Source organism: Varroa jacobsoni, unplaced genomic scaffold, assembly GCF_002532875.2.
Source record: "Varroa jacobsoni isolate VJ856 unplaced genomic scaffold, vjacob_1.0 scaffold_352, whole genome shotgun sequence".
NCBI classification, from domain to species: Eukaryota; Metazoa; Arthropoda; class Arachnida; order Mesostigmata; family Varroidae; genus Varroa; species Varroa jacobsoni.
This window is the reverse complement of record NW_019213254.1, coordinates 7,488-79,576: the sequence shown is the minus strand read 5'-3', so window position 1 is coordinate 79,576 and position 72,089 is coordinate 7,488. Positions and strand designations below refer to the sequence as shown.

General features: G+C 41.0%; 1 protein-coding gene across 1 annotated transcript; it reads left to right on the top strand.

Moving 5' to 3' along the window:
- Nucleotides 1-28,378: 28,378 nt before the first annotated feature.
- LOC111259615 (protein turtle) lies at nt 28,379-59,261 on the top strand. Its single transcript, XM_086967970.1, has 15 exons — nt 28,379-28,559; nt 35,687-36,022; nt 36,339-36,449; nt 38,322-38,528; nt 38,837-38,972; nt 40,129-40,292; nt 42,601-42,732; nt 45,072-45,230; nt 45,869-46,165; nt 46,454-46,630; nt 48,816-48,953; nt 50,427-50,567; nt 52,254-52,448; nt 54,490-54,608; nt 54,989-59,261. The coding sequence occupies exons 1-15, from the start codon at nt 28,379-28,381 to the stop codon at nt 55,385-55,387; spliced, it is 2,892 nt and encodes a 963-aa protein (XP_086824096.1). The 3' UTR covers nt 55,388-59,261.
- The last annotated feature ends 12,828 nt before the right edge of the window (nt 59,262-72,089 follow it).

Below are 72,089 nucleotides of genomic sequence, written 5' to 3'. Positions count from 1 at the left end.
TACCTTGTGAACGAGAATCTAAAGAAAAGCTGCTGATTCCATTTCTTTTAGTAGTTTAGCAGTAGTATGGCAGTATGCTCATATGCTGTATATGGAGTATTGAGATGAGGCTTGTTTGCGTGAAAATCAGTGCCAACGGTACGACCGGTGCGTGGCATCGCACGCGGCAGATGATAAACGATCGCGGAATTCCGGCGTATTGCGTGTAACACCACGATGACCTGAAGCTCGCCAGAGGTAAAAGCACAAGCTCTTTTCCAATCACCAACTGTGATCGAGGCCCATCAGCAGCGGTTACAGCTCGCTGGCTCCATTTACGGAACAACATTACCTCAATCCACTCGCTTTTCCCTCCTAGAGACTCAGTGCTGCTCGGGAGAAATTAGTTGACTTCATTTAGCTGATGAGCGTAGTCGTTCTCGAAGTTTTCTTACAGAGTCCGCGGGCCGGCGAGACGGCAAGAGACGCTATGAGTAAAGTCGGCTTCAATGGTCATTTCCATTGAACCATTTCGACCAGAGTTCCGCAACGATGGAGCAACCAGGTACACGCGGGACGTAACAGTACACGAAAGGAAGGAATTCCCAAAAGGATTCTATACCGTTGGGTGTTAGGCACCGGTAGGGTCGCATAGGCACACAGTAATGATGCTGGGTAAGTATGTAGGAACTGACACGGCGCCGCTAGATAGAATCTCGATACAGACGGGAATAGGTTAGGGTTGAGGACTTACGATGCCGACTGCCCGGTAAATAAATAGAGAAGTACGTAAAGTGCCCACTTATTTGCTACAGGGGTCGAACCTATACCGCTGCACTATCTCCTACACACGCCACTTAGGGTTCAGTCCTATTCATTAGGCTACTTGAGGTGGACAGGTTCTTTGGTCAGCGAGCTGTCTTGTCATTCGTTGTTCGTGAACAATATCATCATAAGGAAAAAAGAAACATGGGAAGAACGGAGGAAAAAGAGAAAAAAGACGCGTTATAGGTAGAATTGAGCGTATGTTTTACTAGCGTGTATAACAATTTTTTCAAGTTCGTTTTGGCGCCCTCGTAAACGTCAACGAATAACTTCCAAATTGTTGTTTGTGTTTCAAGCTAAAATAGTTACCATAATATTGGTACGATGATGTTTGTATACTATTTGGTTAAGTATAGGTTTGTGCAGTAGCATTGGACCCTCATCAGAATTTAGGGTCTTTGGTCATTAATTGAAGAAAATATGACCTATAGTTTTTGTCCGCTTTGAAACCTAGGTGTTCATGACGAAGACAGATTTAAAAATTTAGTAGGAATTATGAAAAACACTTTACAAAAGTTTTTTTGCCGGAGGACATTGAAATTGAAATGAAATCAGAAACAAATTTCTCACCTATTTATTTTTTCCGTACGTAATTCTTAAAGGAGCTGTAGCTTGAATTAGGACTTAAGTCACGTGCACTTCCTGGTTCGTTTAAGTTCGCATCTCCCATTTTCCGACGTAGTTATTTGTTGGAATTGAATGACGACATAAATGCTTTACATATCCTTGCTTGCTTACGTTGTTTCTTTTCAGTTATCGGGATTAACACACATTTTATTTAAACCCTCGGTCGGCGATAAGTTGACTTTGGCCGTGCCCTCGTCTTGCAAAAAGGCCCTTGATACCCAGATAAGCTTCTTTATGCTCGAGGGATATGACAAAAAATGAGCAGAGTCCTCCTCGCGCTGGCCATCTTGTTATTTTCTGGACTCCGTTCACTTTAGAGGCTTAATGTCACGTTGAGATCAGTCGCAGGATTGGTCGTGTACTAAATGACATCACGTCCGAACTCCTTAAGCTAAGCCATGACACACTCTTGAGGTATATTGACCATAATAACTGTTGTTTGATAGGAAAAAGATAAGGGCCAAGACAGTTCCGATGACAGCGGACTGTGGCTTCCGAAAAGAAAATTAAGCAATCGTAACTCTGAGAGGGAAAATTGTACTAGATGGAAATCTAGAAGAATGAAATACAGCTGCCAGGCTTACATAGGGATCTACTACGTCAGTAAACAGCACCTTGACCATCTCTGTCATGGAAATTCAAGTATTCACGGCACAAGTCGAAGGAAGCGTTTGAATGGTAAATGCATTAACTGCCTGTTCGTAATGCGCCGTTTACACCCGCCCAAAATCGAACTAAATCCCGTGTGCGTGCAGTTTTGCAGGCTTGACTTGATTTTGATTATGGTTTGTGAATACGACAGCTTCTTCCTGCTAAATTGGAGAGTGCAAAGCTCACGGAAAGACTTTGGATCAAGACTGGGTAATGGGGCAGATTTTCGTTTCCAGGTTGGTACGCAGCCACTATAAGGTACTACTGCTATTAGTACCACAGCGATTAAAGCTTCGAACACAATAACATATGGACTCTGACGATCTGTCATAAATAAATAAATAAAGCCCTCCGAGAAGTCGTATGAAACAAAGCGAATGCTGAAAGCGACAGCAGAAAAACAAATAATATAATTAACTATGATGTTATTATTTTTCAACGTCACACAAATATAAACAATTGCCAACATATAGTGATTTCAGTAATAACAGACGCAAGTACGTATGGGCCTAAGACGAAACGTCACTTTCTGTCACAAAAGTTTCTTGAAACATATATAAGCGCGTTCCTTTTACTCGAAGATTGCGCCCGATTTGTATTCTCATACAAGTATATTCCAAGCCAATAACAATTCGACCGAGTTGCGCCCAGGATTCTAATCTCCTTGGTATTTACCCCTTACTATTTATAAGCATGACAACTATCGCAAACTTTGAGGTAAGACAGCATACGTCGTCTGGTAGGTTACTTTTAAACCTAAAGTATCGTTTCGAGTTTACTTGCGAGTGTAAGTTCTTAAGACCCTTTTTAGATTCTGTTTATTTATACCGCTGCATTATAGTATGATCGAATCTAGATTCTTCCTTCTTAGATGATCGCAACATACGATAAGCTAAATCATACTTGAGTTTCGGCTCTGTCAAAAGCTTGTGAATCGTTATGTATTCATAATAAGGTTAGTTCGTTCACACGTTTATCTTGACATATGAGTCGGGATAGAAACAAGCTTTCTTTTATATTTATTGCTTGAAGTACGCTTATCTGTCGTCATACAAAATATACGCAGTATCTTCTTTTAGCAACCCAAAAAGAGGTTTCGTGAAAAAAAAGTCAGATCGGGACAGATCTATTTAATGCAATTGAGTGGGCAAATGTTATTTGCGCGTAATTTTATCAGGCCAGACTTAACTTCAACGCCACTTTGAAGGGCTCTTCAAGACAAAACTGTCTTTAGCACATCCATTGCCATCTCGTAAATACTCACTCAGTATTAGAATCCGTATACACGAATTGGGCACTACACAATCTTTAATAGCTGTTATCGTAAATCAGTAGATCAAATTTTGTATTGTTAGCTGCGTATAATACTGTCTCATTTAAGTTTTACCAGGGAATCATTTTTGTGAAGTTCTTTATTTTTTATAAAGAACATACCAAATTTAACAGTATATTCTTTCGCATTTCTCAACAGACGTCGACAATTTACAATGTGAATTTTCCGTATTTGTCAATGAAAGTATTTTACATGTATCAGAAAATAGGTGGTCCACAATTTAAATTAAGCCGATCCCATGCTTTCGAGGCCGATGGCAAACGTTCTCCATTCAAGGCTGGGCTATGAGACCCAGAAGAGCAGCATTAAAGATCAGAAAGATGCTATACCAAGATGAGAAATCAACATATTGTTATCTTGAACAGCTGGACATTATCACGAAACAGTATAGAGTATAGACTCGACATCTGGATGGGATAGGACCCAATTGGGTACTATCAGGAAACGCACATAACAAATACCGTGTATTGAGAGCTTGTAAGGGCAGGTAAGCTGATGTCTTAGATACGTCAAGAAAATGAAGAACAGAGCTGTAACAGAAAAAAAATCGAAAAATGTCATCGATTGTAAAAGAGCAATTTGCTAATTTATGACAAACGTGGAAGATAATATCATAAAGGTACTATTATTCGGTTAATAGCGGCCGCTATAAACAGCCAGCAATATGGTATAGGATAGCGGTACAATGATTACATAACTACAACTTGCCCGCAAGAGTAAAAGTCACAGTACTACGCAGCTTGAATGAACGAAGTTGATAGCTAGGCATTTCTGGCAATCATCTTGGCAAGCCCATGCAGACAATTTCCGACAAAAGTCGGGGGTAGAGTAAAAATTTCGACATGATCAGCTGCGCGGTAGCTCCCTATGGACAAATAATAAGCACAATGGCTCGTATTTGAAAGGGAAGGTATAAGATCAAGCGCAAAATTAAGCGTCGTTCCTGCAAACTAGAATACCTTTTCAGACGGGCTCGTTACGTATGCCACATCGCTATGATAAAGAGCTGTGCGGCCTTTCATCCGTTGTCAGTTCTTCGGGATACGGCAGCTGTCTACTGCTGCCGTCCTTCTACTATCTGTCTATCTCTACCTGCCAACTATAGACTTCATCACTCCTCTGGTTATTGTCCATTCCTTCTACCCGTTTCGCTAAAGGCCAATTTGGTAATCCGATATGGTATACTGCGATTTGAACGAGCGTCACGTCCAGACCCAAAGAACGAGATAGACAAAGGGAGAGGGCCATGGCCACAACGATGGCAACGAGGTCCACTGAAAGCGCATGGATGACTAGCGCATACATATCGGAGTCCCTCATTATACCATCAAGGTCACGCAGCGGCAAGAGCGGTTGCGTTGCGACTGGCTACAGAGCCCCCTGCCGTAATCCAGCTAGCTCTGACGCCAGCCATAGCGGCTGACCACCAGAACTGGCCCGATCTTCCTCCTCCTATGGACGCTATACACATTGAAGCTTTGCACTCGTTGATGAGTTGCCGTAGAATCTATACATCTCTAAGCACTCTAGCGTCATGGCGAGCGCGCAAAAGTGGGCGGAGTGCACCGCCATCAATCTAGTATAAAAGGACCAAAGAGGCCATGGCTAGCACGGTGGTAGATAGGAGCGTTGATCCCGGTGCGCTGAAAGTTTCTACGCCGTCATACATGACGTCGTCAGTTCTTCAGCATAGAAACCCTCTATATACATTGATACACATATGGATACACAAAGGTGGAACGCACACTTCTGGCTAGGATTTTCCGACACGACCATATTGAAATACCGATTAGCCTGTCCTTAGCAAAATCTTCAAAAACGGTTTTTATACGCACCAATGATGTATGTACAGCAGATCCCACCGCATCGTCTGCTGGCTATTCATTTTTCGGGAAGATTTAGTTAGGATGTGAAGCGTAGAAATGAAGCGCCAACAGTCAACGACTGTCTGCTTACAGAGCGAAAAGGAGCTCTAACTATCGTGACGACCGCCCATCCTCTCTACGAGCAGACACCGATATACAGGATTAAGGTGAGATTATTAGCATGCGAGACGATCCCCTGTTTTCAGGCCGATTCATGTCCACACAGCTCTGTGTGAGTTGTGGGGCCGGACCTGAAACAGATCGGATTGGTCTTGGCATATACTCTGTTATTTACTATAACTCATCAGGTCGAATAAAAGCGATATTGGTTGATCAACCGATTCGATACGCCCGATATGCTTGGCATGCACGACCCCTATTATTCTAGTGTTAGTGTAATTATATTACTGTAAATACACTTTTCCCCTGGCAAAGGAAGCTCGGACAAGAAAGTATTAAAGAGAGAGAAGCAACACAGATCGATAGAAATAGAAAGAGACTCAAACGGTAACTAAGTGTATTATATGATAAACTGCGGTCAAATAATCGTTTATGTGGAGCAGCACCCGGTGTTATACACAATCGGCATTGTCGCCGAACATCTTCCATTGTAATATCGCTTTGCGCCAAATACAATTAAATAGAAAAACTATAGAGAAAAAAGAAGATTATGTGTATGTCGATATGTAGGGGTAAGTTAACATAAATAATTTTGAACAACATGAATGCCGCAGCCTTAATGCCAGTAACTCTGATGCAGTTACCAGGAGTGAAGTGTCACCAAAAAAATATGAGCGTATCCGACGCAACGCAGCGTCGTTCGTTTTTTCTCAAAAGTATCATGTCGGGTTTAACGGCTTATCTCCTGAATGTAAGTACATTCGAGCTAGTACTTAGGATACACTCAATTGCCCTTGAATAAGGATAGTTATCGGTCCTTAAAAGGTAACACTGATTGAAGGTTCTTTTAGCTTTAGCTTCTTTCAACACCTACATGACTTAGTCAATGAGAACATTTTTTCACACTACGCAAATATTTTGCTTGAACTTTAAGATCTATATATATTGAGAACCGGTAGACTAGAGACAGCATAACATTTACACCGTTGTTAAAATATAGTTGAGTTATTTACAAGAGTCTAACGAAATGGAGAAACAAAATCGTCGCAAGTAAAGGTGCGGTTACAATAGGAACGACGTGCTCTGCGAGTATTGGGAGGAGCATTTCCTCACCTAATGAAAAGTCAATATAAAAAAATCAAATGGACAGGAACGTCCACAACATCCGAGTGTTATAGGCAGACATTCACTGGTAACAGCACACAAATGGATTTAGCCCACCGACTACTTCCTTCTGGCCTACGCTATCCCAATAACGTTTTCGATTCGAATAGGCAGCATAATGGCGATTGATGATCTCGAGCGGCAACATATCTACAAGAATCACAATACAAATCCTCATAAACCTTCATAACTTACATTACTGTGATATCCGAGAATTTACATGAGTTTAGCACAGGCTTGACTAGGAAGAAGGGTCAGCTTTAAATAAATAAATATAAAGGCTGCATCATCCATTGAGGAATAGTGTACTCTTCCAATTTAGCAGCAATTAACTGCCAACTAGCCTTGGATGATGAGAATTACACTGCCGGCTTTACTCTCATTCACCCCTGCAACAAGAATGTATTGTTGCTGTTGCTGCTGCTGCTGCTGCTGCTGCTGTTAACAGCATCAGCAATACATTGTTGGTGTTGGTATTATCAACATCAACACGAACACTAACAACAAGGACAACGGCAAGAATGAGAGCTGCATCAGCAACGGAAATAAACTACACAAACAAATTTGTCTCTGTTTTTGTTATTGTTGATGCGGCTCTTCTTGTTGTTGCTGTTGGTAGTGGTCTTCGTGTTGGTGTTGCTGTGGTCGCCAGAGACCGCCGCTGCCGTGCCACTGTCCAGCTAAGCGGTGTCTTGTAGTCATTATTTTTTAGCAGCATTGTGGAAAAACAACATCTCTTTCAAACTTTACGTATTGCGTATCGGCGTCTGAGTGCATCTGTGCCGTTGATCTACAGCAAAAGCAACAACACAGTATAATACAATGCCGTACCATTAGATTGGTCGGTCAACAGTGATATTGCGCCAATGTCCACTACCTCTAGCGTTATTACGCTTCACATTAGAAAACTCTGGCGGGCTTTTAAAAATGCCTAGAATCTGTTTACTTACGCACTGTGGCTAGTCAACGATTTCGTCAAACCGCAGGGAATTAGATGGTTTAAATTTAAGCCCATATGAGAGAATAGGAAATCCAGACAACGCGGATGGCATAGACCATTTACCTGCGTATAAAGCTAGCTGTCTACGCTGCATTTTGTCATATGGCATAATAGGATACGGAAAAGATATAGAGATACAATATGCAGAGGAGGAAACACTTGCTTATTATTTCTTGTGTTCTCCCGTGTAATTCATCCTCTATCTTAAAGTAATTTTGGTTACGTATAACACGTGGATGCTGTTGCCTTGTGCTACTCTGCTTTATCTTGTATTTGTTTACACCAGCGATAATAATGTAATCTTATAAGCAAAAAACGTTAGGTCGACCATTTTTTCTGCAGGATGTACGCCCACTATGAAAAAATTAGCCCCTTAATATGAAGGAAGAGATTAGACAACTAGTGTAGACTTGCTAAATTAAACGGCGTCGAAGCTAAATAGGGCGTCAATGTTATTCTTTCATAAAAGATTTCGCAGGGTCAACCTGTTCAGATGAAAAATATAAGGAGAACAGGTGCTTTGCTATCCATAAATGTCCAGAGTCCGTCCAGTACGTGTTTACATATTATAGTAGTTTATGTACAATTCGACGGGAACAAAATGAGTTACATACTATGGCCGGTCGAGTTTACAGCAGTGTCCATTCTAATTACACGCAAATACAGTAAATTTACACCAGAGCCTACCTAGGACTACTGCGGTACTTACAGGACTCGTTATGAATGTTTAGACCAGGCGCCATGTTGAGTGGCAGGTCTAAACCAAAAGCCACGTCGCAGCGCTGAATTGATTCTTACGAATCCTGCATTCTATGTAAATTTTTAATGATAACATCGTTAACGAACGTCCAATAACTTCATCAACAATGTCAACGGAAAGCATTTCACAGTCAACTTCCTCGTAACAAAATCATGTCCGGATCACCCTTGATATGATGAAGACCAAGTTCCAAAACGTGGTTTTCATTGATTTAATTATTAATGAACCTTTGTAAGCACTTAAGGAATATTTAACATTAAACATATCTACACCTCTTATATACATTTCTCTGCAATACAGTTAAATTGACGGTAGTGGCTATGTGTGCCAATAAATTCTCTATTTTTTGTATTGACTTCATGTTGAAACAATGATCACTGCTATAATTCGCATTCTGATCTGCGGTCTTTTATCGTTTATCAGACCGTTCGCAAATTTTTCCTAAGATAACGACCAGCCTTTTGAATGAAAATAGTTGAAGACCAGTTTGTCAACTTTCTTAAGTTAAGCTTTTTCGGACAACAAGTGTTGTATCAATTTAAATCTAAAGAAGCCAAACCTGATGAATAAATCGCGCGCGGAACTGTCCAACTTAACTAGCACTTGGTTTCCCGCACCCTCAAACCTGTGTGAAAACGAACGTTATCGTGGAGCAGAATCACATTGTGACCTTATTGACATGTAGGTGACCTTTTTTCTTCGATTGGGGACTCAAATCAGTTAGTCGATAATCATACCGTTCATTATAGAGCATCTTTTCATGCACTACCTATCAAACATACAGAAGTACTATCTTCTGTAAGTATCCCCTTAAACTCACCCCATATTTTAGATGAAGGTGGAAAATTAATGTTTTAAAGCCAAAATTTTAATACTATAATAATAATAGAAAAGAATAGTTTTTATTAATTTGATAAGACTTATGCGACGACAGCCATGTCTCTTTATTTGTTTCAGAGAGACCCACTTTCTTACAGAGCATAGACAATTCTAAATTACTTGTTATTTGTTCTCTAACCAACAAAAGTTCCTGCTGAGTTTCTGAAGCAGAATCTTTGTCCAGCAACCTCCGAAACTTTTTAACCCGGAACTTCTTCAAACGTTCAGGCCATGAGTCATTATCTAAAAGAGACTTTCCTCTACGAAATACAGTAAAGGAGCTTATTAATGGCTGCAGCACACCTTGGACTGTAATCAAAACCTGGGTTGATACTTTTTGTATTCAAAATGGTATTCATTTATATTTAAAAGGTAAACAGAGTGCAACGCAATGCTTGTGCAGCGCCGTGTAGACACGGTTCCATCGCTGCCACTAGGTTTGAAAAACAAAAGGCTTTAATGTCTGGAAACACATTAGTAACCTTCAAAGTAATACCCTTCTCAATACGCCGGTGTTAAAACCCTCAAACTTTAGTCTAAATAATTACTTGTACACCTGATATATAAAGTCGCCGTTCGTTACATCGTTATTAACAGAATCAAAGCGCACTTTTATGATTGTATTCATACAAAGGCTATCAAGTAGTGAAGTACTGGTCACGAAAGAATGACTAGACGCTTTTCCCTTCCGCCGATAAGGTCGGCCTCTGTCGCATTTCCTGTTTTTTGTGCCAAAGGCTTTCCTTTTTGCGTCGCCGCAATCGGAAGCCCTTACGACAGAGATCAAATCAATTAACCAGACGCGAAACTTAACTGAAGACGCATTTGACGCCTACGTATATGATCTGTAGACGCGGTCTTATTTTCAAGTGAAACTCAGGCCCCACTAACGCCGCTACTGCTACGCTGCTCAACAAACGTTAAAATAGGATACGCAGTTGTATAAAGTATCGTAGTGTCTGTTTTCTTAAGCCACTTGTTTGCTATCTACTTATAACATACCTAAGTTGTAAATTGGTGCTGATTTTGCTATGCCTAATGCTTATCGTCTACTTCTACCTCTTTTTGATCTTCTTCGTATTTTTGACTGTTGGGCACGCGTTGCACTAACAATGCGCGGCAATAATAGCAGCAGCGGGACGAGAAAACATTTCAGTACGAGAGAATCCTCTGCACCGGCTAATAAATGTAGCGGAACGATAGTCAACCGATATTTCGTTGGCCAAATGCGATACGTCGGAACTACTGCGGTTGCCAGGAAATGCATGACACCCGTGCCTCACGGGGCGTCAGATGTAGAAACGCTGAGACCGAGAACTCTGACACGAGAGAGCGTACGGGAATAATAACCGCTATCAGTGCAATCGCTATTTCTATGATTTGTTCCAGTAAGTGAGTCGTAGTCAGGCAGCATAAGCGGCTCAAAAGTCAAGCGCTAGAGCGTGACAAAGCTCGTTTGGGCCTTTCGGCGAGAACTGGGATCTTCGACCGCCGCCGTTGATTTCGCTTGCTCGACAATAGCAGCGGCGGCGTCGGCAACACCCGATACAAAGGTAGACGCATTGCTATTTAGAACAAGAGTCCTTGTGTCGTTAGCTGGTTACAAAGAGCGGTGTCTTGCCCCGTTTATCGAAAAATAACAGGAAACGCCTGTTTTTTGTGTTAACAGCTTATCATGAAAAGTGCGTGAATGCGCATTTACTTCGTTTTTCATGCCATATTTTAGAGATATTATTGCGGGACACACGGACACGCTTACCCACTCATGCAGCTGGTTGATGATGGCGCGTAAATTTTTGCTTGATCTACTCTGTCGTCTGCATCACTCCATATGGCGCAATTTGCAGAAATAGAAACACTTTCTTTCGGTGAAAACGATTCCAATTCACCCAATAATATTATCCATGCATAATACATAACATTATTAGCTAGCGGTTGCTATGTAAACGAAAGGGGCACTTGGGTCGTTGCTCTTGATAAGTTCTATGCGTCACGTCAGCGCCCTCTAATTGTTTTCGCCTATATTCAATGTATTTAACGCAACACTTGGTTGTATAGTAAGTTGTATCTATTGTCCAGCTCTCCTTCTATCAGCACACTGTATGTGTAAATCAGGGCTTTATTCGATTCAATGTCATGCGTCAAAGTCATTTATCTAGTTATTATATATCTGAAGTTTCGTTGTGCCGCTCTTTTTCTTAGTTCGCCTCAGCAATACCCGTCCTATATGTATAGGTCTCGATGCTGCGCTCAGCCTTCATATACATATTTCTTTGACAGAACCGTGGAATCTCCAACCAACGTGATTCCTGTCACTGTCATCATTGCTGCTGTTTTTGTAAAAACATAGACGTCCTCTACTTTCATTCAGTCTGCCCAGCTTTTCTTCAGCTAAAAAACGCAATCAGCGTACACCGATCATGTACCGGATATTAACTTCACGATAGAGCGCTAGTTGTGAGCTTAGTAAATCCTGATAAACTTCAGAAGGAGCCGAGTATGAACAAGGCAGCGCCAAGAAAGAGGGACGAGAAACAAGGCTGGGATTGGTAAAGAAGCAGCGGTTTGTGTTCCAGACAAGTGTTTCCACCCAACCTACAACAGACATTCTTATCTTGACTGCTCCTGTAGAACCATTATTATGATTGCTATCTTAAATATTATAGTGTACTATAATAGAGCTTGGGCTCGTCAATATTTTCTATGCTGTACCTTGCGTCGAGCATAGCCATTGTTGGGTACCACTGTGTGTGTATGTGCGTTACACGGGCCGCCAAGATAATCTGTCAAATTGAGCAGAAAACAGAAACCTAGCATGTCTGAATGCAGCCTTTCGAAAGATGTGTTCAAGCATTAACCCATTTTGTATTCAAAAATTTCGAAAGCCGACTAAAAATAGCTGCTGATTATTAATTATGAGCCTTTGTTTGGCAAGCTAGTAAATGCCCGAATGAATTTTTTAACATGTATTCACCTTCTGTCATCTTTTGTCTGAGGCATCTCGGATGCGGCTTTGATTAAATATCCCGCAACAGCAAGATAAATTTTCTACATGCATCTATATAGCAACGACCGACAGGTTAAAGTACGTAACATGCGTTTGTTGCATGTTAGGTCTGGTAGGTGTTTGTAACCAACTAACGTGACATGTCGTCCAACTAATCAGAGTAGTTTCTCAAGATTATAGTTCGCCGCGAAGCTTAGTAATACACAATAGGTTATATATCTAGTATTAGAAAAATATTCTAGACGTAGTTTTGCTTGGGGCAGAATCGATTATATTTTCCATCCATCCACCCACTTTTGGGCAAGTTTGCCCATTTTTGCTCCCTCGCTTTTTACCCGCTGTAGTTCCTGATAACATTAGTGGTTCAAAGGCCCCATTTCTGTTCCAACATGCTGTTTGTTGCTAGCGGGGGGTCACTAGCGGCGTTTCTCAGTTATAGTATTTCTTCTTTCTGTTGATCGATAGCCACCTACTTTGTTCGCTCTAGTGGCGCCGGACAATATTTATTGACAGCATGTTCGCTTAAAATACGAACCCAGTTACCCACCGATCGCTGAAGCGATATATCTATTAAACCATTTCAATTCATACACGTCATTACAAGACGTTAAACGATAAATGGCGCCTTCGATCCTCAGAGTTACGAATACGCGAGCCTTTTTAAGGTCTATACGTATAAGTTATGCTATAATCTAAGACAAATTACAGTATGCTGCTACGGGAAAGCAAGGTATTGAACGTTTTTCTAGCTACGTCGTTCACGCATTTTAGGTGATATGAGTAATTTCAGTGTCATTTGAAGCTGGATACCTGACGTTATAAATATGGTAACGTTGTTGGACCCCCTTTATTCCGGTTTAAGGTAGAGCGCCTTGACGAGCAATGGAATTTGCACTTTCGTTCTTAAAATTTCTATGCAAAATATCTTTCTTCTATTTTTTTTTTTATCGTATTTCTGCGAAGGTCTATCGAAACGTAATGAAATCGAGCTATTTCTAAACCGATTGATCAAACATTGATCGTATATGACAATCATGTACAAATAAAAAAAGTGAAAAGCACGTACTTCACCATCTGTGACGAAGAGTCGGACAGACGCCAAAGAAATTGTTGCCACGAGGTTAGATGGGAATTATGCATCATGAGATATTTCAGCCTGACAAGATGATTTGTTCGTTCCTCTACTGTCAACATCTAACAAATATAAATAACATTGAAAAATCTACCTGAACTAGTAAAAATAGAAAGCACGGCCTTCCATTATGACAATTCCATACTACATTCATTTTTACTACCTGACATGAACTAAGAGGATCTGGAAGGGAAATTTTGATGCATTCGCCGTATAGCTCGGATCCTGTATCCATAGGCGATCTCTGCAGAACGTCTTTACTGCTGTTAATGCAGCCTAAATCGATGAATAAGGAAATCGCTTTTTGCCCAGAACCTATAGAAGTTCTACCGTGGTAGAATAATAATATTAATCGAAAAGGGCGGGAGGGCATCGACCAAAACGGTGCATATTTATTTCATTAATATTACTTATTTTATAATTATATCATAAAAAATAATTGTCTCAACTTTGACTTAAAAACAAGCCGTATATTTTCGAAAAACCAACATATATTTGGGTAGCCATAAATATATCTAAAAAGAGCTAGTCGGATAGGTAAATGTTTTTCTCTGCTAACACCATAATTCCTCATTAACTTCGGTTGTTTTTGGTCGAAAAATTGTGACAAATGATGCTTGCATTCCTCCATCACAACAAACTTAACGCCATTACGAAAATTCTGCAAAGACCAAGACAGATGATAGTATACAACGGCAAATGCGATGAAATTACCTATCCGAGTTTTTTCAATATTTGCCGAGTAACTAAAGATGTAGGTAATACGGCGCTGCTATGGTAGACACCCTTTGTGTTCACTAGTCTTCCTCGATGCTTTTCGGCGGTTTGCTGCGACACAATTTCTTCCCAATCCCGCTAAAAACATATCATCACCTCCTTTGGTCTGTCCGAGATTTGCCACAGATTATGGAGCTTTCTCACTCTATGACAAAGATTTTTTTGCACAGTGGTGTCGTACGTGATCTACTTTTCCGTACCCGTGATCAACCGTTTCACGAATCGCTCGATTTTGCGTTTTTGTAGTTCATTGCAAATGTAGGTATAATTGAGTAAATACTTTTATGTCAATTTGTGTGTTATCCAAACATCGAGATGGTCAGCTTTCTTCAAATAGCCTAGAACTGTCTAGTAGTGAATGCTTAGCTGTTTGATGATGTCATTGGTAATCACGTTTCGGGCTTGCTCAACTTCCAGAATTACTTCATAGGCTTTTTTTTCGTAATGGATCAGCCACTACGACATGCACTTTCCACGTAAAAATTTTCGAAATAATGCCGACAACATTATTTTCGGTCTATTTCTTCCTATAAAGCATCTTGACCTCAAACTGGATCATATAATTTTTTTAATCTCTACTGTAATAGAATCGCAAAAATATGGCGAACTCTTTCATTCATTTTTAATGAAATATATCTTAAAACTAGCTAAAAGCCTCCACACGATATTAGGATATTTATTATTGTTTCGAAAATTTCCATTTTTGGATGACGCTAACGTCAAGCAGAGACGATTCATATTAACTGAGAGGTAAGCCGTCTAGCTAAAAAGACCATCAATATTTTTATCATCAACCCAATATGTGGATTGTGTAAGTTGTTGTGTTCAACCGTTATATCATTGATTTTTTGTACTTCAGATATAAACACGCGGGTCCGGAGATATGTTGCACGTGTTACCCCATATTCATTTTTTGTTAGAAAAAGGCAGGCAAAATTTATGAGGTAATCTGAAAGATAGCTCGCACGAGATAGGAATGTACGGTGTAAAAATCCCTGTGATCTCGGACCGAGTGAAGTGTTTGTCTCCTGAAATAGAAGGATACGTGGTTCTCTGGGCTCAAACCCGGTAGTAGACATACTTGTTTCATGCTGAAGGCCTTCTCATGACATGTAAGACGTAAAACTCCAAACATTTAGATACAGCGTTAGTGTGTACGAGTAGAACATGTGCAACAATGTTTTTCGCGTAACTGCCCAACGCAAAAATAGGTTAGAAGAAAGCGTCGCCACGGGCAGTATTATAGTTTCGGAAAGGAGCCTAACGTGTGCGCGAACGGTGCTACTTGGCTGCAATAGACGTCAATGGTTTACCCACAGAGAGTGTCACAAAAACCAGTTTGATTTGTGTCACATTAAGTTGACGAGGAGCCTTGTATCTTTTCCGTCATCAGTTAGCTGCAGGTTGATTAACGGAAAGGTCCGCTCTCTCTTCACTTTTATTTCTGATGCTACAAATAGTCTTTTTACTTATTGCACACGCACAATGTACACAGACTTACCGGGCAACCAGTTACACTAACAAGATGTTCCATACAGCGAGCATATGGTAAAGCGCTTGGTCCGCATTTTGCCATGCAGTTTGATTGTGATCAACTCTTATCAGCCCCCCTATGCCATTTAGCCAAACACGAGTAACCGCGCGCAAGAGGGTGAGGCCAGACAGGAGGCTGAAATGGTGCCGCTTATTTAGGATGACAATGACGACAGGCTTCCTTCCGTTCTCCGGCCACGAAGTCAGATAGACATAGTTGTCTACAAAGGGAGTGCGAAAGACAAAGAGACAGAGTGATGGAATTGGACATGGATCCCGAATACTTTCTGCGTCGAGCATTTCTAACCAACTAGCTCTGGTTAGTTCTGGTCGAGGCCCTTGTTTCTTTCCTCCCTCTCGCCATCCATTCGTACTCTTACTTTCATTATCACGCGGTCTCTCCTTTCTTTCGGCTGTGTATACAACTACTAGAACATGCTAGCGCCGGGACTGTTTCGATTACCAGCGTGACAAACAGGCAGTTTCTGTTAACTTCCTGGCGGTTCCGGTAGCTCTAGTTTGAGTAGCGTCGAGATGTCGCTGATGCTGCCGTCTACTTCTCGTAAGGACACAGAGGCGGACAAAAGACACGGATCAACTACGAGGCCGTAAATGCCACTTCTTCCTCTAGTAGCTTTCTGTTCCTGCTACTACGACCCTCACTTTTGCCACTGGATGTGCATCTCGTGCTCATTAAGCTCTAAAACTTATTTACGACCACTTCTAGTTCTAGTCATCTCAACTCATTCTGATTCTATCTGCTCGTTGTTGTTATGTACCCTTGCCGGTGGTAGCTGACAAGATCAAAATAATGACTAGCGAGATAAAAGACGAAGACCTGCTACGTTCCGAACGCTGCGCACATGTGCCTCTACAATGCCGCACAATGGGGACAGCGAAGAGACGGTAAAACGTGGTGGAAAAACACCGTGGTCTCAGTTCTAGTAGGCAGTGGCGAAGGCAACGACTGCGAAACAGCAAGATCAACAACAACAACAGCAGCAAAAGAACGTCTTCTAATGATGTCGCCATCGCTGTCACGGCCCAAGCGCTGAGGCAGGCGAACGAGCGAGCTCAAGTCAATGATGACATCAGTAGTAGAAAGAGAAGTGGCTGAGCCAGCGGAATGAAACTGGCTCACGAAGCTTTGGACTCGCTTACACTCGAGGTGGCAGCAGTGAAGGACGTAGAACGTTGGCTTGATTTGTGAGTGCCTCTGTCACGCATAAAGTCAGTCGCTCTACCGTCGCCCCGTATCGTTGCTCTTTTCTTCACCATTCTTCTGTTTTGCCGTCACTGTTTTTCCAACCTCGGCAAAACACCAGCCGCTGTTAGCCACGTATTCTCCTGATCTTGCTTTTTGACCCTATGATGATGATATCTATCTATCTCTTATTTTTCCCATCAATTCGAGCCCCTCGTTCTCTTTAGCTCCTCCGGCTCTTCCGTTCTTTCACTTTCATTTTTTCCGTTATCTCTTCAACTCTTTTCTCTGCTTAAGTTAAACACCTCTCGGCAGTTCCCATCATCGTGTTACTCTTCTATTTGGCTCTCTGCCCACGTAAACTACGTTAGTCTCTTCACTTCGTCTTCATTTTTATGGCCCGCCTTCCTGCGCTCTGTTCTGGTTTTTTCTCGTAGTAACTGCCCGTGTTCGGATGTAAAGTTGATTAACACTCATTTTTATATATACCGTTCTAATTTTTCGACCATCTCGATGCGCCAGCGGAGAGCTCATCATGACCAAATCCGTACCGCGTTGGCCGGGCATACTTTCCTCGACCATTTAGTACAAGTACAGTCACTGAGCAGCCTTATTACACAAGATTATATAAGAAAAGTAAGTTGAACTAGGTAGAGCATAGCGCAGAGGACGACGCGCACCACCCCAAAGCCAAAGATTGAAGTAGCAGCAGATAGAGTCGACCTAGAAAAGATGGCAAGGATATATTAATCTGTCATCTCATTCTTGAGATGGGCATAATGGTGATGCTGACAGTTATGATCACGGTGACGGCGATAATGGCCGCGCGAAAGGGAAAAGAAGCACGCTTCACTGAAAAAAATGAAATTGTTCTACGAAGTCAGTGCGCATCGTCAATGCGCAAGGTCGCCAGCATAAAATAAAAAGGGGTAATTGGGGAGGAGGAGGATGAGGCTGCAGTGAAAGCAACGAAAGGCAGAGAGAAGGATTAAACAGATTAGAGAAGTTCGGGCACAAGTGTATAAAAAAAAAGAAAGCCAAAGCCGGTATTAGTCGGGAAAACAGCAAAGATCGCTTCATCGGCGCAGGACAAAATCAACGAACCAATCTTCAGCCACCAACAAACTTGACCGGCCCGCCGACCAACTTCACTCTAATCGGTGATACGCAGCCTTCATTAGCTAAATGGCTGCCTAAGTCCGTTTGCTTAGCCATCATTGTGTACTCTGTTCATCTCCCCTTAGGCTCGTCATGGCAGGCTAGTCGAATCAGGCCGAGTGGTTTGTTGTCTTTGAAAAATGGCGTAGTGTCTCGTCTAACAACATCAGCAGAGTTGCAGCCGGGTCACCAGCAGCAGCTATTGTTGTAACTCTTCCTAGAAGTGTACATATCAAGAGACGACCGTTAAGCCAGCGAGTGGCAGCTGTGGCAATCTCCTAACTGGAGACTATAGCGACGCCTTTGCATACCCACATTATGTGCACATGCATCATAAATAGACATAACGACCGTATATATGCACAAATCATAGCGCCGTTGTTACAACTGTTGCCGCTTCTGATGCAGTAGAGCCTGCTCAGCTAGACATACATAGGCCAGTCAGACTGCGCATAGACACGAAATAAAATAGACGTAGATAAACCGACAAGCGTAGCACTAGGAGCGGTAGCATCGCCATTATCGAGATATTGGCGTACATATCGGAAGAGGACATCGGCGCCGGTATCATCATTCTTTTCCTTCCGACTTTTGGGGGTCGATCGCGGTAGAGCTATAGCAATTCTAGTCCCACAACGATCCCTTCCTCCTCACTTGTTTACCGGTATTGGCATCAATGGTAACGATAGACGTGGTCCATCATTGGAGAGCGCAACACTCAAAAAGTTTTCTAATACCATACACGTATATAAACGAGGTTTATAATATACTAAAGTTAAAATAATCCTCGTAGTACTAGTGCTAGAAGTAATACGTGTCTAGCTGTTACGTGTAAATAGTTGTGGTGCATGAAAAGTATAACATAAAAAAACTCAGAAACACACAGGGAAAAGATGTGGCGACTGACTAAACAGATCATCGAAGTATGCGTAATAGTTTTACTATTACGCATAATGGTAGTAATGGCGGAATAAACAAAAAGTGAAGAGGTAATTTATGCATAGCGATTGATATGGTATATCCATGTATTGCTACGGCCTATCATATTCTCTGGCCTAATAGGAATCGTCGTCATCATCGTCACAGCGATGGTCCTAATGGTGATGATAACAGACTAAGTCAACCAAGGGATAAAGATAAATATATAAGAGCAAGCGAAGTGACGGGAGGGAACGCTTGTCGAGTTGTAGGGGAACAGCACATATAATTGATCCGTGCAACTGGCGGTCATTATAATATTCAGGATTCTGGGAAGAGCTTGTCAACAAAGTAACAGACGCACATCATGATGCATGTGTACGTACATACGCAGATGACAAACCCTCATGTGCAGGTTTCAACTCACAGACACAGGCACACAGTTAAAGCCTCATATTTGGCCTGCACGAAAACGTACGTTTACAAACGTCCACATGTACGCGCCTCATTCAAGTCCACTTTTCTTTTTGGGGGGTGAAGCAGATACGCAATAGTAGAGCATCGGTGGGCCTAACAGCACTATGCAAAAGTAGTCCTTGTAAAAATTGCTGTTCATAGACTACCTTAACCTATCCACATTCTATCCGTTACTAGCAACTGCGCACATTATACATGCATCGTGGTCGCTCGCTTACCGCAATCGTGAAATTTCGAAAAACGCAACAAAAGCACAAGAACAATTCGAAGATATGGTTTCCACGATAACCGGAAGAGCCAACATTTGAATGAACGAGGTAATGGTGGTAGCTTACAAATGGAAGAACTCTCGATATAAACAGACCCAGATGAACCCTAAAAATAAAAAGGATAGGCAGCATAATTGCTTAATATAATAATAAAATACTATAACAAGCGTAATGGTTGTCCACGAAAAGGATACCTTCTGCAGTTGAATAGATCTATACCCCAATTTGATAGTACTATGGTCAACTTTATCAGGCGACGCAGAGATGTGATATCTCGTATGGAGCGGCTCGTAATTTACATCTAATGCAAGACACACATACACATCTAGATACTGCATTGGGAGGAGAGGAGGCCATGTTAATATGGGAGGACAGAACATGTATGAAATGAAGGTATAGCCAGGGGGCGACCGGCGTACCGCGTACCATAGACGAACGGCCTATCTTTTTTTTATCCGATCCCCTTCATCTCACATAGGCCAACCATACTACTCATGCATACGGCCCGAGGACACAAAAACGGATGGGAACGTCACAGCGAGGGGACAAGCCGAAAAGAATGACCGTACATTGAGCAGCAAAATCAGCGGCGCTTTGATGGTTGTGGTAGTAGCATCGCTGACGTCGTCGTTGACCCTCGACCTCTCAAAAATGGCCAGATAATGTCAGTACGTATCACACAAGGGACGACATGATAGAAAGCCGCCTATTCCACTTAAGTACATACAAACATTGCTAAAGTTCAGCAATAAAACAAGTGGTGTACCCGCATACGCACACTTTGCTTAAGTGGAACTGTATAAAGGGACTGTAGCTCTTATGCGGGGTGCAAGAATGAGCTAGCAATCCAGGATGAAATAGGGAGCCGTGCATGTAAATACATATATAAGTATCCAGGCTTATATAATTAGTTTGTTGTTGTACTGGGGGTTGTGCACTATGTACAGTTATGAACATGTTTGTTATCTACTATCGCTTATATGTCTCTTATGATGAATATTTAGTGCTTACTCCTCTATAATTATTGCACTGTTAAGTTTTATGACTGTGATTTAGGGTTCCGTTCACGTCCCGAGAGATGCACAGGCGGAGAAGTATGGTAGCTCACATTCAACATATACAGGCAATATGATTTTTAATAAATGACTACGTCGAAGCGATGAGTGTTCACGAACACTGCCAAAGCTAGAGCGTTATACGTTCGGTCTGTTGTCGGCAAGATGTAAAATTAATGTTGCACAATGTAGAGATCTGTTTTCATTGGAAGAATTGGTGCATATAACCTGTAGACTTCACACTGCTGCTACTCTAATCCATACTATGACAAATATCCTTATCCCTCATGTGCTACGAAGAGCTGCAAAGTGGGCTTCACTTTCTAAAATAGTTGTTGGATGTCTTCTGAAACCCAAGGACAATCGTCAAAGTAAAACTATTAAACATGACCGCAGACAGGTAGCGTGTGTACCTTGCTTAGATAACTACGTTCCAGTTAATATACGGTACATTTTCTGAGAACAAGTTGTCATCTCATGATGCGCAGTAAAGACTTTTTTAAGAGAATAGTTCATTTCAACACATTATAACATTCATTTCATGAAGAAAAATAATACAAACAGGACACTCGATTCGGTTTAATGATGGAAACCATTGCACGAACATTGTACAATCACTTTTACATAGGCTTCCGATATTTGTCGTTTGAGCGAAAGGGTACAAGGGTTGCTTTTTTCGGCCTTTGTTCTTCTTCAAAAATTGAACGTACGGAGGAGCTAGCGCTATTTGATAGATTGTAATTCATCTTTCTGCTATCTGCTGAACGATTGGCATTTACAACACAGAGGCTATTGGCACAATGACTTGAATGAGGGATCTACCTAAGACAGAAGAGGGCCAATCGAACGAGACAGTTGAGGAAGCCGCCACTTTTACGTCCTGGATAAGATAAAACAGTGCCATACCAAACTGCCCGCTCTCAAACGTAGAAGAGGCAATCTAACCAGTAAGCTCTGTATCTCGCTTAGGGAAAGCTAAGGCAGTTGGTTCCAGCTAGAGTTGGTTAAAAGGTAAAAGAACGCTAGCGGCAGTTAAATCTATTGTTTTGCTGCTCGAAACGTTGACTGAGATGTAGAATAGAACAGGAGTACACTGAGTTCACCAGTTCGAAGAAAAATACACTATAGTAACACAGGCAAGACAATCTTATCGAATAGTCCCCACCTAGTTTGTGCTAACTGACTCATACAGACCTATACTCCAAGAGCGAAATTAGAAAGTCATTACCACAGCCGAACGTATCCGCAGGCGTGATTAGCATGAAATTAAGTCCGGTAGGCTTAAAACGAAACGACGAACGGCAAAATACTCGCGCTTGCGTTGAAACATGTTTGGTAAATCTGTCTATTAACATATTTACGAGCTAGTAGTGTCCTTTATTATAGGACGCTCGGGGAAAAGCCGTACAGCGGAACGCTAGGATTAAAATCGGGTAGACAGAATGTAGTACGGAGTGTCAGCAAGACCTGTACGCGGTAATATATGGTCATTCTTGTCCGAGGGATTCCATGTGGAGTTCCTCAAGACAGATAAACGGAATAGCTGCGACCAACGCCACGGCACCGTAGCCTGATTCAAATTCTGTTCGTTAACAAATTCGTGGGCCGATCAGTGTTCCGGTGGCGATCTAATAAGATAGAAGATGACTAATTTAATTCTATATAGATATATAATACGTACGTATTCATCTTCTTTCAGATCGTGCACGCCGGTCATTTGTGGTTGTGTGTGAGGAACGCTTTTACAATTGGCTGAGTGCTAACAGATAAGAACTGGATTGACTACTAGACAGTCTTTTTCCTACCTAGTTATTATATGTTCCAATACGTTCGCCCTCACAGCCCTTCTGCTGGTAGAAATGCCTCTCTTCAAAGATAGACAATGAATACTGTGAACCACTAATGACCTCATTTTTATCAGACAAATCCTCCTGCTGAGCTCGATAGCAATAAAGACTGATACAGGTAAATTTTGATTGTAACACTTGACATATGCTGCATACCTTATGTAGTTTTAACCACGTAGATACGATTGTTTGTCAGTACTGTGAGCTCATTTCGAAACCAGCTTCCACTTAACTATGCACTCCAGTGGAAAATGAAGCTTTTGTGTCTTTTCATTAAATCATTGGGCAGTACCAACTTGTTTTCTATTTTCCATTGTACGTAATATCTTTGCAACATAATTTAGAAGAATTTTTATTATATACGCACAAAAAAAGGTTGGGCTTCGTGAGAAGCCTTCCAAGCGTTTTCAGAAGCAACAAAAACCTTGAGTATGGCTCCCTGCTGTTTGTCCATGCTCAAATCAAAGAAAGTGTTCAATAGTAGCTGGGCTCATTTCTGTTCAAGGAAACGATATTTGAACACATACACTTATTGGATTAAACAAAAGTTTTAGTCTATAGATGCTGTTCAACAAATGTAATTCAGCCCAAATGGTATCACTTATTTATATAAAATATATATTTATATAATGGTACAAAGTAAAACAAATATTTTACTGTCAGGCATTTGTTCATTCAAATGAGTGAACAATTGCCTGAAATACTCAGGGACGTATCCTGAAATACTCAGGGACGTATTCAAGAACGTTACGTCTTGACACAGTTATCAATGTAATTAAATCATATAGTATGGGCATCCGCAGAGTCGGACTATGCTTCGGGACAGTAATTTCTTTTTTTTTTTTGTACATATGTGACAGTTGAAAACAGGAAAATTAATAGACCGGCAGTATGACAACATAAGGTTCACAGCAGGGAGTGTCTACACTGTAAAATGCATTTAAGATTCAACAGTAAAAAAAACTGGCGATTAAAAAATCATCTTTTTTTAATTCATAGTCATCAGGTACAGCAACTGGACTATCTGGATCCGTTCTCTGCATTTTTAGAAAATCACGTTTTTCTTTCTCCTCCACGTCTATATCCTGCTTCCCGTACCGTGTATTATCTATTAAAGCCTGCCCAACAGTATTCGTCTATCTCAGTTAAATCACTGATCGCGCTTGTGGCCAGCGACATTTTCAAGTATCTACGTACCTTGTACGTTTTGTTCTTGTTGCGGTTGACTCTGATCCTGTCGTGAATCTTCTCAGCAGGAGGCCTGTCTGAAATTCATGCATTTTCAGATTGTGAGCTGCAACTTGTATTGGAATCTTCGAGGCGGCTCCCACAAAAGCTGCGCTGCGTGGAACCCAAGATAATCGAAGCGCTCTGCGGAATCCATAAGATGGGGTAATGAGGAAGATACTCAACACCGAGATCGCTATCCGAAAACAGTCGTGTTTCTTAGTTCATGTAAGACTTGCATCGAACCGACCACCATGACTCACGTCCGCCCGATCATGTTTCGACTCCACTCTACACCTACATGCGTTTTCTCATTATAGTTAACTTTATTCTACATTGTTCTTTATTCGTTCCGCCGATCGCTTTGAAAGAGCAGGCTCCGCAACGAGAAGGGTCCACAAGATCTCATTGCATTTTATCCACTTTCTGCCATGATACGTATGCAATCCATACTTTTCACTTGCTTTGTTGTGAAATTCAAACAGGAAAATGGCGCCGGGTTCGTGCTCTGTGCTCACCGCTATCTATTCTCTCTAAATACTGTATCTCTCTAAATACTGTAATGCAATAATAAGGTAATAATAATAATTTTTTTTATATAATTCTGAATCATTAGTACCGTATCATAATAGGTTACGATGTTTATCTGCAACTTCGGAGTATAGGTTAGTACTTGTTTCTCGTAGATACCCAAAAACGCTGTGTTACCTTATGTTCTATACGCGATAATAATTTTTCCCTGTCTTAATTTTATGTAACATTAGCGTGTCCGGCCACTTTAGTGTAATGATAAGCTTTTCTATTATTTGCATTGTACGCAGCTTTTACCTGCTATCGAGACAAACCCTATTAGAGGATAGTGGGTTAGGCCGTTCCTTATTTTCGCTGCGTTCGCGTACCTCCGAGAGAGCCTGCGCCGCCGGTGTTAGTAGTTCCTTTAACGTACGTATATAGTACGGTAGAATCTAATCGGTAAGAACCGTAAAAGTGATTCTATCTCAGCTCTTTTTTTCAACACAAGAATAAGTTCCAGTTGATATTCGGTTTTATGACCTAATTTTAGGCTCAATTCAGGTATAGCAGGGTCAATACCGAACATTCGCACAGCAACAAAATATTGTCTGATCTGCGAGAAATTTCGCTACAAAGAGACTCAATATCGTCGCTCCAAGATAAATGTTCCACCAATACAAAGTCGTTAAAGAGTCCTACGATAGCCTTTGCCCAGTATTAACGAGTGAGAATCTCAATGTACACCGCTGTCAGTTACGCTGTTTTACCGGTCAGAGTCAGCCCCGTCCTACTCCTTCATTGACCAGCGTCTTCGCTTGTCAGTATGAAAATTGCGTCCCCGCTGGCGGACTAACATAGGCCGGCGGCAAATGCCTCACGCCGGCTCGTGGCAAATGTTTAGGATGAAGATGTAAAGACGTCGGGCAAAGCAGATCGGGATAGGACGCGGAGCAGTACTGAACATTTCAGGCAAGACGGGGTTGTCGGACGAGCAGCCGAACACCTGTTTTGGCTACTTACCCACATATTAAAGAAAGGCAAATCCGCATTTGTTTGCGATTTTTTGACCGGGGAAAAGATCTGAAGACAACACGTTGAAAATGGAGATGATAGCTTCGAATTTTATACGAGACATGTCCCTTGCGCCCGGAAATCGTGGAAATGACCCGCAACGATAACGCAGACCTTACACCAGTGAATAATGTGCGTTGTTTGTTGTAGAAATTACCCATTCCGATTGTAGAAATTTACCACTGTTGCCGAAAGTGTCTGTGCAGTCTTGAATTGAATGTCAGCGTTTATCACGTCGGTTAGAAAACGTCGGTTAACGAAGTTTTGCCTCCTGTATCGAGTTAGGCGGCAATAGCACACTGTCTTTCGAGTACAATTAACCACTATTGTAGCCGATACGAACTAATACCACTGCAGCGTTTTTGTCGTAATCCACTATGATATATTACATTATCGGCTTATTTTGCCAGTTGGAACACTTGATTGTGTGTAGTTGCCCACGTATCACGCCCAGGTGACGGCTATTTCTTACCTGTCTTGTTCACCGTGTTCCCCGTATCTCGCAACGCGTTGAACGTTGTGTCTAATATTTTGTAGGTGCGAATGAGCTTTAACCGAATGTTTATAAAATACACGAGTGTACATTGTACTCGATTATTATCACGCGTGTCGTCGCTATTACGCACTGAACGAAAAAAAACAAAAAGCTCTGCCTATATGGGCTACGAAGTGCTTCGAGTGTATCAAATATAGCATTGAAATTCGTTTGACTAGTTTCGTTCTGTTGACTATATTGGTCGTCGGGCCTTACAATATCTACTCTCTTAGAGTTCAAACAACGAAAAAAACAAAAAAAAAAAACTTGTAAGCGAACGAGCTTAACCTTTGAATATTATCAAAGCCGCCCATTGGGAAAGGAGTTGTCAACAAAAGCTGTAATATCAGTGGTCGTGATTCGTTGAGTTCGGAAAACGAAACACTCAAGGTGCGTTTCCCATCGTACCAACGAGACAAACGAGAAGCGAACGTGTTTAAATCATGAGAGCAGTATAATTCTCTGTAAGACAATAGAAAATACGATATTCATTAGGATTCCGCATCACAAAGGCATAGCAAGCCGCCACGCAAACTTTAGAAAGCTTTAGGACCCACGCAGATGTCGGCAGACGAGATCCGGAGAGCTCGTGCGGAGCTAGATGCCGCCTACAATTCGCTAGAGGATGCACAAATATCGTTAAAAAGCGCCCAGAGAGGTTACGAATATGCAAGGCGAGATTTCGACTCACAACTACGGCTGGAGTTGCGGGACAAGCTGGATCTGCGCCGTTCGATGCAGAATGCATTTCAGAAAACAGCTGCGGCAAAGGTAGACGAGGCGCGCGCCGCGCCTACCATGGTTTCCCCAGGCGGTACACCTTTCTCGGCTGGGGAGTCCATGGGAGTTAATCCCTTGTCTTGGAACGCGCCTATAACATTGGCGAAGCAGGCTGCGGGCGCTGCTATGCTTCTGGCCTTCACGGAGCAATTTTTTAAGGATACACTGGGTGCTCACGCCTTAGATACTGGCTGTAACTTTAATGGCTCGCGACTCCATTCGCAGTGGTGTAACCGACGGCCGTACAGCTACCAACAATCATGTGGCCTGCTTTGCTCATGTGGTCAATCGACGCATGAACAAGGCTTTCAATCGCCTTCTGATCGACAACCATCGTGGGGTCAACCGCTATACTGGTAACACCAGGAACTACCCAGCATCTGACTAACAAGACAGCTAATATTAGTAGCGCTCCGAACGTCCAGACTGATGGTCGACGCTTTTATCTGCAGAAACTGTGCAAACTAAGCTTTGTATCCCGTTAATGGTTGCCTCCTACTCCGTAACTCTGCTAAAAGCCAGATACATTCACATGGAAAATTGCAGGCAAACCTGAAAAAAATTTTACTGAACTTACTGTTGGCTCTTCCTTTAGTAGATGTGTATGATTGTGCATGATTTATCGGTAGGATCAAAAATAGGACATCGAGTATAGTTACATTTGAAGTACATGCGAAATATGAATAACTCCGAAAAATTATGTTTCAAAATTATGTTTCTATTGCGTAGTATCAACAGAAATAGCCAAGAAAGTGGCTTGTCGCTCGAGTAGTTGTGCGTTTCCGCGAAGTCCATCCTCGAAGTCCATGAGCCTCGTTTGTCGATAATTGCCCTGACTGACGTTCGAATAGTTTTACTTACGTTTCCTCGTGGTCCATGAGCCTCGCTTGTCGATAATTGCCCCGACTAGCGATCATTTATGGACGTCAGGCTTGGTGTAATTATCGAACCTTATTTAATAAGCAATCTATTCCTTTGACAGAAAATCGTCGTAACCTGCATGAAATTTAGCTGTTAATTTTTTTAACGCGTAAGGGACACCGAAATGCTCGAATATTCGTTGAACCTGCATCGAGGAATCGGCGTTGTTAAGAGTCGCGCTTCGGCAGACATCTATGGGACTTGTTTACCCATCCTACAAATCGCTCTCATATAATATAACTTACTTACGGCATGTTTCACAAGCTTGAGGTAGGATAGGTAATACAAAGGACAAAAAGTAGAACTGGCTTTCAAAGCCAAACGTTGTGCGACTGCCAGTCAACACGCAGTGTAGAGCGTGTTAACAATGTTAACAACAATGTATAGTCACAATACTGAACATATATTGTACCTTAAATGCACATTGTATTCCTGAATGACTGATTTTTTTTTTATCTTACTTGTACGACGCGATTACTGATTATTTTAAGAGGTATGTTGTTTGGCTGCGGCCCACCGTAAATATCAACTGTAAAAACACAAACAACGAAATTTTACACTTAGGCTTCGTTGAAGCTTAAACGACATTAATCTGTAGGCGTTCAGCGGAAGGGTAGATAAATTGGCAGGTAGTTGGCTGGATCGCGTAATGCTGAATGAATAAGATTCGACTTGAGGTAAGAAAAATTCGTTAATAATAAGTAAGGACCGTAAAGGTCCACAAGCAACAAAACTGTCGAAGATAGCATATATGCCAGCGGGGTACAACGCACGAGACGGAATCTCACAGGAGTTTATCCGCGGCATTCAAGGTCTTTTCTCTGGGCCCGACGTTACGGCGAAATATCGAAACTATCCGGATAATCATCAACGAACAATGCGGGGGGGACTCTCGACTGCCAAAAACCATAAAAGTTTCAATGAGGAGATGGGTAATTTCAATGATGTACTGGACGAAGCGGCAAAAAACTATACAGGGTATACTGCCGACAGCTGTTCTGATTTCAAGCATAACCTGAAGAATACTATGAATGAGGCGCTTAAGCACAGTGAAGCGTTAGTTGCTGCCGAACGTGAAATAAGTAAAGCGCAAGTAAACTTCGATTCCTCTTTGCGGAAATACAACAACTTAGTGCAGACAAGATCGTGGATACCTGCGCTGCCTACGAATGCAGTTGAGTTAGCTTTTAGCGCTTTGCCCGTATTTCTAGCAACCACATTCACAATGATCAGCGCGAAGACGCTTTTAGATAGATGGTACGCTCATAATACAGATGCTGATTATAGCGGAGCTCAGTTGCATAATTCAAGGCATTGCGTATCATGCGGTCAGCAACCTTCAAACACCTTTCAGTCATATAACCAGCAACGAGGATCTGTTCAGGGACCCTATCTGTAACTTGTGAGGTACGACGTGTGAGGCTGTGTGTGCAAGCTGTGACTTCGCTTTGTCTCTCCTTGACTTTTGTTCATTCCTGATAGGGCGTGAAATTCGAAAAAAGCGAAGACCACACTGAGGAGAACGGAAGCATCGCTGCTGTTACTGTTGTTCGAATGGTGCCGAGTAATAAAATTTCCATGAAGTTTTTTTCAGTCTATTATGTAAATAATTCATTGATTGTCGAAAATCCACTCGAACGTCAGAAACATGAAGTTGGCAGCAATAAACGCTAACAGCGACAGACGCAGTGGGTCCACAAATCAACGTTTGATTCAACTATGGCTTACGCAAGCTTTGGATCACCGCAGACACCTAAACTTCTGTATCATAATTTCAGAGAGGTTTATTTTATCGTTATCTACAGGGCATGTATATGGGACCGATCTCCCGTATCGTTTATAGTTTCACTCACGCGTGCTGCTGCTAGTACTGCTTTTTTTCTTTTTTTTTTACTGTTATTAGTCCAGCCGTCGTATTCGATACTGTTGCTGCTCACGTGACGCGATAGCTATTACCAGACGACGAGGTAACAGGTAGTACGTATGTGTGAATGTTTGAAGAGAGTAGCAAAAAAAGGACAAAGGAAATACTGCCCTCTGAAGCAGTGAGCATTATAGCCTGATCAATTATTGATGGGTAAATATTTTGTATGAGTAAATGGACATAGGCGAGTCCTGAACGTTATGTTGCTGTACAGATATTCTGGGAGGTTAGATATTGCAGTCACGTAGAATCGGAGCTGAATATCGCACTACTCAGGCTAAAAAGTGTAATGATAGAATTAGCTTTCATTGGTCCTATTCAATGAATAGGAACAACGCGACGGAATGAGAAACAGCGAGGCTGTAGTGTATGACGTAGACGACACTTCGATACGTCCGAATTATTTACTCATCTGTTTGTGACTCTAGGAACGAATGCAGTTGTCTCATTAGCTATTTAAGTAGACATAACGTTAGTTCTCAAATGTAATGCACGACAGCGTTGTGTATTACCATTGAAATAGTACGTCTAACGTGCCTACACGTGTTTGTCTAGCCGTTAATTTATTTCATTTTACTGGTGCGTGGTCTATTTTCACTACCCATAGAGTATAGTACTACTAATCCTTAACTGTCAACGATAGCCTCGCCTAATATCATTCTGATGTAGTGTTTTGTTGCGTAATCATTCGATCTATATCCTTAAGTACACCATATCAGTGTTCTGTCCGATATTTCACCGGCAGTGTATAATACGCAGATGAGTATGAATAGCGGTGGCGATCTCCGAAAAAGTGCATCGGTGTTCTCGTCCATTCAAGTTATTGTCCCATCTATCTAGCCATCCATCGCTTCGTGCCGTTCCCTGTCTACTATCCAATGTTGCATTATATATTACCACTGCCTATTAACCGGGTACTGGAAATGCCGCGGCCGCTGTTGTCGCTGTTGCTCTTAGATACCCAAACTAGGTGGAGTTAGGACACATACACGCGGTGGCTGTAGTATCTCAGTCGACCTTAGAGATCTTTACTACGGGTCGTTAGCATCGTAACGTTAATATACCCGCTATCGAGCTAAGGACGAGCTTAGGATCCATGAAAAAGTAGAGAAGAGGGTAGGAGCGACAAGGAACCATTAACGGTACTATTATTATTATTATTACAGTAACTGTGAGTGATATTTTAAAGTTAATGCGAGTAGAACAGAAATGAACGATATCTGGCTGCTGCCTCGACTATCCAAGGTGTCGCAACTGGCTTTCCTATTTGTGCTTAATACATGTACATGTAGAGACAGAGAGGCGCCAGCACCGATACGGCGGAATAGCGCGTGACCAAGAGAAGATATATGCACATATATTTCCCTATCTATGTCTGTATTTTGTACGTACGTAAATGCCTAATTGTAACGCAGTATGTCTTTGGCAAAGGAAAACTGTGAATGAATCATATAGAAAGTAATTAAACTGATTTGGTTGACCTGATAGGATGCGCAAAATTAGATTATAGGGCAGGATTTTGTCTCGCCACAAACACACATATAGAGGGCTCGGAAAAAAAACTCTTCTGCTATCTCATCTGTGCTATCCGGCGCTCGCTGACCGTGAGGAAGAGTACAGATAAATGGGGAACTGTTTCCCTTGTTGCAGATAATGTTGCTATTTGATGTTACCGTTGCACATATTTTGGTGTAGTTATCAATGCTCTTCTAATGGTTTGATCTTTGCTGGCATTGTTTATGTTGCTATAAGTGTTACTCGATGTAGCCACGCTTACGCTCTTTGAAGCCGTTATTTAGTAGCTTTTAGAAATGTCAGTGGTGTGTGCCCGAGCGTGTATTTCGACTAGGGGCAGTGATCAAACAAAGACGGGTACTTGGTGGATGAATCCGAACAAAAAACAGCATGGTTGTGTAGATGTCTATCCCGTCAGACGTTTCGCCTAGCCAGCGTAAAACATGACGGATTAATACGTTCTCCTATTAGGGGCAGACATAGTCCTACTAATTCCCACGTGATAATACGCTGAAAGAGCCGATAAGTGCAAGGACACAAAAGTAAACATGCCTCTGAAAAAAGCCGTTGTGAGGCTCCATTTAATTATTAGTACTGATCTCAACGTTAAACGATATATTAAACACTAACACCATCATAATAAATATATATGGTGCATAGTGGAGCCATGGGTGTGCATATTTTTTGCAAGATGTATTTATTGGACCAAGCCAATCTTACATCCTGTGAAACAAACAAGGCACAATATTCCGTATCCTCAAATGTGTTCGTCAAGTTCTTTACGCACACATTTTTTGTACGTTAGTCGATTATCGAATTATTGCCCGGATGTCTGAATATATATACATGTGTTCAGTGTATATATGCTCTGAGATTAAAACAGCAGAGATATACTTAGATATCTATGTGTCTAAGGGATAAATTAAGGAATACAACTAAAAAGACATAGTTTATGTAAAAAAAAAAAAAAAAAAAAAGTAAATCAAATCACTTTCGTAATTTTAAATAAAACGTATCCATTCTTAAAAAATTCAATAGGCCGAAATGCCTTGTGCAGGTACACTGTGCCCATGGTAAACTTTAAACGGCAGCGGTTACGCAAAAGCTACAACATCAATTTTGATGCTCAAATGCTTTGTAAACGAGCCTAAAGCGAGTGGTAATTAGAATTGATTTTATTCGAAATCCCCTTCTTTCCCTACGGAACATGCAGATGTCTGTCCTACCCATAATATTGGTCCGTCTATCCATTTCCTACTGGAATCCTCGGACTTCTTCGTGAATGTAGGCACTCACTAACCACGCTGACGCTACTGTATGGATTTGCTGACAAATTCCTCCACTGCTATCGTCTGCTAAGCTTCTAAACACGTCTCCACCGATTGTGATATCAAGATATATTTTTATCTGAAGATACGTTATACTATTGACCATGTAAAATACTCCCGTTTACACGTACGCACATAACTATACTGGATAGAGTTTTATGAGGAACCCTTTGAATACAATGTTAGATATACAAATCCCGCTAAATAAAACATTATTATAGTTGGAATACAAGGCACACATGTCGAGCTTATTAATGCGTCTCTATTTCAACAAAGGCTACTTCAACCCGATAATGACTAGGCTGAAATGCCACGATGTAATACAGGTTACAATAAAACGGGCTTGAAACTGAAATTGATTTCTATAATTTTCGTCTATCGGCTATAGCCGAACTGAATCGAACCTCAGCTCGTGAAGTGAGAATTAATTTTATTCTATTCATTTTATACAGGTTATTTCTCAAAGTTTAACTGCACTATGCTACGAGCAAAGGCCTACCATTAAGGAAAAAACTGGAAAGATTAAACCTTTCTAGGGAAGGAGGGTCAGAAGGATAGGGAATTGAGGTATAACAAGAAGTAGGCTCTAGGCTGTCACCCATTTGGAGAATTATAGCCGTACATTGGTGACGGCAAATTCAGCTATAGTCATCACTAAAGACAATTTATACATTGACTTATTTTTGCCGTTCCATTCATTGTTGATCGTATCAGTACGATGACGGCGGGTGCTACGTGTGTCATCCTATTGTACGTGCTGTAGCGCGCAGATGTGCTGCCGTGCTGTACCTCCACCCGTCTATCCTTGTAGCCTACGTATGTATGTGTGTGTGTGCATGCGTGGGCGCATGTGTCCATCCGTCTGTTTGTAGCGTGTACGTGTCGGTGCATTGGTAGATATATGCCTTAGTATTGAAAAGCTTTCCTCCCCGATGCGAATGCATTGAACCGAAAAAGAAAAAATCATGAAGTTTCAATCTTGTCATGCGTCGTATATACTTGTATATGTGTGAGGAGAACAAGCAACCGCATCGTACGATAAGCACCACCAGTAACGGAGGAGAACAGAACAGGGCCATCTTGAACCGTTTCAATGCTTTCTTTGCCATTTTCCGAGCCTCGCCAAGCTGTATCCCTAAACCTTCTTTGGCTTTCCCCCCGCTTGTGCAGTTTTCCCCTCAACTTCATCCCTATCTCCGTCCGTCTAGAAGGACGGAGTGAAAAGATAAAAGATGAAACAGGACAATATGAGCATCGACGGAGGATGAGACCAAGAGGGTAGTGTTCATTCTCTTTCTCTCTCTCCTTTTTTTTTAAGTGTCATAGTACGCGTCTGTGTTCGTTTACGACAGGAGTTTCCTCTATAACTGTCCAAACAGAGGCAGCCGCTTGTATCAGGTCGTTACGATTCCTACATCACTACAATAGCAACCATACTACCATTGAGATTTCATCACGCCGGCGGGCAGATTTCAGATTGTAAAGGGAACAAAGTGCGGATGGCAGCTAAAGTAGGGGGGCAAAGGTCTTAACAATTGCTAGTTGCGACAAGTGGTCCAATCGAGATGATTGTAGAGAAGAGCTTGCTGCTACTGCAACTGCTGTATCTTCATTGTCTTCCACCTTTCGGTGATCGAGACTGATCATGATGATCATAGCCTTCTATGCTACGGGTATTACTTACAGCTTCCACAATTTGTACTATTGCAGATACCGCTACTGCAACTACTGAAAGGGTTACGGCAAGCTGGCCGAATTCGCAGACTTTGAGGAAAGAAACGAGAAAAATACGAATCAAGAAAAAGAAGATTTTTTAGATTTACCTAAATCAACGTTTCTCCATAAGCCGGATCACGGAGTCTGAAGCAGGGCTACTACAAGTACGAACATACAATGTATTATAGCCATTGATTCTAGCACTTCCGCATTTTTGTTAATCAGTGAGTCAGTAGACAAGATGAAGTCGTTAGAACAAGTATCTTTCGTTTCTAGTCATACTAATGACAGTAATGGTGATACTGCTATCCAGCATGCTTTCCCGACAGGGCTTGGTATTATAACTAGCGTATAAATTTAGAATAGTATCGGAATAAAAAACATTTTCCCAATACCGCAGTTCATTGACTCGAGTTCCATGTTAGGCGAGTAACTCGCGCTTTCTAGATGACCATCACGTGAAAGAAGGCTGCAGTGGAGTAATCGAAATATGAACATTATAACCTGAATGAAGTAACATATAGGACGCTTCTATTATGTAGGCATGAAATAGGTGTGCAGCGTACTGCAAGCTATTCAGCCATAATTAAGTGGGTTGTTAACTAAATGGTAGAAATTATTATAACTATATAAGTTAAGCAGGTTCTTTGAGGTATACTGTGTTTACTTTAGTTCAACAAGCTAGGCAGGCTGAGTTTTAGCAAACAACCGTCAACAATTGCCAGGCTTATAATACAATTTACTTTAGAACTATGGGATACTTGTAAATTGTATTTCTTCAATGTGGTTTCCGAAAGATACGTTTGCAAAGTCTACACGAATGTTTCGTGTAACTTTAACTCCCCAAGATTAAAAGCCGGGACTCCCACGGCCACAATGCTCCTAGTGATCGTATGGGGGCTGTGCAGCGACCATGGTCGAAATGCAACTAGACTAATTAGAAGATACTACTGGAGTATTAAAGGCTGCTTTTTTTCTGCAGAGAGAAGCACTATTAGGGTATTAGACCTGGGCTATAGTGGCCTCAAATGAATATCACTAAATGCAAGGAAACATATTTTACGCTCATACGTAATTCAATGTTTTAAGTTAATCTTGCACCGTACCAATGTCTGAAGGAATAGAATGTACTCTGTCTATTTTCTCATAAAAGCCATGTTACGTTGAGTATCAAGTTGATAGTGTATCCATGTACATTCATTGAGTACCGTGAGAAGGCAATAGTTCAGATCACTGCACTGAACATGTTCGGGTGTTACATTTATCCAATTACATGTAGACTGTAGTAGGTTTTAGTCATCTAAACCACTTAAAATCCTATTTCGAATAGGATATCAAATCGTTAATTTTAAAGTGACGATATGTTCAAGATTTCTGGTAACCGCTCCTATGGTGCGCTAGCTTTTAAGGAAGGAAATATTGTTGAAAAATAAGTTTTTCTCATAGAAGCGCACTTATTTCTAGCTTATTTGACGCATTGTATTTCAAACCATGTTCGTCGAACTACGATAGGCAACGATTGTGTATAGAGGTACTGACAATTTATTTAACATACAGCTGCTCTTGCTTATTTCAGCGTCGATCATTTATACGGCCGTGGTTCGCGGTAAGGTGGCGCTTCCATGCAACATCGAGCCACCTGCGAAAGACGATGAGGTCGTGTTAGTTCTATGGTATAAGGACGAGACGCCTGCGCCTATTTTCACGCTTGACGCACGGAAAGCCAATCTCGATAGGGCGAAACAAGCCGCCTTGTCTGAACTTGGCAGTCGAGCCTATTTCAATATGGCCAATCGCCCTGCATTCCTTCAACTCGATCCTGTTAAGGAAGAGGACGCTGGAGAGTATCGGTGTCGGGTTGACTTTAAGAAAGCTCGTTCTATTAATACTGTCATCAACCTTCGCGTTATCGGTAAGATAAATATTTTCCGAGCTTAGCGTGCGTCATAATTCGCATGAATACAAGTGCAATCGTTGTAACAGTATAACTAACGATGGACGATAATCCAATGTAGGTACCAGGTTGTGTATGGAGGGCCTCCCTGAGCACACGTTTCTCATTGACTGTTATCGGAATGAACAGTAACAAAGCATGTCTACCAGCGTAATGACAGATTGACAGTATCTTGATGATCTGTTACAGCAAAGCTATAAGTATGGAACCTCTGTATAGCATTTTACACATATTTGAGAAAGGTCTATAGGGAGTCCTCGTTCGTCATTTGCAGTTCCTCCGGGTGAGCCGATTATCGTCGACGGTGACAGCAAACGGCTACGTGGCCTGGTCGGCCCGTACAACGAAGGCGAACCCCTTAAACTTACCTGTCAAGCAGAACACGGTAAGTCCTTATATGCAACCAAGACATAAGCCAAAACCTACTCGCTAAACACATTTTACAATGTCAACGATTGATGTGTCGCTGATTCACATTATAATGAAGCGATTATAGTTTGTCTAGTCAACACATAGAAACAGGCTTATTCTGTAATAATGGAAGCATGGAAAGGCCCTGTAAAGAATACTCGCTGCTTAATTTAAACACAAAAGGTTTGTATTTTAATCATTTGATTGACTAGCCAGAGTGCATTCTTTAATACGATCTGTTGATACATAAAATTTGAGCTTTTTTTCCGAACCGGTTACGCTTCCTAGAAATCTGTTTTGCAGAAGATTTGTTGAAGTTGAAGGGTGTTAGCCCTGCATATGAACCCGCGTACCCATAAGGTGTGCCTTAATTATTTAGCACAATGCACTCTTCTTTCCAAAGCACCGTATGGACTACTGCAACAACAAGTAACACCTAGTTCAGGAAAAGTCAGCTAACACCAATGCATACGCTTATATACGTGGATATGTGTTTGTGAATGTTATGTAGAAAACAGATTAAGTAAGGATGGTGGTTTTTGGTATTGCGTAAGTTGATCAACACTAGTACCGCTACTAAAGCGAGTAATCGGAAGTTCCTTTATTTACCCTTTGTTCTTGGCATATATATATATATATATATATATATGAGTGAAATATCTAATTTCGATCTTGACCGTTGACTTCCAAAACAGGAAAGTTTATAGTTTTGGTAAGGTTTACCTCGCGTGAATATATCTAATAGTAGCTAATCTTCATTTGAATTCTGAAAATGACTCTTTGCTATTTGTCGTGATCAGCGTTCTGTTTTCTTCAAGAAGGAACTGCGTTTACTCTGATAGCAAGAATGGCAAGTGAGCACATGTCCGCTATGACAAGCAGCTTACTAAGATCTATCCAAATCTGAGTGAAAATGTTTCACGTAAGACTATATCTATATATTCATATTTATTTAATATAACCCTCATTTACCGATGTTGCATCTTCAATTTAGGAGCGAAGTCACTCACTCGTCACAGTAGCCCCGCATCAGGGGATAATCGTAACTGTAACTTCGCTAAAGTGTCGCTATATACAGAAAATTCCAGTAGAATTAAATTTTGGCCTGGTCCTACAAATGCAGAGAGCCTAGTACCATTTCTATACTACAGTGTCATAGCGTCTAAATAAATGTATGTTAGATACAATAGGTATTAGTAATCATTCAAGTGGTTGTGTTCGCAAATATCGGAATATGTTTATAATAATAAATAGAAACAGATTTCACGGTTGGAAATTAGTGGCGACAGTTATATCGGCTCTTTATTGCGTATTCCCTGCTATTTTAATAGATAGTAAACGACAACCCTTCAGCCACCAAAGTTACGTTGCAGGCGCTACGTTGAATGACGCAAATATCTTGATAAGTGAAAACACTTTACCTGTTGTTGCCAATTGTACTTAACCAAAAATAATTCTATAAGGTGTAATTTTGAAATCTCAAAAACGGAATAGTTTTTTTTTATAATTTAACCTAGATTTTCGATGGCCATGATGATAACCAAAAAACGTAGCAATCGGTTAAGTTTATGGTTATTGGTAGGTTTAGTGTTAAATTTATCGCCTGAAATTGCGGACTGAATAGCAGAGCTACCCGTTGTTTGATGCGACCGTATTAAGATATGAAGATACCTTTGGAAGCAAAATAACAACATGCAGAAATGGTAGCCGTTCCTGTCACCTATTGAAGCTGAACAAGAACAGCGACTCAAACAGTGACTTTTGAAGAAATGTCAAATTGTAGTCAAAAAACATCCATAGATGTAGGTGTAACTGGTTTTTTGTACTTCCTTTGTAAATTATGCAGGTAAACCTCGTCCGGCAGTTACTTGGTGGAAAGATTATAGATTGCTCGACGACTCATATGTATTCGACCAAGATGGAGCTGTTGTCAAGAACGACCTCGAGATTAAGGCACTTACCCGCAATGACCTTCTAGCCGTTCTGGTTTGTCAGGCGTCTAATAATAATATCACCGTGCCTACCCCTAGCCAAATTACACTGGACCTTAATTGTAAGTGGTTTTCGCTTTGTGTACTTATTCAGTTTTTCTAGGCTAGAACGTAAGAGTAAAGTATTTAATCGTGCCCTATTCTCCTCTAACTAAACGCATCTTGCCTACAAATGACTTCTTTAAATCAGGACAATAGAAGTTTAGTTATAGTTGCTAGTAACATTATTATTGAGTCCAGGTTAATTATACACATGCCGTATGACTTTATCCTTGGCTAGGTAAGCGTGCTTTCGTGGTATCTAAAGAACTCTGACCTTACGGCTATTTTCACGTCGACCACTTTTTTTCATACCAAATTGATATTTTAGTGAAACCATTGGATGTAACTATACAGCCGGTGGAGCGGCCGCTGTCAGCCAACAAAGAAGTTGAGCTCGTATGTACATCCACAGGCTCACGGCCGCCGGCAACGCTTTCCTGGTGGAAAGGAAACCAGCAGATTAGGTGCGTACTACTGAAACTATCTCTATTTCTAACACAAGCGGCTAGTTCATCTCGTAAACAGCTGTTGGCTTACAGACCCATTGTTTCCACTAGTCTATCCAAAACAACATGCATGAGTATATCTAATTCGAGTGCCCGATATTTCATTATCCACTAATAAAATCTGATTCTACTTCAGGACTACCACAGGAATATTGTGTGCTATTTTTTTTTTTTAATACAAGCAAGCAAATAGAGCCCCAGTTTATACATCAGTTATCACACTCTAACGAATCCATACGTTTCTGTCGCCATGTAACAAGCGGCCAGTGCAGCCAGAAAAACTTGTTGGGAAACACGCTATACGCCAGTGATGACACTCATTCGGGATCCTGTTGTTGGATCATTTCTCTTCCTACGAAGCTGTACAGGCGAGGAGAAAAGGTTCTTGCTAAAGCTCTGTTTATGATTAGCTACTTTAAACTAGCAGTCATTTCTTGTCACGTCTCGCTCGTGATCGCATTTATTGGGCTCAGCCCTGCTTTCCTCTCCTCACACAGCGTGATAATCTCGTGATAAACCGAGTTACATTATCACTCTGGTCTGCTACCACTGTCGTCATCTGATTTCCTTATCTATTAAAGTGTTAGAAGTCTGCCCTTGGTGTCTAGGACGGCTCGAAAAAAGGGGAAGATGCTGAATTGAAGAAGGCTGGCATATAATATTACTGGCTGCCGGGACGTGGTATCTAATTGGCAACCGGTGAGCACCACTGCCGCCGTGCGTCGAAAGCACCCCATAAAGCGAAGGAGTGTCCATTGTTCTAACTGGCCGTTCGTCAAGTAAGCCTTCCCTTGGGAACTCTTCAAGTGATTGACCTCCCATAAAACGTTTTCCCATAACGTTCCCTCTAGCTCCCTTGGCCCTTCCCGCACACCCAGTAAGTTTAGCCGGTTTTGCTATTTGCCAATTTGCAGGATCTGATGACTCCTAGTCATCTAATAACTCGATGGTCACACGGTGTTTTCTTCTGCGAGAGTATACAACACACACAGCAAAAAAGCTGTTGCAAAACAGAATGGTGTAGCACAGTAAGATTTTTTTGTCAATTTTGCTTGATAAACCATTAAAGTGTATGTGCCAACATAAAATGATGAGCTTCATGCTTTGTTTTCAGAACGACTCGTGAGGAGGACTCAAAAGGAGGCCTATCTACTAGCACAAGTATTCTTACATTTACGCCCGGCATTGAAGATAACAACCGTATTCTCGCCTGCAGAGCAGAGAACAAGGCTATTCCCGGAAGCGCTCTCGAGCAAGCGTGGAAACTTGACGTGCATTGTAAGTCAAATATTGGTAGAATATTCAAGTGACGAACTACTATGTACTTAAATTAGGATTATACGAAAATGGTGAATACGGTTTGTTTATATTTCTTATTTTTTTATGTTCGATTATTTACTTGTAAACTTGTACTACATGAGCATGATGTGGAACCCATATTCAAGGACTGCCTTTTAGGTCAAACGCAAATTGAACAGGCACTGCCCACCACTTATTTATGGATTCAGTCCATAACATGTGATCCAATTGAAGAACCGAATTCTGAATTAACAATAAAAGTAATGAGTGAGTTCACGCCATTTGCATAGCGTATCTATTTTTAGAGGCTCTGGCTAATGCATCGAGTTTAATTTATGCATGGGTAATCGAGGTGCTGATCAGTGGACATTGTGACAAAGAATATAGACTTATGTATCTCACTCAGTTGGAGATGTGCTTCCACTAAATCCAAGCCAGTAAACCTGCTTTCCGAAGGCGCATCTATACAGACTAAAGCCGACGAGAATCAAGAATAGACTTGGTTTTTGAAAGCATTTTAATTGGGGAGCACCACAAGTGAGAGAAGAGTTGTACAGTTGTAGTGTCAATTTTATGGCTCCCTCCTTGTTGTCAGAGGAACAGTGTCTGAAAACAACGTGATTTAAGAGTAAATCGTGGACAAACAGCCTACGCTAAAATATACCGTGCTGATTCAATGTGAAGATACTTAAACGTAAGGCTTTCCTAGACGCAGAGTATGGCGGTTGTACATCGAAAAATTGAACACCACTAAATAAATTCATTCAATTATCCTCTAAACAACATTTATTGTTTAGAGAATAACTGAACAATAAAATGATGTATCCATGCATCGGAAAAAAGCGAGCTATATCGGCGTTAAAAAAAAGCGCCATTTTATAGTTCAGGGTAATATCTTACCTGCTCTCTACGTAGGTTTCTCTCATAGACACGGAGTGTGATGTTAGCAGCAGTATCAGCAGCTGCACGAGACCTTTGGATTTACTATTGCCTTTGTAAAATTTGCAAGAAAAAACGAACGAAACAAAATGAGCAAGCGACTAAGGGGTCCGTCCGTTCGCCCATCAGCAGACCGCAGACCGATCACTCATCCCAAGTTTCGTATGGCAAGATTAGGGGGAGGGGAGCCAATGAAACAAGAAAAAAAAAGGACAGAACGGGAATAAGGGAGTAGCCAGCGAAGGAGCGGTTGTCCCATCGAATAGTATGCAACGATGCTCGCGGCCAACGGGCCGACGGATGAATGAACAGAGCCCAAGAAAAAAGAAGTCTCAGTGTGCACGTGGTTGTGTTTTTTGTGTACAATAAGTTCGCCTGTGTTCGGGTGCGGGCGTGCGAGGGCGATGAAAAGCTTTTCCACCACGGGTTTTAAGTTGGGGGTCAAATAGGAGGAATACGGGAAAATGAAAAATAAGGGACGGTAGTATCGGCAGAGTCCGGCCGACTTTTTCCACCTGTAAGGGCCGCGTTCGCTCCATGAACGCCCTGCTTCCGCTTCAAAAGGAAGTCATAGTTTCAAGCGGCATTGTTCGTTGAAAGCCATCCGGGTCCCTTGACCGCCCTATATATTCTAACAAGCTGGCTTACATTACATTGTGGTGGTATGACTATGACAATGCTGTAATGCTGTCCGCTGCTGGTTTCATCATCGCAATCACCTTTTCCTATCACCTCTGCTCCCCTCTTTTTTTCTTTCTTTATCACTACCGCTGCTATGATAAGCTCATCGTCTGTCGCCGTATTCGCAACCGGGGGTGGCGAAGTACCAAACCTAGGTTGGCATACCAGGCAAGCAGACCTAGTGGGTGAAATGGCTCGAAATCACTTGCGCCTATACTACCTGTATAACCGGTAAGCATGCCAGAAGATGGAGAACATTGTTTCAAGGACAGGCTGTTGTAACACTGTGGCTGAAAACAGTAGCTGACGAACGGCAAGAGGATAAACCCACTGGCCACTTGCCTTTGCTAAACTGGGTGTCGCCGCCACTTCCATTGCTCTTCCGCTGCCGTTCTTCCTTCTATTACTGTTCGCCCCTTACTGACGTCGCTGAGACAGAGTAAAGAGGAAGAAAACGACGGAAATGGAAGGCGCAAAGGCGCTATTGTGTTTTTTGCTTTTTTTAGTCCGCCACAAACCGCGTTTGGTCATCGCTTTTTAGTCTTTTCTTAGCATCGCCCAATTTTCTTTATAGCCCTTTTTTTCCTACTCCAACAGTACCTTCCTTGTACTTTTATCTTTGCTGTGTTTCACGTGGTCGCTTTTATTGTTGCCAACAATATTTCAGATGCACCTCGAGCAAGTCTTCAGCTTGGTGGCAGTCTAAAGGCAGATGAAATCCAGGAGGGAAAGGACGTGTACCTCGATTGTAAGGTGCAGTCTAATCCGTACACCAATGACGTCGGATGGATGTTCAATGGTAAGTGTATCGCTTTGTAAGTAAGGCAAGACAAAGGTTTTTTGATCTCGGAAAAGAAAAATAGGTACTCAGACTAAGATACTGACTAGAAGTGACTCCTGACCAACTCTGCATATCTACTTTGGACTAGAAACAGAATCATAACTATCAAGAAAGTCTTGCACAGCACATCTGCAATGGCAGCACTAAACATCTTGAAGACTCCACGAAAGTGAAGAAAAACGCCTTAGCTACCAGCAACATGCAATACTGTGCGAGACTGTCTTAACTGAAGCTATTTTTGCTCCTTTTCTACTTTGACGGAAGTTTCGTCATCAACTAGCAGTCTGCTATTGTTTTTCTCATACCGCTCATTGTTTATAATTCTGTTTGCATGCTGTTTCGTACAATCCTTAGGAGCCCTACCGGTACGGCTCGACAATTCGCTCAAATTGAACGCACTACACTGACTTTAAGAACCGCGAATATTATCTCATCCGCCCCAAGAGACTTCGCAACCGAGCTGCCTCTAAGGCTACGAAGACCTATCCACTTAACTGCAAGCGTGTGTAGGTAGCTGATTATAGAGTGAAGCATGTATCGTGGCAACCTTCCAAACGTTCGGGGTTCCGATCCCCGAACGAATTGCAGGCCAAGCAGCGGATGCTTTTGAAAGATAAATGAAGTATGCAGACGGACATAAATATATGTGTGTGTGTACACAAGAGCAGCTGTACTACCACTACTTATACAACTACTACTACTGTGGAAGTTCGATTTGCTTGAGCCTATCTGGCAAATGTCTTCGGATATTTCCTTGTCACTTTCGCATGTCTCCCTCGGTCGCAGTAGGATGCAGCATTACACAGTGGAGTAAGCACCTTTGGCGTAGTGTGTAAACAGAGTTCGACACGTACAAGAGGGAAAAAGCGACGGATGCTCTACTATTAGCTACAGAGCAGCAGCCACAGTAGGACGGTGGGAATATGATATAGAAGACCGGACGAAATGCGAGAGGAGAGAAGCAGGAACATATAAATTCACACATAGCGTATATACGCACGTCCGTAGGCAAACAACAAGAGAGCACGCCAGTGCTAAGAGCGGCAGATAAGCAGCAGAAGCAGTAACATGTCTGTGCCTTTTACTGTTTTGCTGCCAGAATGTGACCAGCACTCGGTTAGTGACGCTTTCGTAAGCGCCGCACGCACAGCCATTCAACGCGCTTTGTTCCTCCTTCGTCGCCTCCCACCTTATGTCAATTGTTGGCGCTTCGTTCTAAGCGGAATCAGTCGTCGTATCTGCCGAACGGGTGCCTTACAGCTGCTGAGCCGATTGGAGACTTCAGCTAGCGTTATTTGCACACTCTCTCTTTCTCTCTTTCTGCTTCTACTTCGTTTCTGCGTTTCCTCTCCCCTCCCATTTCTCTCGCCCCCCTTCCTCTTTCTTGCCTGCTTCGCGATTCCTCTTGCGTTATCCTTTGAGATCTCTGTACGCTGATCTTTGTAACCCTATCTTCTTCTCGTATCCTTGCGTATCTTCTTTATCCTTTTCAGCCTCACATACATAGAGAGACATGCTTGCAAGTAAACACCTAGGTTCGTGAAAGATCTCTTCCTTTCGTCTGCTCCACCTGCCTATTTCATCTCTTGGGAAATAACATTTATTTCAACCTCCTGACCGAGTGTCAACGTTGTTCTTCTATTTGGCCCTTCCCAGTCTTGTTCCCTCTTGGGAAAACGTTTTTTCACGTACTGCGACCATACCCCCTGTTTATATAATCTGTGTATGCGTGCTACACGTAGCTGTGTATACGTACGCAATATGACGAAAAATAGTAAATAAAGGTTTTGAATACCTGTTAGACCATACCCGAGATATAATTGTGAATAAGCGGTATGTTCGATACTTTGACGTGTAATACACACACGCATTCAATATAACGAAGCTGATAGGCGGCCAAGCAGCAGAAGATGCAGTCAGACGATAAGGTGGGAACGTCAAGAATTGTCGAGAGATTTACCCACGCGCATAAACAGCATATGTATACTTCCTAAACAGCCATTGCCAAACTATCAATGGTCTTGTTTGTAGTGACACCTTTTTTAATGTTGCCTTTAATATAACATGCTCTAGGATTTGACTAAATGAAACCAGGCTCGAATATTCGTACTAGGCACATCCATACGAAGTGAAATTATAGTGCTCTGCTTGAAAATGAATAAAGCAAACAAAATGTAATAAAGTGTTGGCAGCAGTATAAACCTTGTCCAGTAGAGTACTATTTATTTGTTCATATATAGTATATCAAGCAAAGTTTCGTTAGGATCAAGACACATATTCGATTTGCTTCACAACAGGTGTGGAATTGGCGTCAAACCAGAGCTCCGGGATGATCGTCTCGAGTCAGTCGTTGGTCCTGCAAAGGGTAACACGAGCCCATAGAGGCAAATATGCGTGTCACGCCACAAATAAGGAAGGCAAGGGTGTGTCCGCTCAGTTCAACCTTAGGGTTAAGTGTAAGTGCCGTTATAATTAAACAGCTCCATCAACACGCTGTTACTATACTATACAGGCCATATAAACGTAGCTAGAGATATTTTTAGCTACATAAGTTAACCGAACAGAGTTTTTCGTAGCTCTATAAAAGCTAAGGGTCTTCCCGTTTTAGGAATTGGCTGTGCATGTAAACATGATTGATTGGATGCGAAGTCTCCCTACTTTGCACCATTGTCCTTCTTCAGGCACTGGTGCATCATTATTTGCGTTTAGTCAAGATATCGTCTTTGTCGATACTTAACGTCGCTTTTTAGGCACAATAGCAATCTTTAAAAAAAAAAACCTGTGTTTTATTGGATTTATAAAACGCAGGTTCTAGATGCATCATCTTATTTACGATTCGATTTCAGATTAATACACTTGTTTGTGGAGGCCCGCGCATCAGATACAATCCAGACTTAATTAACTCTTTTTGAAATTGTTTCTGGGAAACTATACGGTATAATTAAACAAAGCGAACTTGAACTTTTCGCTTATTCATCTTGCTTGTATGGTGGCAAATACAGAGCATGTATTTTAAGATATGACTGAACCTGCTGCCCTCTTTGTCGCTCTCGGGAAAGACTTCAGTTGTGATTTGTTTTGACGCCTGTTACAGTCGCTCCGGTTTGCAAGGAGCCGCAACGTTTTGTGTATGGTGTATCGAAGCACGAAAGCGTTGCGATCCACTGCCAGGTAGACTCGGATCCGCAGCAGGTATCGTTTAGGTGGGCCTTCAACGCCAGCGACGGAAAGCTTAAAGAGATCACTGAGGGTTTCACTACCTCATCAGGTGGCCGTAGTACCCTGGTATATCGGCCCCTCTCCGACGATGACTATGGGCAACTGTCATGCTGGGCGACCAATTCCGTTGGCATTCAGAGGCAGCCTTGCGCTTACACTATTATTACAGCCGGTGAGCTCTCTTCGTGTCAGCTCTTTGGAATCGATGAGTACTAGCAAATCATTAGTGGAGTATTATGCAAAAATAAGATTCAAATTTTCTTTTCGTCTATGTACAGCGATATATGATAGAATACATTTACAGGGCCTGTGAGGCCTCGAAAAATCGAGTGCACAATTTCGCCTAGCACTAAGTATCTTTCGGACCTAAAATCTCGCAGTCTTAACGAATGCTATACGTATTTTTTAACTATAAAAATAAGCACCTTCCAACTTTTTTCTGCCAACATCAATCGAGAAGGTCCGCCCGACGCGGTACAGAACTGTACGCAGGTGAACGCCACGGAAGACGGCATGGCCATCGAGTGCTCAGAAGGTCTCTGGGACGGAGGACTTTCAAATCCAGTATTTGTTGCTGAAGTATACGAAGCCGACGCCGGCGCGGGACGAGGGCCAATATCTAACGTTACCACACACGGTAAATATACACATCTGGAAAATGACATAACAACTAATTAACATGGAAAACTTAATTCTGCAATATTATCATACTGAATGGAAACAATGCAGTCCTAGCGACCATTTACTATTTAAACGAATGCTTTTCTATGGAAAATTCAGCGAATTCGAAATAAATTAGGGTCACATGTGAGTTCTATCTAATATCTAAGCCCAATTAAGGTGGTGATATGTGTCTGCTGTGCGTATAAACAATCTCCTAAATGCAGATGAATGGATGTCATCTATATTAGTCATTTCTACAGTAGTAAACCCCAAGTTTCTAGCAGATATCACACGTTTAGGTGCACGCCAAGTTTGGTAGCCTACTATTTCAACGCGCGTTCTAAACGCTACGCTGGTAAGCTAAGGGCTAACACACTTTGTACTTATGTTTGCCTAAATGTTTATACAATAGACTTCTGTTTAACCCTGAGCATTTCCGCCTTTTAGGAGTTACCATTTAGATAACTGTCAAAGATGTACTGTGATATTTTACATGTCGCTGCCGAAAGCATTCATGGTAAAGCTTTAAAATTGCTAAGGTTACAGTCATGCTGAACGAGGTTACCACTCTTCAATGTGTGTGTGTGTGTGTATCTCAAATCTCAGCCAAATATTGAGAGTAGTAATTTAATAGTACTAATTTATCACTCATTCAGGCTCAACAGTTCATCTGATAGCTTTTTTTTTTTCATCCGTTAGATATAACACACAAGTTTGATTTAGTCCATCGGTTGAATTCGCCAGCCTGTCCTACCCATATTGAGATCTGTATCTCCTTCTATTTGATTTTCATCGAACTATTTTTTTTTTTGAAAACGCGACACGCGGTTCTCGGTAGTCACATTTTAAACACAGACTGTTTCCTGCATAGCTGCTATACTACCCAAACATTACAGCTGACTTAAATAATTAAGAAACCATTAGGCTCATTGGCATAGCTGAAATATACAGCCCGAGGTAAAAGTGGGGCAGGTCCCGTTTAGAAGCTCTGCCATTTCAGACGAAAAGCAATATTAATGGTGTGCAAAATGAACGTTATATGAAGATCGTTTCTAGTTGCTGCCCAGTAATGAGTACACGACCAAATTCATCACATAACTTAGAGCGAGTAATAATTATTAGTAACTAGAGCGTTAGTTAGCTAAAAAGATACGGACAACCCAGTCACGTTTTGTGCATGTACAACAATACATGTACATGTAATGATTATTCAAGTCGTGAATATATAAAAGGCTTTGGAAAAACAAGCGGACGATTGTTCTTTGCTGCATCATATTTAAGGTCAGTGTACGAAAAACCAATCAATAGATTCATTTGCAGAACACAAGAGGACCCTCCTTCTGTTTCCAATCAGCTGTCGATTAGGAAAATGGTTTACTTATATAATTAAGCTATTCGAGCAGTTTTATTCAGGTTTGCTCCTGCATCGATCACTAATAGCCGGGGTCTTTTGCTCTATTTCAACCGTTGGTTTCGTCCGCCTAGGTCCATCAATGTCCAACATGCACAGTTGTACGCTTATACCATATCAAATATCGTATGCCTATCTGTAAATACTGCTGATGTACTGCATCGCTCTTCCGTTCAGACGCTGGTGCACAGTTAATGCGAATGCTCTTAAATTGTCGACGTTACTTTGTCGATTTTCGATTAATGTGTACAGAAAATATTCACGTTTTTTTTTTAATTAGATTACTTAGTACAACGCCATTAGAAGTTAATACGTGTACACCTGATTGCTACTATGCGTCTTGGGTAAGTACAACGTTTTGTTTTTGATAGCTGCCAGCTCCACTGGCGTCAACTGGCCTAAGGAGAATTTCAATAAGACAAGCCACAATTGCATGAAATGTATTGAGTCTGTACGGAAGGTTTGATTAGAGTTCTAATAACTGATACGGCATAAAGGAGAGAAAAATTAGCTTGTGAGGCAGTTCCACCTTGTGACAACAGGATTTTGTTATTTAACTATGTAACTAATGGGTTGTTATTACTGTTGTTGCAGTAACATTTGGACGTAATGTGAAATTACCTTTTTCCTTTCCTTCGTTGGTTTCTAATTGCTGCTGAAATTGTCATTACACCATTGGCTAACGATCTGTGCTGTCGGCGTCTGATTGCGTGTCCTTTCTCGTGTTTATTCCTGTGTGTATTTGCAGGTCTGCCCTTGTTTGTAATCCGCGGTATACCAGGTGGCGCCAGTTTTCGCGTAATTATTACCGCGAGTAACGCCAAAGGTCGAAGTCCGCAATTTGTCGTTATGGCGCAGACGCCTCGTCCAGCTGAAAAGTACATAGGTCAGTGCTCGTTCTGTGCATAGATAAGTATTTCATAAAGAACCAGCACAAATATGTACCACATCAAAGCTTTGTAGAAAAGTATGCAAGCTTCTATTTAACTAAGGCAGCGTAAAACGCTTCATGAAGTGTATACTCTATTACCTACCTTGATATACGTATGATATACATATATTAATGTAATGCCTGATACCGCATAGCGGGTTTTATTTTACCGAAAAGCAGAAATCCAGAATAGAATCCGTTTCAAATTTTCTATTTTAACTTTTTTTTTTTAATACGTGTTGGTTAACATTGAAATAACTAAAGTACCTAGAATAAAAGTACAACAGAATTAAACAATCCTTTCATAAACAGTACATTATTATTAGCAAGAATATATATATATATATATAGACAATCTTCAATGAAACTGGAGCTAACTCTAACATAAGCGCATCCCTCCCCCAGCGATCGTATCACTGTAACCACTTAATAGGGATATAACACGATTGTCATCGAGGAACAAGCCGACAAAAAAAAGTCAAATAGGGTATTCCCCCCCCCCCCCCCGTTCCTCCGGTCCACAGGAAACGCCTTGATTCAAGCTCAATACTTTAACAACTGCAACATCCAGCTAAAGGCTTTCTTTACTCATAACGATTCAGAGCGTATGCACAGCCTAAATCACACAAGTGTGATATGTCCCAATACAGAATGATGTTCTTTACTACACATACATAACTTCAAAGTATACGCGTCTATTAATTTTTGCGCTTAAGCATTTTATGAAGATGCAGAATATTACAGTAGATAGCCGCGTATGTTCAGTACCTAAAGATTGAATTTTCCAACATTTACCTAAGAACTGTCACGATGGAGTTATACTCGCATCGTAGTAATTTTATCATGGTCCCTCTCTGCGACACTCAAAGTGCAGTGCGTACAAGCGAAACTCTTTTGGAGGTTAAAGTTTACGATATACGATTGTCTACACCGTTAGCTTTGTGAAGTTTTAGAACAATCTTTTACTCTAAGAAATCAGTTGATTTTCTTGACATGACCGGCTCGGCGACCCAGAGTACAGCACATGCTTACCGCTACCCATCATCGAGCAAGTCGTCATTATGACCCGTTTGCAGTAATGTTAAGGAGAGCATCACGTCTCAAAAATCGATTATTTTATTTACAATTATCAAAAATAGATAGCTTCTTGCGGCTACCTTGATGGCTCTGATTTGTTTGTAGGGACTTCTGTGCCAGTACGATTTCCCCTCTCCTCCGATCGTTTTGAGCTTTGTGTAATGTCAACATCGTGTATACATAGATTTTGATGCAGACGTAGGTCTGCATCAAAGTAGGTAATGCTCTATGAACGTCAACCTACGGAATAGTACAATAGATTAGATAATACAAGATCAGTATTATAAATGTCGTCCGACAAGCGGAATCACGAGGCGGTATGTTTGTATCCTTTATTTGCGACGTCTTCAGCGGATGGCTCCACTATGATTCTTGCGGTCCGCCCGCTAATCGGCATCATCGTCGGAGTGGTGATTACACTGACCGTAGCCGCTGTGGGCCTTGTGGTAGCACTTCGATGTCGCGCTAACAGTAGCAGTCGACAGAGTAAATGTAAGTCAGTCACGTACCTAATTATAACTTGCATCCTCGTACAGCGTTTATACTAGTAGCGGCATATTAAAGGTTGTTGTTTCCGGGAACAGTTGCGTATTGCTCAGATAAACAAAACATAGCTCACTCTGTCTCTTTGTTCTTCGATATCTTTTTAGTTGGCCATCGATCGCAGCCACTCCGATAAACGACTCTTCTATTATTATTATTATTATAAATGCTCATTGTTCACATCTGCGTTGGGCATGACCATTTGTTTGTATATTTTATATCTAGCTCTTTGGCACTTCACGAACAGAAGAAATCAACGGTGCGAATAAAGTATGTTCCTGAAGAAAGAATATTATGTAGTTTGAATGGTTATAAGTTCAATTTTCATTGGTGTGTACGTAAACTACAAAATAATCTACATTAAACGTATAACTGTTCTCTTACTTCCCTTACAAAATGATTACCTTTTCTCATCAATACATTGGGATCAATAACGTTGGGATATCGAGTCACATTTGATGCTGTGGGGCATTCTTGGTCAGGTGTGGATCGTAGACCCTTTAGTGGCGTTGATTTTCTAACGTAAGCGTTATCTTAACAAGAGATGATCCATCGGCAGAGTATTCTATGGTACTTCTTTGTTCAGCCTATCTGTTTGAAACATTCTTATCAGGATATGCTCTTATATCGAAATAGTGGTGTGCAGACCTTCCATGCTGCGGACAAAATCCGCCATCTTCGCTGCCAAATTTATTGTGTTAACAGGAATACTGAGCTCTCTAAAGAGATTTTCGAGAAAAAATTGTTCAATTAACTGTATTATCCTATGTCATCCAGTACCTTACGCCTAAAAGCTTATTATGCTAGATCTTCTCCGTGTGGCGATATTATTAATAGCCTCTGAAGATACATCGGCAAGCCACCATACTGGCAACCCGTACTTTGAATAGAAACGGGAAGCTTTATTCACTTTATTCTAGATAGTGGCTTTGCCATACAGCCAAAGAGTCCTATAGCCTTCTCGAATTATGGCCCTCGTAACGCCTGCTTGGTATGAGCATGTGTGGTAGCCTAAAGTACGCATTTTACTAAAGGCTCGATTAGCGTTAGGATTTGATTTAGAAGAGAAATCATAGAAAACTAGAGCCAATTAAATGGTAGTTCCATTGCAAAGTGAGTACCCTTGGATCGTGCGCTCATGATGTTCGGTCCTGAAATAATCATACGGGAGAATGCGCAACGTGATTTCCGATCTGCTGGGATCGTCTGCGAGGCGCGATGAGGCTAGCATAGCAGAGAGAAGACAGAATGTTAAAAAATGAAGCAATTAGAGAATGGTCTTAGAGAATACGAGCTGCTGGCCGCGCCCTGAAAGAAGGAAAAAAACGGCCGTTGTAGCATAACAATCCAGATTTAACGACCATCGCCACTAAAGCCTTGTTGCGTGCAAAGTCAACATGTTTTCTTGGGCTTCGTATGCCAACGTACTGGTTTGCCTGCTGCTTTCGTGCTCTGTTTCCAATCATTGTATCAAATCCTTTTGTTTCAAGGGTCATTCTTAACGTAAGCAGGTACAACCGCCGAAAGAGTGCGCTTATACTGTTTAAACATTTGTCGCAAGTCCTGCATAATATATGCTTAATAATATTTCCGCAACTACGTAATGCGCATTCTTGTGAATATCTATAATTTCAGTATCAACACACACCAATGAAAAGGACAGCGTAGGTGGTGGACCAGATGAGAAGCCGTTAGCCGTTCTATTGAAGAAGGACCCTCTTGCGATGGGCGAGGAACTCGAATTAGATTGCAAAGGGCCAGACATTATTCCCATAAGAGGAGATCCCACGGCGACCCTCAGTAAGAAGGGCCTCTCAGGTAACAACAGCCGTATGTTGAGCTTCCGCTTTTAGTATCCTTCACTACCTGGCTTCCTGGCCTGCTTTAGGTTTAGTCACTTTAACTGCACATAGCACAGATTAGTTGGTAGCAAGCATCTCCTTGTCGACTAGACACGCACAGCTGTTGGGGGCGCCTTTGCCTGTAGTGACTGATGCCTACATGCTAATTTTCGGTCGTATCATGTGTTAGCTAGGATGCACAATAATTCATGGCATTCGCTCTGATTAACTACTTATGAATACTAGCATTACTACTAAGCCTATAAGGTGACAACGACAGGTTCAGCAAATAAGAACTAGCTGTTTGACTTTCCTAGCTATAGACCTTGAAGCATAAAGCAAAGAAAGGTCATAGAATGTTGATTTTTGCTTAGTTTTCCTATGCTGGCTGTTCGTGTTTTTTGTTATTGCTTATAAGAAACTGCTGCGTATGAATCACTTTCGAACTAAGCATGAAGTGTAATAGTCTTCCAGTGATAACTTTATGAAACGTGATGTGTTATACTTGGAACTCAGTTACAGTTGTGTGAGTACAGGTGTAAACAACTAATACAATAAAAGCTAATATCGAGCAAAATTCACTTAACGCTACCGTTAAGAACAACAAGAGAGAATAGGAGATTCACCGGCATAAACCATGGAAAGGCACTTACGATATTATCCCGTGTAGTACCGCAATGTAGAGTTATATGAACTAGGACTGAGTCCTTATAGGATACTAATGGTTTTATGCTAACAAATCCGTTATTCAATCTCCCTAAAGGACGAATTCTTGTTTTTCCAAGTTAACCTATTATCTCGGCTAGAAAGGACGATGCTTCATAGTAATTTTATGCCAAGATAGTTACTTCGAGAGTTATGAGTAGTCCAGCCTAGACCTTCATAAAGTTCTACTAGATCACGTGAAACTGTGTTTTGAACGTCCCAAATCCAGAAGTTGTATTTTACTCAAGGAATTAAAAAAAACTGTGACGATATGCATAGTATTCCTTGAAACCTGCTTGACGACGTTAAATCCTGTGGAACTACCGCGACTATTTGTTTCTAGTGAAGAGAATTACTTATGATCATGATTATCCTACCTTGTATACGCCTTTATGGCTAGTTCTTAAATGCGCTATAATAATGCGGTTATAACAATTACTTTTAGAAACAATTTTGGGCATGTAGTAGAACAATTATGAACATAGTTAATTTTAGCATGGCTTATATACGCATGCTCCATATATGTACTATATATGTGTTTCATGTATGCGCGAAACGCAGTGACTACCGTATCTTTAGGCTGGTTATTTAACATAGCACGATGCAATTCCTTTAGAAATACTCGCTATGACTTTAGTTGGTTACGGGACATGTATCTCTGCAACGGGGGTAACCCTGGTGGAAACATATTTTTTTGTTCTTTATAGGTGAACAATCGCTCGATAAATTTTTGGCCTTTAAACTAAGTTCGAAAAATGTTTACGGCCTCAATTGCACCAAATATCTGACTAGCGTACGCTGTCAGCCTAATCGTAATCATATCTGTAATGGTTAAAAAACGTAGAGGCCCGTACAGCTCCGTGCCTATATAACCGCACTGTCCATTCCAAGCTATGCACTGACGTTTTTAAAAATTGCTTTAAGGCTAAGTGATCTTTTAGGGTTTCAGCGCCTTTGAGTTCAAGTAAACCTACATACAAGAGTGGTTCTCACCGGCGAAAGCTAGTTCTGAAGATTAATTGGGCCAGGCAAAATATCTAGATTAAAAGCTTGTTTTTACTAAAAAGCGCCTAATTTTTCCTATTGTTATAGTTCCATTTCATGCTAAATTGGCTTCGATCAACGTATCAGAGATGAGTGAAAACCCTGGGGCAGTTAGCAGCTGCACTCTGAAGCTATGTGTATTTGAGTAACGCTTGTTAGACTAATAGGAAATCGTGGATGCATTAGACATAACTCGTCATAGGTAAATACATATGATCACATAGATAAAAAAAATAAGAATTTTTTTACGACTGGCTTTGCTGTTATTATTTAAATTCAAGACTATGTAAATCTGGAGCGGTCCGGAAAGGGTCTACAGGTAGATTCGCGGTACTCAACGTTACTAGCTGGCCGGTCAGAAGGGGTAGACTCTAGCCAGGCCATACTGACCACACAATTGGTAAGTTTGCTGATCTCATTCAAAACTCTTGGTATAATACCTTTTATATAAATGAACTCAATTATGAACTAGATGTTATGTCAAGTTACTATATAGCTAGGTTAAAAACCCGAACTGAACTGTTGTGGGTCACTGCTTTTTATTCTTTTACAATTCCAAGTAACTCAAAAAGATATTTGAATATTCAGTAATCCGTTTTGCCTAAATAAGACTTAAATAGTAACCTGAATGTTAAATTACATTATCATTGTTGTCATTTTTTTACGGTCGTTGTTTTTATTATTTGGTACTTATTCTTCTTGATTAATTATTATTTGATCTCTTTTATACCGTTCTTTTCCCCTTTTTCCATCTCTGGTCAATTTTTCCCCACAACATAGGCCCAAGACATATTACTGGGCAACAGCGGTTTGGGAACAACTGTTGATCCGTCTCAGGCGAGTAGTGTAACAGCGGATTATTCGGAGTTAGTGTTTGCCCGGAGCGTCGTTGCTCTTTCACCTCCAGGCCACCCCGACCCGCTTGGGCCTCCAGTGGCCCCTACACAGCCGTTGCCCCCTGTCGGCGGGACGCTCGGACGTCGGGGGCACACGGCCGGTAGTGGAGGGAAAGTCCCACCAACCGAGTTCGCCCGAATTGATTTTCACCGGACGCTACGGCCAGTGCCCGGGCAGCATCTCTTCGCTGCCACAGAGGACCACTCGACGTACCCAACCGTCGGAGACATCGACCCCAGTTTGGCTACCGAAGCTAACAGCGGCATAGAATCCACTGTATAATATTAACGACAACAATAAAAATAGTAACACAATGGAAAACAACAACCAGAGAACGCTGATAATGATAAGAAAATAATAACGTAATAAAAATGTTATTGTCATCGATCGTATCATCACAAAGACATACGTCTCGGAGACACAGATAGTCAGACAAACACAGGCCGCGTATATAATACGGGGCAATGGAAATTTTTCTCCCCCAGTTCGCTGCAATGAAACACTTCTAAAAGTATAGGTCACTACAGAAACGTATGTTCTCGAGATCTGATTTGCATGAACATTGCACTAGCGTTAAAGAAAGTCTCAGCCTCCCTGACAGGATTTGCTGCCATTTTTCCGGTGAGGCTTGTTTCAATTTCCGATCCTCACTGGGAATTAGGCAGAGGAATGACAGAAAAGTAATATTTCCCTTCACATGAAAAGCTGGGAATAGGCCAACAAAATAGATATAATAGGTCAAAAAAGTAAACAAACTATGGCGCCGGACATAAACTCGGTCGCACAAAAACTCTACGTATGTAAACTATACGTCGTCTACCTATTTGGGGTAGATAAACAGTTCATATCACGGAAAATAGCTGACACGGAGCAAAATCTATAGTTTAATTCAAATTACCTTCTGTCAAATTAACACTATACATGTATACATATATTTATATACATATACTGGAAGACTAACTGTCTTTCCGACAATAACTCCGATGGCTTTAGTAAACAAAGTAAGGAAAAAAATACAATACCGAACGTATAAACTGAGGCCAAGAAAAAGGGAAGAAGGAAACGAAAATAGTCACCACACCATTTCGAACGCAGTTGTTGATTGAGTCTCCTTTTTGAACAAGCTAACCGGAATAGGAGCTGAATTCCCATATTGATTCGTCATTCGTTACCGCTTCGGTCTATGAATCACGATAACACTATCCAGTAATTAACATTAAATTACAAATCTCTATATATATGAATAGTGAAAATGCGAGCTGCAACTAATTTCCTGGCTTCTTGTAAACAAGTGCTTAGTTCCTTTCTTAAAAACACGTTGATCATTCTGCAGTCCTGTTTGTGCGTCTTATGACCTCTCGACCGTCTCATGCGACCGTTATATCTTCCAGTCCATTAGCTAAAGCGAAACCCGACAGGGTTCAATTCCGAACTAGCGATCGAGTGAAGCCATTCCCCTCGTCAACTACCCATTCTCAATCAGCCCCCATATGCTATTGTATAAAAAAAAGTAGCATAACAGAACTGTGATTTTGATCGTAAATTAAGCTTAATCTTCAGTGAGTTATTTATGAAAAGAGGAGACGCCAATCGCGACAACGTTGAATTTGTGCGCAGCGCTTAGCTGAAACCCAAAAGTCTGGGTAACAACAATACATAAACGGATTCCCCTTTATTTTTTTCGCGGTGGCATGCATAATCAACTTTGAACGCATAATATGCGCATGTACGCTTCGCAATCAGATCATGCAGCACATGCATCAAGGTGTGGATTACTTGAAGCTATTAACTTCACGCGTTTAAGCCAAACTTTGCAAATATTTTCTTGTATATGCGTAAGGCTTCCCTAGACTATAGTAGCAATTATTTTCTTTCTTATGGTTGTCAATACTGTTGCGTTAGCGGAAACAATCTATTAAAATTGCCACGTAAGCTGGAAGCATGAAAACTAGATCGAGGTTAAAGCCTAAATTCTCTTCCAATTGTCTGTCCCCTAACGCAAATACCCTCTTTTCAGGGTGCTGATCATTGCATTATTAATGTGACAGGCCTGATACAGTCCCTGGAGAGCTCGTAAAATAAGTTTTTATGCAAGTGGGCGTACGGTCAAAGCACTTGCCTCATTATTGTGATAAGATATAGTAGACGCGACAATGCTGACTGCATTTTGCTATCTCCTTTTAGCGGTTATAAGCGCATTTCGTTTTTGTGTCTTTTGGTTTTACGGGCCCGCTACCTAAGGTCCCTTTACTCACGGCACGCTAACCTTCTCGATTGATTTTGTCCTTTCTGTCTAAAAAGTCCCAGATCCGTGTAGGGCGAAGGACGTCGGTTTCATTGGCATGTCGGAGTTCCATTAACATGTGCCTCATAAAGGGGAAGGTTCGCATCGGGTGTCACTCAAACACCCTATCGTTGTTATGTCGTCTTTTGGATTAAGGCAAAAGCTGCGCAGAGGCCGTTGACGCGTTGGTAAATCGGTTCAATCTACCTCAGTAATAACGGTGATAGAATATCGTTCGTGTTCTAAATGTGTGTGGACAATGACTCCGTAATAATTGCCGCGCTAATATCGCACATAGATATGGCATCAGTCTCTTCTCTTCCTATATACTCTTCCCCTATCCAGCATACTGTCGTACTTGTAGTTTTTACTTCATTGCCCGTTGGCGTTAACTCCTTGGAGTGCTGTCGCTGAATGCTGTTGCACCACGCAAACGATACGTCGTCATCCAAGTAGCTAACTAACTGGCTGGAACGAAAATACAAGCGGATATGTACAGGCAGCATAAATAATATTACATATATAGATAGAGAGACTGGGAAAAACGAGCCCTTTTGTATATTACAAGTGTAAATAAAATTCCTTCTAAATCTTTAAAGTTCAAATAGATCAATAAAATGTTTCAATGTCTGAGCGCGCGTAAAGCAAAAACAAAGTGAAAGGTTGAGTATGATCAAGGGCAAATGTTTGACAGTCTGTAGCCGAGAGACTGTGCGAGTGCGAGCATCGTTTCAGACGAAGTGCGAAATCTAGAAAAAGGCTAAAAATATTGTGGATAAAAAAATACAAAACACAGGTAGATAATAGCATGATTTTATTCTGTGAATGACAACAATTCTGATCATTTGAGCTGAGATTAAACAGAGTCAGAGAGAAGAAGCTGGGAAAATACATCTAGAAAATAGGCGGATGCCAGAAGCAGTATACGCAGTGTCGGCAACGGCACGACTGGGTAAATCGTATCCTTTCACAATAACCTGGGCGGACGAGATTTAAGAATACAACACAAACTGAACCTCTAAGGCTATACGATTGCAACCGGAAATCCAGGTAAAAGCTAAGCTTATACTAGAAAGATAAGAAAAAAAAAAACCTAATTTGCAAGGCCTGGTTGGAAGGGACTACTGCGACCGTAAAAGGCAAGAAACACAACGAAAAAAAAATGAATGCTAAATAAAAAATTCGTAATCGATTTATATACACATCGTAAAACGATGATGATGTATTTCGTGGCGATGAATTAAACATATGATTATAATTAGTATAATTATACGTGTGATATTGTTGGCGTTGTTGAGTTTTCCCCTAGTACCGTGCATATAAACAAAATATAGAAGCATGCACACATTTTGTGGTATTAGTGAATATAATGGAAAATAATATAACGGTCTGAACATATTCAAGTTCCTTCCTAGAATCAACTTGAATAGATACTGATAGTAAATCGATTTCGATTATCGCGAGAGTGGTAGCGATAGGCAACATGGCGATACTACGCATGGATATCCCGACACTGGAATTACTGCTATAGATTGATCACTACATAACTCAGCTGAAACCATAGAAAATGTGCATGCAAAAAAAATTAGACAAGATGCAATCATTTTAGCTGATTACTGGTATAAAATTCTAAGAGAACGATTATATTGAACCAAGATGATGACGAATTACAGATACAGACACACAGACCGAAATGCTGAAAAAGCGAACGCAAGACCACCACCCTCTTGATATATACATCTGAATACTGTAATTAATTGTAATATAATAGTGTAAATGTTATTTTCTAAATCTCGAGTCAAAATGCTGTACATTGTGATCCAACCATAAACTGCTGTACATGTTATGAAAAATATAACTATTTGCGATTTATTTGGTTCCGTGTGTTCATTTTACATATTATAGTCTGTACACTGAGGCTGACACCTATGACTTGTACTAAAAGGGTACGTAACGCACAGAACGTTTTTTCAGCCGACTTCATTAACCAAGGTAAACTATCGCTTTCAAAGCATATCGTAGATAATTACACAGATAAATTGAATCGTAGATATATATATATATATATGCCGACAACTTCCCCAAAAAAATTTGTTCGACAAATGTCTTCCAACAGTCATTTTGTCAATTCACCAATCACCATAAAAAAGTTAGTCATCCGTTAGTTACCAACAAAAAATAGTCAGACGCGTAACCGCTGCCGGTAACGTAACACTCAGTTAGAATATAGCGTGATATATGACGCCTGACGTTAGCTAAGAACCGTCAACGATTTTAATTATTAAATCGGTAAGTTAGGTAAAGTGCTTAGTTAGAGAAATAGCAATCCAAAAATATCATAGTTGTAAGCTCGCCGCCTCGCTTATTCTGCTACGGTGACAGCCATTTCCCGTATACGTAGATAGAACAAAAAATCGAGATAACTAACAAGTCTAGACTGAGAATATCTCAGTCTAGACTTGTTAGTTTATTGCACTTCACAGAAAAATATAAAAAGGGCTTTATCAGATCGTAATTACCTTTACAATACGTTCCTGCAGCCATTACACAGATTTTGTTTCTTTACTTATCGCGTCGCACAACAGTCTGTCTTCCTCCTAGGAAGTAAGGTGTAAACTTAAACGATACGTACAAGCGCGCATGCCAACCTAAAGGTCTGTGATATGTTTTCATAATAGCAATTTGTTTGTCAGATACAGGATCCAAACTGTAACTCGATGGTGCAGTGCCTGATTTCAGATTTCCTCTTGTCTAACTAAAAGCCACCTTTGTTCAAACGCCGCTCTTTTGTTTGCTGTACTGACAAAAGTGTCAGAGATGAATCGCATTATGTGGAACTATGCTAGTTGAAAAATGTTGCCTATGGCCCTTTAAGGACTTGCGAGTCTTTTTATCATGACAAAACGAGAAGATATTAGGAGGACCAATTTAGACATCTAAATGCAAACGGCTCGTTTTGCATCACACGCTCTAGAATTGGGCGAACCTTGTATATGTACACGGCTACTCTTGTCTCCAAAGCTTTCGATTATACAGGCCTGCCCTACTGCAAGAAGAAGACGTTTCGTAGAACGCCTGCCATTTGCAGCCCGTCAGGCTCTTATTATTACATCATAGCCATAAACGTATCGGAAGCGATGTCAAAATTCGATGGTCTAATCCAACTCTGAAAAGTTCAATTACCAAGAATTTTTTTGGATTCTTGAGCTACCTGATTAATGTATAAAGGTACAGGGCTTCCTTACCAACCTGTTTAGGACCCACAATGGCGACAAGATTTTACACCCCTTTCAACGGCGTAGTATTATCCTTTCATAGCACAACGATTTCCTAATGCTGCGGTTCAATTTATTCGGTAGAAGGTCATAAAAAAACTCGTTGGACGATGGTCGAACACGGTCGTTCGTTCAGCCAGCAGACCTCATTGTTTTTCTTCGTTACGTGGCAACGGGCTAGATTTATAACTAAGAACAGAAAAAGGAAGAGGCTATAGCAGAAGCATGAAGCAGTCGTGCGAAGTCGGCTGGCCGCGCCTCGTTGATTCTTATAGTCGTACAATGCCGCACAGAGCGAGTATTAAGGCGAGTGTTTGTGTACGCAGTGGTCTAACACATACGAGAACGTAAGACGTTCTGATCGGATCACCAACGAGCAGCCACATGCGTATAAATAACCTGAAATGCTGAGTGGACCGACAATTTTTCGACGGACTCTAGGACTATGCGATTACGCGGCTAACAACGCCATGTTACTATGAGATTGTATGAGGCTTGAATATGACTTAATTTTTCTTGTGGTATATTATAAGCCAATGCGCTATGTCTAGATAATCAACTGGAACCGGTAGTCTCCAACTTCAGACCGCAGGGTTAGCTTTAACGACAATGTCTTGAAAGGTGCTTGAGATTCGCTACGAATCGATAGTTTTTCTGTACTCACCTTTAGGAAGCCAGTGCATGCAATCCGCGTCCTGATTTAACACTAATAATGGGTTTTTGATGATGCTAAACATTTATGTTTCGTCGTGATTGACTCAACGAGATGATAGATAATGCGCGTGCTTTGTGCCTAAAAACCCAGACGATGATGCCGCGCCCTTTGCTGGCTTATATAATATACATGTATAATTCTATCATTGTACTTTTACTGCTAGGATAATTACTTTGTCGGATCTTGTCATTTCCTTATCAAACATAGAGTCTACATATGGCGTTTGACGTGGTTACAGTTGAAAATATTGTTGAGTTAGTTTTGGACATGGGTTATGATGAATACGGCATAGGCTTTTGCACAATTTGCTATACTATCCCACAAGTGCCGAGATTATAAGGACTTCTTATTTACGGTAAAATTGCTTACCATACGAGATATCGACCGCACCAGAGTGACAGATTATGATTGGTCACATAGTAAAACATTCATTTATGGTAGACATCTACAAAGGACGTATATTCATAAAATGAAATTGTCAAACTTTGTGCTTAACGAAAGCGATATGCCAAGTGCGCTAGGATCTATGTAGGTTAATATGGCACTTCCAGTTTACGTAGCTACAAAGGCTTTCCTTGTAGCTTTGAAAGGGAATGAAAGGTAGGCACATAGCTTGCGGAAACAGGCTTGCACTAAAAATAATTTTGCTCACGAGCTCTTTTCTGGGGGCGGTGAACAAAATTTTTAACTCAAGGCATAGCAATCGCAGATCGTTAGGCGTGTGGCCTGCGCAGTATATTGTCAGAGAGTGAGATGAAGTAAAAATATCACACGCTTCGCGTAATCATCTTGACTTAGGAAACATCTACCAGACGTTTGGCGGAATCTAATTGGTACACGACAGGTCTTGTTATTTTTCCAACGGACGTCATAACTGTGCCTTATGCCTGATCGCATAGCCGAGTACCGTGCGTTCTCCAATAGAAACTGCATCTTCTAGTCGGTCGTACTCTTGTTTTCCTGTCAGTGCCTCATCAAGCGATATTTGCTCTAACTGGGAAAAATACGAATCGTCCATGTCGTATATAGATCCTGAACGTCCTGTACTGAGCGTAGAGCCCTGGACTACGCAGACAGCGTTTTGCTTGGCAATAAGCGACAGCCTATTCGTATTTCTCGTCATAGCAATAGTGCGGCCTTCTCAAGCAGTAACCATGTTGGAATCGGCTTTTCTATACTTAAGTGATTGTTTTGCAGCTTACCTCTATCTTTAAACAGTCACCTCGAAACCATGCGATGCGAGACAAACGTAACCACTGTTAAGCTTCAACAACCAATCGCAGCCCTTGTAACCAAATAAATGTTTGTTTCACTTACCGCAGCACCCATTGACAACCAGAATTACATTCTCACTCTTTCTATATGTATATATCTATAAAAAAAAAAAAGCGCGACAGAGAGAAAGAGAGGTAGAGCTCATAAGACACTTAATCTGGTACGTGCCCTTAGCATTCGTCTAGCCTAATAGTTATAATAATAGTTTTTTCCACACGTATGTAATAAGCCTTCTGTTCTTCATGCACAAAGTCAGTTTATTTCTCTAAATATATCTTAGAGTCTTAAACTGACTATCAAGTATGAGTAAAGGGAATACAACCATAAGTTAGTTATGCAATGTAATGGTGCAAAGCAACAAGGTCGATTACCGGTACTTTTACATTTGACACCGTTTCTCGAATATACGACACCAGTACATCTGCATAAATGGGTCATGATTCAGATGTGTGCAAGCTGACATATACTGTGCCGCTGAGTGTTCTTGCCCAATTCAGAAGAACAAGTTTCAACTTCGGTTCTTTTTGGTTCACGCAAACTATCTTCATGAAGAATCCCCGCTGTCTGAAACCTTTGGACCCCCGCCTTTATCTGAAAACAAGCTTCCCAGAATTTTTTTTTAGACCGCCTCAAGAATTCGCTGACGCTATTAAGCTCATTGAAAGCGAAATTTTTTATTAGTGTTATTCAGTACCCAGCAAACCAAGAGGGATGCTTAGCCATAACGTGTTGCGCGCTTTTAATTTAAGCTCTTTTCGATATCTTTGCTTTCTCTACTTGCCCGTATGCCGGCCAATGCCAATGCGTATTCTGTGTATCAACAAATTCACTAGAACTTCGTGAATCTACACAACAGGCTATTAAATATACGAGATCGGAAGGACTGATCTGAAATTATTCACGACGAATGTAGCAAAAATCTATTGAAAATCAACAAACCCTAATATTACTAGTTAAGCTTAAGTTGTTGTTATTATTATTGGTGCCTTTTTATTTACTATTATAACCATATCCTTAGTACGCATTTAACGAATTATCTATTTTAAATGAACGCTTTATAGGTCACGAGAAAATATGTAATTAAGCGGCTGTGTGTCAATTCGGCGGCTCAAAACTCCAGTGCGGCCATTACTGAAACAAAGCGAGCCTTAATTTTGAGAAAAAAAAAACGTTGATGCACGTTCACAGATGGGTTAAATTTCAAAATCTAATCACTCGGGACTAAATGCTCCGTTCCAAATCAGCGGAGGTGCACGTACCGAGGACATACACGAGGACATACACTGCTATTGTAATTGATCCGAAACGAAAGTTTGCCTAGTGACAGTGTAGTATTTACTCATGCGTGTACGACTGATAAACAATTAACTCTGTCGGTTTTACTAACTAATATTAAACGTTATATTATAGAAAAGACGGTTCCCAAGAAACATCCAACACTACAGCAGCCTCTTTTTACATATATAATCTTCAATTAATTTCGGCGTCCGTATCTTGCGTGTAGGGATCTCAACCTGATTGACTATTCACCTATCTCTTGCCCATGTCCTAGACGAAGAAAAGCCTTAAGTATGCTGGACACTTGCTGCATGCAATGTTTATTTAACATTGTCCAAGCGTTATTTCTAGAGTAGTTCATCCAACTGTAAAAAATATTGTGTTCAGAGACGTACAGATTCGCTGAGGTTCTTTGTTATCGATAACGAGAGTAGCCATTCGAAGACGAAAGACTGCACACTAAAGCAATGTACAATAAGGTTAATGTGTGTAACTCACTGGCATCCTGCCCTCGAGTGTGGGAACAGCTGCCACGGGTCATCCCAAACGCTCTGATACGTTTAGCTCAGAAGTAACGAGTTAGCTTGGGAGAAAGGGATATGACGAATTGATTGTATAATTGCAAACTGAAAGACATTCGTTTAGACGGCCAGGGATTGGTTTCTTTTTTAGCTTTTAGATTTTAGCGCCGTAAAAGCTATTATTATATGATTGCGGTACAAATAGTACATTTGTGGACGTATAAAACAATTACAGGTGCTAGAAGAAGCGCTTTTGAATCATGTTCCCTCTAAATGGAGACATGCATAGGCATGTAATGAAGTAGACATAGTCGAGTTACTTTTAATTAGAGGCTTCTCATATGCTACACGTTAGCCATGCATATATTTCGGCTAATAACAATCTGTTAAAACTGTCGTACTTTTAAGGCAATGGAGCAACTGAGGGATATTCGGGCATATTAGCAACACCATGCATAAGGGAGCACTTAAGGGTAGCTTGTCGAACATTGGACAATTAGCATAACATCTGATAACTTACTGCCATGCCCGAACTTAACCAATGTTCAGATTAGTCACCTTCCTCGAATTAGACATGGTGCAGTAGGCGCTAGCCCTCGAAGATGCAATTTCAGAGAGCCACCAGCGGCTAAGGGACCTAATCGAAGGTCCAATTTAATCACGCTTGCACATCATTCGTCTGCCAGCTAGTTTAGTTTGTCCGAACTCGGCTCTCGATCATGATCAGCAGCAGATCGAGGAAGGGTTCCCCGACAGGTCATAGACAGTGATGGACCATTCGGACATTGAAGCCTTCCATAGTTGGGTATGCAACAATGCCACGAAGACAACCTTTCACAAAAGTACTGCTGAATGAGCTCGAGCTAACCTCTTCAAGTTCCTTTCAGTGATGATTTTTTATTATTATTAATAAAATTATTATGGGCTGGCCTTAATAGCAGGTTTTAGAGTATCGGTGTTCGGTTCGAGGGTATGGTGATAAAAATGATTTATAAAAAAAGTTAATCATATAATAAGGACGATGAATTTAATACATGAATGAATGCGTTTCTTCATAACTTTAAGAAGCTTTCTTATAATAAATCTAATTAATTAGTGTGTCAAGTATGTACGTAGAAGAGCTCCTAAAAGGTAGAAAGACAGAATCGTGCAATAGATTCTGCAAGGAATGTATGATTGGAATACCTAATGATCCAGCCTATACAACGACATAAAGTAGCTTTCCATTAAGAACGTGCAGCACATACCCAGAAAAAAATAACTTATATAGTCTTAAAGCAGCAGTTTCAAAATCATTCGGGTCGTCATTGTCGAATATTGCGCTAAACAATGAGAAAAAAGGGTGATACTGATCTGTCCGTACGATACAACTAGGAAAAAGCTGTTATAGCTATAAAACGTAAAAGGGCGACTATGACGCATGCATTGTGGTGTTCCGGACTTGACTTTCGTAGCCAACAGTTATTATTATATATATATATATATATATTATAATGTACGACCGTGAGCAAGACACTGTAGAACACGGCTTATTTGGGAGTGAAAGAAAATGACGACGTTTTAGTTGTGAGTTGACTAATACGGTTTTTTTTTTTATAACAGAGACATCTTGCGATAGTCTGAGAACAACAGTCACAGACAGGCCTGAAGCAATTTTTGCCGATACTTAAAACGTTTCACTAAGACTTAGTAAACATCGTTGAAGTATGCGTCAAAATTTCTTCTGCTACATTAATTATGGCAAACGTATGCCTAAGCTTGAAACTTTCGCCAGTTAATCACGAAGTCAAATAGTCACAGATACGAGTCGGCACCAAACAAATCGCGATCCTTTCCTATGTCCAACGAACAAATCTGTGTCAAATATTAATAGGTTTTCGTATCGGAATAGGTTGTTCCCGTTCACTGGCCGTTCTTGATGTAGAATACATTAGTAATAGATTTGTCTAAGCTGGTTTGGCAAATGTTAATCGAGCTGCCTCTAGCGATAACAGTGGCGACTAGCGAGACGTTATCGCCTTCTAGAACGCTTAGTCATTTCTAGCTGGCGACTTGCGAAAGTGCTACTTCACATAGGCCTGGTTGTCATCTCATTCCATGCACCTCACTTGTCGTTTGAGTGCTTTCGAACGCTGCGCTAAGCATATTTGTACTATAATTTGTTAACCCAACTAACCGACACAGTTGCTTAACAGAACCCCAGGCGAGCAACAAAGGACGGTACTACCTTTACGTGAATTTGTGCTTATTCTAACGCTTTGCAAACCATGGAAAAATGGAGCATCATTCTTAACCTGCTTACTGCGTTGCGTTGCTTAAGTCTACGACACCGTCTGCGCCGACAGCGCCCGAGGCGCCGGTAGTTGCGTTACCGGGTTCGCCGTATAACCCCAGAATTCCCGTCTAACCGTACCGTCGAGACCTAACGGACTAACGTTAGCCTCTCGCCTTTCTGCCGACCGTTCTCTCTTAGACGTGCGCCAAGAGAAAGAAAGAGCGAACGTAAAGTCGGTAAAGATAGACACCGAAGAGGACAGAAAGAGGAAGGAGTGATTTTGGGCTACTATACCTGAAAGAACATGAAGCTGAGCACTTTTCCGACCTTTCCTCACTTCATTTCATTTGTCTCCGTTGTTTGATTAGGTGCGAAGAGTTTTACGTCCGGTACCGCCGTTGGACATCCTATCAGGCGGCTGGCTGGTTCCCAGCGCAAAACGAAGTCGATCCATGCTCCTGTAAGACTAGACCAAGTCTTAATTGTTTAATACATTATATAAATAAGCGCAGTTGCATTCAGTGGACAAAAAAGCAACCAAATAACTCTTCTGATAGGTCAGCTTGTTGTTGATGGCATTGCCACATGGTGCTCGTTGAAATCATTTAACCTTAAGCTCTTGGGCCAGTTTTCACGCGACCCAAATTACCGAAGCTTGTGTATATTTCTACAAATTGAACGTTACCTAGCATCATTTACTCTTAAGAAGACATTTTTTAGTTCGTCAATAACTATCTGAGCTTGACTTATACTATAAGAAGGTACCGTAATACGCAATAGCTTAAAATATCAAGTCAATTTCATATGTCAACAAATGTTAAGATGCAACTAATTAGATTTCCTTCACGCGACGTGTAAATTTCATAAATTCTCATATTATCAAGGCTATGATACGGTGCCAAAGGCAGGGCATTTCTCCTATAATTAATAATTTCTCATGTTTTACAGCATATTTTCAATGAACTGTGTGTCTCACTGTGCTTTGAAGAGTGAAGACCTGACACCAAAAGATGTTTTTAAATCACCTAATCGACAGCATTGGGCGGAACTGAATTATAAAAATGTCGGCAAGTCCAGAACTTATCCATTACAATCGTTAGCTTATATAACCATGTTGAAGAAAAGTTTCTAATGGAAATAACAAAGAAACATGCAATAATGCCATCATGAGCAAATTTTTTTTATTGAAATGTATTTTTTAATATTTATATTCGATTTTTGGCTCCTGTATACGCGTTTGTCTTTTGTACTTCCCTTCCAGTTATCCCAAATGCTGCTCTAGGTTACTCAAGAATCTATCTACAAAAAATAATCTAGCAGTAACGTTACAGATGTGCTAGACGTTTAATAGCACTCAATTTTATAGGTAACACCAAACGAAACGTTTTATTACTTTGTTGTATTATTAAGATTATAAAATAATAAAATATAATAAAATATTAAATATTTTATTAATCTTATCCCAATGGACTTGTGCTTCTGCGAAGCGTATCTTGCAACTTGAGTATGTACGAAAAAGGTACTTTGATACATCCAATTATTTAATGCCCCCTGATAAACGTAAAGCACACTGATACCATGTCTGTCTGAATATATGGAATATAGATGGCACATGAAAAGTGCGCAAAAAGTGATCCGAAATCGATACTAAGCTCGCAAAAAAAGAACACGAGTCCTTTCATCGGCCGTTGCCCCCAGACAATTATCCAGGTTTACCGTCTAATGACGCTGGGGGCCAACTATAAGGGTTCAATTTGATAAGGTTTTGAACAATCTGCGTCGCTGTTGTCATTATTAGCCAGACAACATCGTGACGCAAATTAGGACAGACGAAACATGTTCTCGGACTGCAGTAAATCAGTTTATCTAGTATGTCCTTCACGGCTAGATCAGGCCATATAGCGGCAAGGCGAAAAAACGAAAGCTTTTGCGTCAAAATAGATTTTATGTAGATCTACGGTGAAAAGTTATGCCTTTGTTTGGCCACAGTGAACAACAATGTTTGCCAAACCAGGGATCAATTAACAAAGAGCTCAGCTATACAACACAAGTTGATATAAGGTATCGCGAATATCATGCAGTGTGGAAAAAATCAGTCCATGGAGCTTTTCGTTTTTCAACGATCCTCTGCTATATATATAAGGCACGCCAAAATATTTAAATAAGTAAAAAATATACTTAACATAAAACCACTCCATGATATACATTTTTCTTGATATATCAGGCTGGCTCAGAAGACGATCTATTAGTTAACTTGCTTTGTGCCTAATACATTTAGAAACAAACACAGTTTATCTTCCCTCTTGTTCCTGATCAGATTCATTAACACTGATGAAATATCTTGAAAGGATAATCTTAACCAGAACTATCTTTCTCTGCTATTCCCTCCTCGACCTTCACATCGCTACCGCAGTCGAAATCGATAATAAGCAGCGTATTTGATCGTATTGAGAGCCCCTAAAAAAGTCTCAGCACCTTCCGCTACAAGCCTGAACCCATGTTCCCCTCGATCTGTTAGCGCAGTATTACACACTAGCTTTGACCTCAACTTGAAAATCCATTACCTATTTTTTGCCATAGATGGCTGACACCCATTGTAGGCTCACTCAAGTCCGATCGGCCGTGAAACAACCAGATATTATCGTTGCTGGCTTTTTTTCCTTTACACCGCACGGGACGCCTTTCGGTCTAGCCTGAAAAGAAAGATCTGTTTGGAAATCTCGTCAGTTCTCCATCAGCAGCCTCTAGCTTTAGTGAAGTTCGCAGTCCCGCAACCGTAGTCGGTCTGCCAAATTAAACGGGCAGGTCTGATCTTCTGTTGTGCTTCATCAGGAAGATTGTTTAATATTCGGGTCTACACCTCTGACCTTCTTGCAGAAGACAATGCATCGATTCGTGATGCGCAAATCTTCCTTTCTTGCAAATTGTTCAGCATAACCTTTCTGCCGCTAAACTGTGAGCATTCGTTTCGTCTTAAATTAATGTTATTTCAACAATTTCAATATTGTTTGCGTTACGATTGAACGAACTCATTTCCGACCTCTACTCCGAGATATAATACGTGTTTCTTTATGTCATATGTTCTCTCGTTCTGTCCAGTTGGCTGCCGCCGTCCCCTTTCTTGGTATCTACTCGACGCAGCCCATAAAAAAAGTTGAAGCGTCTATATCTTTGCAGTTGTATTAATTTCTTTTGATGCTTGGCGACCATTTTACGACAATGAAATGCAGTCAACATTGATAGCAATGGTTGTAGCAATGCACAGTTTAGACTAAGTAGCTTCATTGTCGTAGTGAGGTGGAGCTAATTTTTCAGTGTGTAGCAAAAGATAATGAATGTCCTATGTCATTGTGAACGGTCAACGTGTTTCTAGGCTGTTCGAAACATGTGGTGTGCCGAAAATCTTACTTCTGGGGCCTGTTGAGATGGCTTATCAAAAATTTATAGCTTAGTGTATACTTTGAGAGGCAAGAGCCTCTCTGGTTTGCCAACTACGAGACTTTACGAAGCTTCCATAAAGCTCGGACACAAATTTCACTGTGCCATTTAAATTACCGTTTCTGCTTGCCTCTAGGCTGTTGATTCCTTAAATATAAACAAGTTCTTTGCTCTTCTCACAAGAATATCAGCCGGGCTAGGTCGTTAAATTTCAATACCACAAATTGCTTGATAGAAGCCTTATTTCCATAGGAATTACTCTAAACTGTATTTCAAAATGTGCATATGTGTATAATTGTAGAAGGAGACATACTGCAACTAAAGCTTTTGCGAGCATTAAATCCTGGGAGCCTGCGAGTGTTGTTCATGTTATTGAAACAGTTAATAATATTGAGTATCGCTTAGCGAATATTACCAAAAAATAGAATATAAAAACCGTGCTCATTGGTTTAATTTCACACATACGTCACGGTGCGCAGTGTCTGGTTTTCACGAAATTCTCAATCTCGGTTACGATAACCCGCTTAGCTACAGTCGAAAAAAAAGGGAGAGCCCTCCCGGACCTAGAAAGCCCTCCACATTGTTTCACGTGATACACGGGCAATATATTATTAAGTTTTAAGCACGACAAGCTTCCAGCTAACCCAAGCATTTGCCAAACCAATAGAGCAATCAGTAAAGGTTCAGAAATTACTGCTTTTTTTGCTAACAAATTTCTGCGCTATAAGGCTATCAAGTAAGAATCTAGGAATTGTGATCACAGCTTAACTTTTAGTTGGTTTTTCGCCACGCAAAGGACGAGGACGTGTATATAAACAAAACATCTTTTACTTATTAAGGACATATACGATAAACAACTTTTATCGGGAAAACTCTTGTTTTAATTACTGATACGTGCGTAATATGTCAAGATAATACAAACGATTCCATCAATAGGTTCATTAAATGAGGTCCGTGTCAATTTCTACATAGATACGCGAAAAGGCTTCTCCATATTTTTCCCTTATAAAGATGATAAGAACAAATAAAGACTGTACTCTCCAACCTCTCACTAAAAGGTAGCACAAAATTCAATAAAATGGCATGCATTCAAACAATTTGCGTGAGCTGTGTCGATGCCGGGTGAGATTTAAAGGTATAACAGGGCAAAAAAAGTTCCTTTCGCTATATAAAAAACATCAGTATGACCATTTTTTATTACATGTTACTTATGCATGACTGAACCAGCCAAAATTCGAACGTGTAATGCTCTAGAAGTTTATATATCTGTGACGTTTAGCTCATTTAAATAAACACCCAGAAATGTCAATGCCGATTGTGCAATTCATTAAAGCTGCGCATTAAATCAAGCTATATGCCTAACCATGAAAATGTTATGGGCCCTGTAAATGCATAACGCGTCTTCCTCACCCCGAGCACCTCCGACATAAAAATCTATAGCCTTGCACATACATAATGTTTCTTCTTTTCGACGATATATATAATATTGGCTAAACTCGGAAGCTAAAATAATTACATAAGACCCATCTTCCCAACGAGAAATATGATAATAATGGCTCGCGTCGCTGGACTTTCCTGCCAGTGCTGGCATGCGTAGGGTTCATCTTGTCAGGCTGGCCCAAGAATGTATTTCAAGTAGTTTGGACCTTTCTACGGTACTTGCTATACCCCAGGAACACGGAACACTGGTTATATACGTCGTCTCCATGTTCCATCCGCGCGATGGCCAATACCGTGAGCGATGATTCCTGTATTCCGCAGTCATACTAAACATATCACCTCCAGGAATATGCCAAGCGTTTTCATCTCAACACTGAATCACCTGTGGCATTACTTCTAATATCGAGGATACATTTCAAACTTCACCTGGCGTGAGTGATGTCTACCTCGCCGGTGTACGACATAGCATCCTTCAACTCAATT

Bases quoted from the DNA above. Each gene is read 5' to 3' on its own strand.
- LOC111259615 (XM_086967970.1), top strand. From the start codon at position 28,379: ATGCCAGCGGGGTACAACGCACGAGACGGAATCTCACAGGAGTTTATC. The intron at 45,231-45,868 runs GTAAGTGCCGTT...CGCCTGTTACAG, and splicing joins GTTCAACCTTAGGGTTAAGT to TCGCTCCGGTTTGCAAGGAG. The intron at 54,609-54,988 runs GTAAGTTTGCTG...CCCACAACATAG, and splicing joins CCATACTGACCACACAATTG to GCCCAAGACATATTACTGGG.